Below are 52957 nucleotides of genomic sequence, written 5' to 3'. Positions count from 1 at the left end.
TTACTTAATTTCTTTGTGTCTGAGATATCTCACCTGTAAAGTGGGGATAATATGAACACCTACCTAACGGGGTTATTGTGAGGGTCAAATGAATGAATATATGTAAAGTACTTAGGACAGGGCCTGGGTCTGTGAGTACTATAAGTACTAGCTGCTGTTGTGGTTAGATTGCAAGTAATAGAAAGCGATTCTTTTTTTTTTTTTTTAAAGGAAGGGGTTCTTTTTTTTTTTAAGATTGGCACCTGGGCTAACAACTGTTGCCAATCTTTTTTTTTTTCTGCTTTATCTCCCCAACCCCTCCCCGTACATAGTTGTATATCTTAGTTGCAGGTTCTTCTAGTTGTGGGATGTGGGACGCCGCCTCAATGTGGCCTGACGAGCGGTGCCATGTCCACGCCCAGGATCCGAACCCTGGGCTGCCGCAGCAGAGCGCGTGAACTTAACCACTCGGCCATGGAGGCAGCCCCACGATTCTGTCAAATTATAATAAAAGGGGAAATTTATTGGAAGGATACTACAGAGAGTCAGATAATCAAAGTAAAATCTAGACAATCAGTTATTGTCATGGGCAGGAATGAGAACCATTCTGGGGACCCAGGAAACAGGAGTTTGTCAACTTTTCAGAACATCACTTGGGCCAGGAGTCTATTGATAAAATGTGGCACAGAGGTTAAAAGGGCAAGTTCTAGAGTTTAACAGTATGGGTTTTTCCTTTTAAGGAAATTTTTACAATTTAAAATAGTTTTAGATTTACAGAAAAGTTGTGAAGATAAGACAGAGGGTTCCCATAGAGCCCACACTCGCTTGCCTCTGAAGCTGACATCCTACAGCCTGGTTTTTATCTGGCTCCACCACTTGCTAGCTGCGTGAACTTGGGGAAGTTCCTTAGCCTGAGATTCTATACTGTGGTCTATGCACATCACCCTTTGGCTGTTCTGCATTTCAGTGTGTAGACGCATGCCATGTGCACCTCTGTCTTCCTGTACATTCAGAGATGCTCCCACTGAGATAATCCAGCTATTCTACATGCAACCACAAATTCATTTGCCTCTTCCCCCAAAAAAGATGATCCAAAATCATATCTAACGGTAGGGTCCAGACATAACGTCATAGAGCTACCGTTCTTGGAGTCCAGGATCTCTAGGTGCCATCAGTTTTTCTTAGTTTCTCCTCAAAAAGGGGAAAATGGTGGTAACTATTATACTTTAGCAGAAAACAAGAAATGTGAATAGGGTTTATGACCCTCGTTTCTGTAGCTGATACCAAGGCTGATAGATTAGCTTTCTCCCTCCACTACACGTTCCATGCGCATCCTTGCCTTTGACCAGCACCTCAGCTGATTAGGATCCTCCGCACAGGAGGATGAACTGTCCTCATTCCTGAAAGGTCCGAGCCTTTGGTAAACCTGCCCTTTGGTAATCAGTTATCTATTACTGTGTAAATTATTTTCCATTGATCTTTGTCCTTCGGTACAACAGTAGAATTTTGTGGCCCAGGATCCACCCAAGTTAATCTTGGTCCTCATTGTCCTATAGCATCTCTATTTTTCTTCAGTAAGATCAATTATCTTCTCTTGTGCCTGTTTTCCTAATACACCAGGAACCAAAAATAGCTACATGGCAATCTTGGTTTCCCATTCAGTTGAATCTTGTTGCATTCACTGGTAGAAGCATTTCTACATTGGTTAAGGCCACCTGGTCATCAGAGCCTAAAGTTGAAAGCACAAAAGGAAAAAATTTTGGTAGTGGTTTATTAAGTGAAATCTTAAAAAGAACTATTCAGTCTACACCCCTTGTCTTCCAAATCAACGTGTTCTAGCTGTAGGAAACAGTCCCACACACTGGGGATTACTGACATGGAACACGTATTTCATCCAGCTAGAGAAATCACCAGTGTCCAGGGGGCCAATGTGCATGAACTTTCAACAGGCCTCCTCCTTGTATCGTAAGATCACCTATTTCTGGGTGACAGAGTACACAATAATGCATCGAATGTCCAAAACATCAACCATTGCCTTACTTGTTCCTGTGCAGAGGTTGAGGATTGGGTCAGAGGCACAAGTGCTGAAAAGATTACGGTGTCTCCTCATGTGTAATTAAAATTTTTTGATATACCACAAAATGTAAACATATGTGGAAATTAGAATCACTTCTTTCTAGATGTTTCTGGTTGCAAAATTCTAAATAAATTTATCAGAGCTTTACTCTCATTTTTTTTTTTGGTTACTCCATTCCTTGTGTTGGCATGTAAACTGGCAGAGATGGTAGAATACCATGGCAGCATGTAGGGCATTCAGAACAAATGACAGGCATGCTCACTGTATAATAAATATAATGTCTCTTTCTGGAGCAAAAGGCGACATGCTTACTACCCATTATAAAAGATTTGAGGGTGATGCCAGCAAAATGGCAGAGTGAGCTGACCCGGGACTCTCTCCCCTCCAAACTACAACCAAAGAATCAGAAAAACTGAATTTCAACCAATAACCCTCATACAGAGACTGTCAGAGACCTACAGCAGCAAGACAACGGAGGACGGAGAGGCTGCAGCCAGCCTCGGAGGAGCTGGAACAGGGTAGGAGAGAACTTCACTCCCTCCCCTAGAGACTGGGATCGCTGCCGCTGGTGAGGGAAGGAGTGGGGGAGGGGCCGCGCATCCGGGGATTGTCCAGGACTCCCACCACCAGTGCAGTGGAAACCCACTGATGGGGGAAAGCTTCCGCGTGTGGGGACCCCATCAAGCCAGGGCCCCGGGAGACCAGAGAGGGAGAGCTGATCAGAATCCAGACTGGCACGCAAGAGAAGGTGCCCCTCCTCCCCCAACCGCGCTGCAAACCCGCCATCACGGCTGAAGGCAGAGGGCTCAGAACACGCAGCTCTCGACCCCCATCTCATGGCAACAGGCTGTAACTGCAACCAAATACTGCCATCATGCACAAAAACCACTCCTCTACCATTCAGCAATTTATAAAAGCTCTAGACAAGAAGGAAAACAATAAAAACACAGAATTAAGTCCCGAGGACTTGGAAATAGGTAAACTAAGTGAAAATGAGTTCAGAGTAGCTATCATCAAAAAACTCAATGAGGTAAAGGGAAATATAGAGAAACAAGTCAACGAGTTCTGGAGTTACTTCACAAAAGAGATTGAAACTATAAAGAAGAATCAATCAGAAATACTAGAGATGAAAAATATAATGGACCAGATAAAAAAGAATACGGATTCCCTGAATGCCCAGGTAGACAACATAGAGGAGCAAATTAGCATAATCGAAGATAGCCAGGTTGAATGGCTCCAGACAGAGGAAGAAAGAGAACTAAGGATTAAAAAGAATGAGGAAAATATCAGAGAAATAACAGATTCAATGAGGAGAACCAATTTAAGAATCATAGGAATTCCTGACGGCATGGAAAAGGAAAATGAAGTAGAAAGTGTGCTTAATGAAATTATAGAAGAGAACTTCTCAAATCTAGGGATTGAGGGAGAAATGTGTGTGGAGGAAGCTTTCAGATCTCCTAGATTTGTCAATGTAAAAAGACCTACTGCAAGGCATACAGTAGTAAAAATGGCAAAAATGAATGACAAAGAATACTCAGGGCAGCAAGACAGAAGAGAATAACCTACAAAGAAACTCCTATCAGACTTTCAGCGGATTTCTCTACAGAAACCTTACAAGGTAGGAGAGAATGGAGTGACATAGTCAAAACTTTAAAAGATAAAAATCTTCAGCCAAGAATACTCTATCCAGCAAAAATATCCTTCAGATATGAGGGAGAAATTAATTCTTTTCCAGACAAAGAAAAGTTAAGGGAATTTGTAACCAAAAGTCCTCCACTACAAGAAATCCTCCAGAAGGCTCTCATACCTGAAAAAAGAAAAAAAGGGAGAAAGGAGTCACAAACCACAGAGTAGGGAGACAAACAGATAGAAGCAGAATAGGATAGCAAACATTCAACTATAGCATTAAGATAAAGGTAAGAAAACCACCAAAGCAAAGATGATCTTATCACTCTAACCACAAACTCACAACACAAGGTGGAATAAGAGATGAAAATAATAGTTTAGGAGGGGAGGAGGAAAGGGACTAAATCAATCTAGGCCAAGGAAGTAAGAGACCACCAGAAAGTGGACTATATTATACACGAGATTCTGAATACAAACTTCAGAGTAGCCACTAAACTAAAAAACAGAACAGAGACACAAAACATAAATAAGGAAAAATCTAGGAAACCCAGCACAAGAAATTGCAGAAGTCAATGGGTAGGCTAAAACACACAGGACGAGAAACAAAGGTAACGCAGGAAAACCAGATAACAAGAGACAGAATGACAGCATTAAGCGCTCATGCATCAGTAATCACCCTCAATGTAAACGGATTGAACTCTCCAATAAAAAGACACAGAGTGGCAAAATGGATTAAAGAACAAGATCCAACATTTTGTTGCCTCTGGGAAACACACCTCAGCCCCAAGGACAAACACAGGCTCAGAGTGAAGGGGTGGAAAACAATACTTCAAGCTAATAGCAAGCAAAAGAAAGCAGGTATTGCAATATTTATATCAGACAAAACGGATTTCAAAATAAGGCAGGTAAAGAGAGACACAGAGGGACAATATATAATGATCAAAGGGACACTTCATCAAAAAGAAATAACACTTATAAATATCTATGCACCCAACACAGGAGCACCAAAGTTCATAAAGCAACTATTAACAGATCTAAAGGAAGATGTTAAAAACAACACAATAATAGTAGGGGACCTCAACACCCCACTCACATCAATGGACTGATCATCCAGACAGAAAATCAACAAGGAAATAGTGGAGCTAAATGAAAAACTAAAACAATTAGACTTAATAGACATATATAGAACCCTTCATCCAAAAACAGCAGAATACACATTCTTCTCAAGTGCGCATGGAACATTCTCAAGGATAGACCATATGTTGGGAAACAAGGCAAGCCTCTACAAATTTAAAAAAATTGAAATAATAACAAGCATCTTCTCAGATCATAATGCTATAAGGCTAGAAATTAATTACAAGAAAAAAGCTGAGAAAGGCACAAGGATGTGGAGGCTAAACAACACGCTACTGAACAAGCAATGGATCATTGAAGAAATTAAAGAAGAAATCAAAAAACACCTGGAGACAAATGAAAATGATAACATGCCATACCAACTCATATGGGATACAGCAAAAACTGTATTAAGAGGAAAATTCATCGCAATACAGGCATGTTAACAAACAAGAAAAATACCAAATAAGCAATTTTAAACTACACCTAACCAAATTAGAGAAAGAAGAACAAACAAAGCCCAAAGTCAGCAGGAGAGAAATAAAAATCAGAGCAGAAATAAATGCTATTGAAATGAAAAAGGCAGTAGAAAGGATCAACGAAACAAAGAGCTGGTTCTTTGAGAAGATAAATAAAATTGACAAACCCCTAGCCAGACTTACAAAGAAAAAAAGGGAGAAAGCTCAAATAAACAAAATCAGAAATGAAAGAGGAGAAATAACAACAGACTCTGCAGAAATACATCAGATTATAAGAGAATACTATGAAAAACTATATGCCAACAAAATGGATAACTAGAGGAAATGGATAAATTCTTGGACTCCTACAATCTCCCAAAGCTCACTCAAGAAGAAGCAGACAATTTGAACAGACCAATCGCAAGGAAAGAGATTGAAACAGCCATCAAAAACATCCCAAAGAATAAAACCCCAGGACCAGATGGCTTTCCTGGGGAATTCTACCAAACTTTCAGAGAGGATTTAATACCTATCCTTTTCAAGCTATTCCAAAAGCTTAGGGAGGATGGAACACTTCCTAACACATTCAACAAGGCCAACATCACGCTGATACCAAAGCCTGACAAGGACACCATGAAAAAGGAGAACTACAGGCCAATATCACTGATGAACATGGATGCAAAAATTCTAAACAAAATTTTGGCAACCAGAATTCAGCAATTCATCAAAAGGATCATACATCATGATCAAGTGGGATTCACACCAGGGACACAGGGATGGTTCAACATCTGCAAATCGATCAATGTGATACACCACATCAAAAAATTGAGGAATACCTGGGTGCACGCCCGAAAGAAGTGAGAGTCTTGAAGAGACACCTGGACACCCACGATCACAGCAGCATTATTCACAACAGTTAAAAGGTGGAAGCAACCCAAGTGTCCATCGACAGATGAGTGAATGGATAAACAAGATGTCAGCCTTAAAAAGCAAGGAGATTCTGACACCTGCTCCAACATGGATGAACCCAGAGGATATTGTGCTGAGTGAAACAAACCAGTCACAAAAGGACGAATCCTGTAGGATCCCACTTCTATGAGGCCCCCAGAGTCATCACGTTCCTAGAGACAGAAAGTAGATGGTGGGTGCCAGGGGCTGGGGGAGGGAGATGGGGAGTGAGTTTAATGGGGACAGAGTTTCAGTTCGGGAAGATGAGAAAGTTCTGGAGATGATGGTGGTGATGGTTGCACCACAATGTGAATGTGCTCAGTGCCCCTGAACTGTACACATAAAAATGGTTAAGATTGTAAAAAAAAAAAAAAAAAAAATTGAGGAATAAAAACCACACAATCATCTCAATAGATGCAGAGAAAGCATTTGACAAGATCCAACAGCCATTTATGATAAAAACTCTGAACAAAATGGGCATAGAAGGGAACTACCTCAACATAATAAAGGCCATATATGACAAACCCACAGCCAACATCACACTCAATGGGCAAAAACTGAGCGCCATCCCCCTGAAAACAAAAATGAGACAAGGATGCCCTCTATCACCACTATCACCACTATCCTGTTTAACATAGTACTGGAGGTCCTGGCCAGAGCAATTGGGCAAGAAAAAGGAATAAAAGGAATCCAAATAGGGAGGGAAGAAGTGAAACTCTCGCTGTTTGCAGATGACATGATCTTATATATAGAAAACCTCAAAGAATCCATTGGAAAACTTTTAGAAGTAATCAACAACTACAGCAAAGTTGCAGGGTATAAAATCAATTTGCATAAATCAGCAGCATTTCTATATTCTAATAACGAACTAACAGAAAAAGAACTCAAGAACACAATACCATTCACAATCACTACAAAAAGAATAAAATACCTCAGGGTGAATTTAACTAAGGAAGTGAAAGACTATACAATGAAAATTACAAGGCCTTTCTGAAAGAATTGGATGACGACATAAAGAGATGGAAAGACATTCCAGGTACATGGATTGGAAGAATAAACATAGTTAAAATGTCCGTTCTACCTAAAGCAATCTACAGATTCAATGCTATCCCAATCAGAATCCCAATGACATTCTTTACAGAAATAGAACGAAGAATCCTAAAATTCGTATGGGGCAACAAAAGACCCCGAATTGCTAAAGCAATCCTGAGAAGAAGAACAAAGCCAGAGGCATCACAATCCCTGACTTCAAAACATACTACAAAGCTACAGTAATCAAAACAGCATGGTACTGGTACAAAAACAGGTGCACAGATCAATGGAACAGGATTGAAAGCCCAGAAATAAAACCACACATCTATGGACAGCTAATCTTCGACAAAGGAGCTGAGGGCCTACTATGGAGAAAAGAAAGCCTTTTCAACAAATGGTGCTGGGAAAACTGGAAAGCCATATGTAAAAGAATGAAAACTGACCATTCTTTCTCACCATTCACCAAAATAAACTCAAAATGGATCAAAGACCTAAAGGTGAGACCTGAAACCACAAGCCTTCTAGAAGAAAACGTAGGCAGTACACTCTTTGACATCAGTACTAAAAGGATCTTTTCAAACACCATGTCTTCTCAGAGAAGGGAAACAATAGAAAGAATAAACAAATGGGACTTCATCAGACTAAAGAGCTTCTTCAAGGCACATGAAAACAGGATTGAAACGAAAAAACAACAACCCACTAACTGGGAAAAAATATTTGCAAGTCATATATCTGACAAAGGCTTAATATCCGTAATATATAAAGAACTCACACAACTCAACAAAAAAAAAAATCAAACAACCCGATCAAAAAAATGGGCTGGAGACATGAACAGACATTTCTCCAAAGAAGATATGCGGATGGCCAATAGGCACATGAAAAGATGTTCATCATCCCTGATCATCAGGGAAATGCAAATCAAAACTACGCTAAGAACCTTACACCCATTAGAATGACAAAAATCACTAAAACAAATAGCAACAAATGTTGGAGAGGTTGTGGAGAAAAAGGAACACTCACACACTGCTGGTGGGAATGCAAACTGGTGCAGCCACTATGGAAAACAGTATGGAGATTCCTCAAAAAATTAAAAATAGAACTACCATATGATCCAGCTATTCCACTACTGGGTATCTATCCAGAGAGCTTGAAGTCAGCAATTCCAAAAGTCCTATGCACCCCAATGTTTATTGCAGCATTTATTTATAATAGCCAAGACATGGAAGCAACCTAAGTGCCCATCAACAAATGATTGGATAAAGAAGATGTGGTATATATACACAATGGAATACTACTCAGCCATAAAAAAGAACAAAATCGTCCCATTTGCGACAACATGGATGGACCTTGAGGGAATTATGTTAAGTAAAATAAGCCAGTTAGAGAAGGACAATCTCTGTATGACTCCACTCACATGAGGAATTTAAAAATGTAGACAAGAGAACAGACTAGTGGCTACCAGGGGAAAGACAGGGTCGGGGGTGGGCACAAAGGGTGAAGGGGTGCACCTACAACATGACTGACAGACAATAATGTACAACTGAAATTTCACAAGATTGCAACCTATCATTAACTCAATAAAAATTTTTTTGAAAAAATAAGTTTTTCAAGGATGCTGTATTCCTTGAATTCCTTCAATTAAAAAAAAAAAGATTTGAATTCCCTAAGCTCAGGGTTCCTTTCAGGTAATGCAACTCAACATGTGTGCACGTGTCATCTGGCCCTCTCAGTGTCACCCTGGGGCTCAGGTGCAAAACATGCAAAAATGCTGATACTCTGGCTACTACTGTTTCTGAAAGTAATAAACTGTCCTTTATGTTGTCCCAGGTGTCTTGTGTCTTCACCCAGCATCCCCGAACTACCTTGCTGGTTTGCAAGTAGGATAAGGATCTCAGCTCCTTCACAGTTCTTGACTCAAACAAGACTTAACTTTGTTCACAGGTCTGCTGGGTCATGAGAGGAGAGTAACCAGATTTGTACTGCAGCCTGAACTGGGCTGGATCCTACTCAAAGCTGTCCACTTTTGAACCAAAATGCATCAGAGCAGAATAATCTAGGTGGTATGTGGTATGGGCTGCCTCACATTTCCAAAATGACCAAAATTGTTCATCTTTCTTAGTGGTAGGGAATGTGAGGTGTTCTAGCCTGTTCTTATTTTGAAATGGGAGATCCCCACACACTCTAGGATACCGAATTAACCCAAACTTTGCTAAAGTGTGTTCTTGTTGAATTTCATCCATCACACAGCTATCTTACCAAGATAGCTTAGGAAGTTGCTCCTTCATGCTCTTCAGGTTCTTGCAACATAATGTTCTATAGCAGAGTGAAGTCATTAACTTCCTCCCTACTAGACTGGGGCACAGAGCCAGAAGTGGCAGAACAGTAAAACAATATCGCTCCCCTGCCAAGGGAAGGGCTGTGCTTGAAGCGGAGCAATATGCCAATTAGCAGAGCCATTGGTTATCTCTGAATCATGATGACTGTGCCCACTCTGCTGTCATTATAATGGCCGTACTGGACGTGGTCATCCTAAGCACCTCTCATTCCCATCAATACCAGGGATCCAATTCTAACCACAGCACTACCCACCCTCATCCAGTCCTACCACACAGTGTGGCCGTTAAGAGCTTGAACTCTAGTGTAGGAACACCTGGGTTGGAATGCTGCTGTCTCTGCCGCTTTCTAGCTTTGTCATCTGAGAAAATTATTTAACTTCTCTGTGTCTCAGTTTCTTTCTCAATAATTACATTACTTCCCCCATTGAATTGCTTGGGAATGGAAGGAGTTAATACACATAAAGTGCTTAGAACAGAGCCCAGCACCTAGAAAGTGCTAGAGAAGTATTAGCCATGTACAGAAAAGGTCAGGGAGCACGCCTTAAAAGACTCAGATGCCTCCCATATCAATCTACTCCAGTGTCAAGAAAGGAGAGAGAGACTTCTGGGTGGCATCAGTCTTTGAATTCTTCTCTCTCCACCGGGTCAGGTGCTTTCGGGCCTTCCAGTGTCACCTGGCATGGTGCAGATATTGGGCCAGATTTGCATTAGTCAATCCAATCCCTTAGAACCCCAGCAGTCAGCCTTAGCCGGCGGCACTATGACAGCATCTCTATGATGATGAATTGAGAATAATCACATCCTATGTTCTTCAATCTTTGGTCAAACATCTCAAAACTCCTGGCCCATAAAAATTTCCCCTAAGTTTGACAATAAAATGAACACATTTCTATAACTTGCAATTCCATGCTGTAACTCTTTTCTATTCTGATTATGTTTAACACCCTTTCATTCATTTTGAGTCAGAATCTACCATCAGACAAAGAATGGGGCCAAGAGGGAATTTGAGATTGAGCCTACAAGGGAGGCACGTTAGGAAGTGGCAACGTCTCCACTGAAGGAAGAATTTAGATGATACTTGGTTGGCTGAGCATATTCGTTTTTACAGCACTAGCAATCCTCAACTCTCAGCTCTCAGTGGCTTATGACGATCGATAAACGTGTGTTTCTTGCCCAGTTGGTCTGTGGGGGTTCTGCTCCAGGCAGGTCTGCCCCCTGGAGTCTGTCATTCTGGAACACAGGCTAAAGGAGCAGGGGCCATTCAGGCAGCTCTTCTCGCTGCTCAGGACCAGACACAAAAGACCCTGCCAAACCATCCGAACCTTCTAAAGCAAGGGGTGCACATCACATCTGCTCATACTCCATTTGCCAAAGCAAGTCACACGGCCGAGCCCTACATCAGCAGGCAGGGATGCACACTACTCTCCTTCTAAAGGTCAAGTTTTAGGACCCCACTCTTACCTGGTTGCTTCTGTTACCTATTGCTGTGTAACCAACTCCACGATTTAGTGACAAAACAACAAGCATTTTATATGCTCAAGATGGTGTAGTCTGCACTGGGCTTAGCTGGATGGTTCTGCTGGTCCGTCCAATGCTCACTCATGCCTCAGCCTTCAGCTAGCAGGTTGACTAGGGGCTGGGTTCAGCTGGGCACCTGATGCCTGAGCTTCTTTCTCTCTCCGTCTAATCTCAGAGCCTCTTCCTTCTCAGGAGACCTCTCCACACGGTCTCTCTATGTAGCTTCTCTATCAGGGTAGTTGTACCTCTTATAGGGGAGCTCAGGCCTCCAAAAAATGCAAAAATGGAAGTTGCCACACATCGGCCTAGTACTGGCACAATGTAATCCACATTCCGTTGGCTAAAACAAGTCACCAGCCTAGCCCAGATTCAAGGGAAGTAGACTATGCACAATCATGAATATTTAGAAGTGAGGTTCATCGAAGGCCGCCAGTGCAACAGACTGCCAGAAAGCACCCTTGCCAGTAAATCTAGGCTCCTTTGTGTGTTGGGGCTGGAATGGCCAAGGTGACTTCCTAACTCACATGTCTGGCTGCTCAGCTGGGTTGGCTGGAACAACTGGGGACTGGCCAGCCATCTGTCTCCCCACATGGCCTCTCCACGGAGCTAGCTTAGGCCCACTCACAGACTTGTGGGATCATGGTAGTTGGAATTCCTACCTGGCAGTTGGCTTCCCCCAGAACACAACAGAGGGAACTGCCAGATTCTCTTTAATACTTGGACTTCAAAGTCTCAGAATGTCACTTCTGCTTCATTCTATTGGTCAAGGTGGTCCCAAGTCCTGCCCAGATTCAAAGGGAAGAGAAATAGACTCCACTTGTTTTGAGTAGCAAGGTGAGATGCAAAAGAGCCTATGGGTCAGGAGGGTTTGTTGCAGTCATCTTTGGAAGTATCATCTGCCACTTTGATGCTCATCAAAGAAATCTACCTGGCTTATGAACTCAACCGGCAGTATACTTTGGAAATCCACAAAATCAGTTCTGAGCCAGGTTTTCATCATCTCACCTTTTGGCCACAGGCAATGAGAGCTTCATTCAGAAGAGTCACAGACTAGTTCTGACCAAGACTATGTTGTTTAGATCAGTAATTTTGGGATTTGAGTTTCTCAGCACCATCAGAATCAAACATCCTATCCTGAAGTACCACCATTCCTCTTTCAGTAGTCAACTAACATCCACCTCCTTCTCCCACCCACCCCGTGTCATGTCACTTGCAGTGGGTCCATGATCCCGCACTAACCAGGCAGCTCCAGCCTCCAGCAGAAGGAGTTCCTGGCCAGACCGTTTCACACACTGCCGTTGTGTGACTAAGCTGCCCCCACCACACACAACTACAGCTTCCATGTTGGATCTCCAATTCAAGTTAAAAATCCTCAGCAGGAACCTGACCGACTGAAGGAGTCTAAATCAGATGGTTTTCCCTAGATCAATAAGCTATGGCCAGGGGACAGGGTCACACAAGTCAACCTAGCCCCTCTGTTTATGGGGACCATTCCCAGAAAAGAAAAAATCATTTTTTAGCTGGGCAATCCCTCCACTTGGTGAGGAGCACAAAAACTTGGACACCAACGGAGAGCAAAGAGGATGACTGAGTGTAGAGAGTATAAATGACTGAAATCTGGATGCATCGGGCAAACTGTAGTGCTCTACAGAGGGAAAGGAAGGGAAAAGTGTAGTCGGTGAACAACTGGACAGGGCTGGAAGAGAGGCGAACATCCTTCCACCTCTAAATGAGGTCGTGTGCTCCCACCCCATCTGCCTTCCATCAGGCCCCTTCACCTGTAGCTCCCAGGTAGGCGACTGTGGCCCGGAAGGGGTGAGGCTGCCAGGCACCTCAGCTCAGCGCTTCCATTTGCCCATGTCTCCCCCACCCCCTGGTGTGAGGAGTAAATATTGAATGACATATGATGTCCTGAGCGCTGAGCTGGGCTGCTGGTAGATGCCAGCCATCGTCATTAGAACTTCGGGCTGCCTTGGATTTGGGAGCCTACTTCACCGTCCCCAGCTCACCTGGCAGCGCTTCCCTGTCAGCCTCCTCCCTGCCAGCCTCCTCCTCCCTGCCAGCCTCATCCTCCCTGCCAGCCTCTTCCTTCTCCGTCAGCTTCCTCATCCCCTGTCAGCCTCTTCCTCCCTGTCAGCCTCCTCCTCCCTGCCAGCCTCTTCCTCCCTGTCAGCCTCCTCCTCCCTGCCAGCCTCTTCCTCCCTGCCAGCCTCTTCCTTCTCCGTCAGCTTCCTCATCCCCTGTCAGCCTCCTCCTCCCTGTCAGCCTCCTCCTCCCTGCCAGCCTCTTCCTCCCTGTCAGCCTCCTCCTCCCTGCCAGCCTCTTCCTCCCTGTCAGCCTCCTCCTCCCTGCCAGCCTCTTCCTCCCTGTCAGCCTCCTCCTCCCTGCCAGCCTCTTCCTCCCCTGTCAGCCTCCTCCTCCCTGCCAGCCTCCTCCTCCCTGCCAGCCTCTTCCTCCCCTGTCAGCCTCCTCCTCCCTGCCAGCCTCTTCCTCCCTGTCAGCCTCCTCCTCCCTGCCAGCCTCTTCCTCCCTGTCAGCCTCCTCCTCCCTGCCAGCCTCTTCCTCCCTGTCAGCCTCCTCCTCCCTGCCAGCCTCTTCCTCCCCTGTCAGCCTCCTCCTCCCTGCCAGCCTCTTCCTCCCCTGTCAGCCTCCTCCTCCCTGCCAGCCTCCTCCTCCCTGTCAGCCTCCTCCTCCCTGCCAGCCTCCTCCTCCCTGCCAGCCTCTTCCTCCCCTGTCAGCCTCCTCCTCCCTGCCAGCCTCTTCCTCCCTGTCAGCCTCCTCCTCCCTGCCAGCCTCTTCCTCCCTGTCAGCCTCCTCCTCCCTGCCAGCCTCTTCCTCCCTGTCAGCCTCCTCCTTCCTGCCAGCCTCTTCCTCCCCTGTCAGCCTCCTCCTCCCTGCCAGCCTCTTCCTCCCCTGTCAGCCTCCTCCTCCCTGCCAGCCTCCTCCTCCCTGTCAGCCTCCTCCTCCCTGCCAGCCTCTTCCTCCCTGTCAGCCTCTTCCTCCCTGCCGGCCTCTTCATCCCTGTCGGCCTCCTCCTCCCTGCCGGCCTCCTCCTCCCTGTCAGCCTCCTCCTCCCTGCCAGCCTCTTCCTCCCCTGTCAGCCTCCTCCTCCCTGTCAGCCTCCTCCTCCCTGCCAGCCTCCTCCTCCCTGCCAGCCTCTTCCTCCCTGTCAGCCTCTTCCTCCCTGTCAGCCTCCTCCTCCATGGCAGGCTCTTCCTCTCCTGTCAACCTTCTCCCCCTCTCTCAGACTCCTCCTCCCCTGCCAGCCTTCTCCTCCTTGCCAGTCTTTTCCTCCCCTGCTGGCCTCCTCCTGCCCTGCCAGCCTCCTGCTACTGTCTCACCCAAGATTACTTGACCCACGGTTCAAGGCCCAGTTAAAATGCCTCCTCTATCGAGAAGTTTCCCCCAAGCTTTCTTTGGTAATCAGGTTTTTTTTCCTTTAAGTAACACAACACGGTGCACATTTCTATGTTCTCGTGCTCACCAGCCTGGTTCTCCTGTTTCCATGCTTGTCTGTCCCCTGCGCTAGGTGTGGTGCTAATTGTCTGTCCCATCTCTCTGTAATGCCTGTCTCGTGTAGTGACTGACACATGCTTGGTGCTCAGTAAGTGCTTGACGAGTAAAAGCACTTTATTATCAAATTCTGGGGAGAATAGGGGAACTTAAATCTGACGCAAGAGCATCTTGTTATAAGAGGAGTTCGGATAAAGGAGCAGTAGCACAGTTCCCAGCATCCCACAAGCACAAAGCAGGCGCTCAATGAATATTTGTTGAAAAGTGAATAAACAAATGGATACAAAGAACAGACTCCAAAGAAGAGGATTTTGGGTTCATTATGATGTGTATAAAATTAAAAGGGAGTGGGTTTTTTAGTCCCTCTGATTTTAAGAGTAATAACCGGAAAATTTTTAAAATAAAAGCATGGAGAAGAAAAATCAAAATCATACCACATTTAAAATTTTGGTATATTTTCTTAATCTTTTATGTTTGGGATATGTCTGTACATGTATATTAAGCATCATTAATATATAAACATAAATTCGTGCCTAAAGGGAAGATAAGACCACTAACGGCTTACTGCCAAATGACATTTGTAGTTTACTATATGTAGGTCTTTCCTAACTAAAAAAAACAAAAACAGAAACTAAACCCTCCACATCTAGCCTCATTCCATGTAACTTTTATTAAGGAAGCTTACAATTATTAAACAGGCTCATTGGCAATAACGGCCATTATGTGGATTTTTTGTTGAGTTAGAATAATCCTTGCACAGGGGTCCTAGATGCTGGAGGGCAGTGCACGGTCAGCAAGCATGGTGCCAGTGCTGGTTTTTTAGCTTGCTTTTGGAGTGATCAGCGGTAGCCCGGGAGCAGGGGTTGCCATCAGAGAAGTCTCATGTCAAGCAGAAATGGCCGCATTCTAAGTTCCTCCAGTGTCAGTCCTTGGTTGGGAGCAGCCCAGGGAGGGCCTTGCCTCCGGTGAGTGCTGAGGGGGGCAGAGGCTGTGGCAGCTGGAGGCTGTTGGCCAGCCCCAGGCCTCACAGCCGCTCTCTGGAGGGGAGATCTCAGCAGCCACCTTCATGGCCACCACGCCCCCTGAGACCTGGAGATCTGATTCCATGCTGAGTTACTTGTTTAGGGCCCCGAACATCTCTGAAGGGTTCTCCCTGGAAAAACACCTGTTTTCCGTCACTCTGTTAAAGAGAGAGTGAAAACAGATTATAGAAACCTCCTCATACTTCATAATTTCTTTTGATATGCAATGTGCTCTGGCTGCTGTGCTGTCATCCATTATGCTTTAGGTATCAATTAAATAAGACTTCAAAAACGTTTTCTGGAAGGAGGATGCAGAGGAGAAGAGTAGTATAGTGGTTGGATAAGAAAGACATAGTTAGGTCCTTGGATACACGGATCTGAGGAGTTGGCGGTAGCCAGGTAACTTCTCAAAGCGTGATGAGAGTAATGTTTGGAATAGCATCACACCTCTTGAAAAGGCAAGAGCAAAATAGAAAGTATCTGTTAGGATGCTATTGGCAATCCAGAATTGAAATGCTGGGTGGTCTTCTTAGGTTTATCTAATGTTTAAATTCTAAACGTTCAGACTCATGAGACCACCCTAGTCCAGTCAGAGGATCTAGGACGGGATCCCCAGCTTACCTGAGGACGGCATCAGGCATTGCTCTCGAGGGCTCCTCATAGCCATCCACACGCCCGTGCAGAAGTGGTTCTCTTTAGGCCCCAGGATGAGCTCCAGTTCAAGGATGTAAGATAACACGAGGCGGATGTGGAGCTGCCTAGCTTAGAAGCCCCGTGTTCCAGAGGAGCAATGTCACTGGAGGCAACCTCACAGGCCTAACTTCCAGGTGTCTAGAGTCACACACTCAGGGAAGCGGAGAGTACGAGGTATTCATAGCTCTCCCAGTCTGGATGCAGTTTATCCATCAGGGATCCTTTTTACCACAAGCAATAGTGCCTAGGAACACAGTTGACACAACCTGTTGATCAGGTTACCAGGGAAAGAGAGTGAGAAAGTTAATGAAGGGCAAATGCTCAAACGGGACAGGAAAGGATTTGTTAACACTTTACCTGTTGCTTCTAATTTAGTTCTGCCACTAATCAGCTGTGTGTTTTGAGCAAGTCACTTTCTGGGTCTCTAGCCTGTCATCTATAAAATGTGCGCGTTTTACTACAACTTCCAATCTTCCATCACGAATCATATCATGGTACAGCGACAGCTGTACGAAGTTAGAAGTAGAAAACTCTAGGTTCTAATTCCTTTAGCTAACTCTCCCACTTATTACTTACATGACGTGAGAATAATATTACCCACTAATACTCACAGTACCTATGATAATGCTTTGAAAACTACATAACATTATATAGAAATGTAAATGAAGAGGACAGACACATGTCGTACACCTCTTATTTTAAAAACACCACGTAAGATGTTTTCAAAAAATATCTGTGGCCTTTAACCTTCACTGGAGCGAAGTTAACTAATTTTCCCAGCATCCTCAGCCCACATCTTGCAGAGCTAGAGATTGCCTGGTTCTAGAAGTCCATGTCTTTTCACTACATCAGTTTTAGTAACATAATATATAATTCCGAAACTATAATCGTGAAAGTTATTTTTTGCTAAGTTAAATTAAACGTTTTAATGGCAATAACTGTCTCTTGTTTATATGTACTTTAAAATCTCTCCCTTAAGGATAAATATGATAAACTCTTCTCTCTATTTATTTTAACTTTTCTTCCCCTCCTAAAAAAAAAATTGTTATTTCTTAATGCAAGATACATTTCTGGAGGACAAAGAGAAGCTTATAGCCCTGTTTATATCAAGAGGACTTGCTCCTGGTTTGAGAATTGTGAGCAGAATTTATTCTGGTGTCTTCCATTTTCATTTGACTTTGGTAATTATTTTTCAAAAGTCTGCTGTGCTGATAATTTGTTCTTACTTCTGAAGGTATTCTCTCAAATGTAGCATAAGGATGTTTTTAATGGAAAATTTGATAAGATTTAAATAAGTGCTTAAAAAGAGAACTATAGTGATTCAATTAAAAAAACATTTATTGAATGCCTAATATGTGTTGGGTACTGAGTCAGATGCTTGGGATGCAAAATAAATAAACCATGATTCCTTTTCTTCAGGAGCTCACAATCTAGTGGAAGACTAAAATGCACACAAAAATAATTTCATATAGGACAGTTATGCTTAGAGTAGTAAAAAGTCAGAAGGCGGGGTTGTGATAAAGGTTTTGAGAGGCCAGAAAGAGAGCAGAATCCAGGCAGCAGAAGCATCAGTAACAAAGGAGTAGAAGAAAAAATTTCAGGGAATTGATGGAACATTGAATAGCCTCGTGTGGTATAGGAGAGCGTGGCAGGATGTGTGAAAACATTTCAGGCTGTGTATGGATTTGAATCTGTTAAAGGTGTCAACCTGCGAAAGCTGGAATCAGTTTAAGAGGCAGAGAGTTTATTTGGGATCAAAGAATTGCAATTCAGGGAGCACAGACTCAGGCGGAAACCTAAATGGTGTCCCAATTATAGGAGAGGGTCTTAGGGTTTTATGGGGAAAGGGAGGATGAGGTGAGTTGTATTAAAGAAGCGTTCACTGGTGCTAGATGAAGTAAGGCTAGGTTTGTACTTCATAGATTGGCTCAAGATTCTGTCATCAGTCAAAAGGAGAGACTTGTATTTCATTGATTGTTTACCTATCCGATCATCAGCAAAGTCCGGTTTCATCAGTCCTTACAGACAGGGTATTCTTGGCCTTACTGACTTCTTGGAATGTTAGCAGTTTGGTCCAGTTTGAAAGGTAGAGAAAACAAGACGTGCAAGGCAATTCCTCTGCTGCTCCAGCTCTGTTCTAATATGGCGCCCCTCAGGTCATCTTTCCAAAGGCGTTCTTGGTTTACTTCCACTTTGCATGTCTGAAAGAAGAAAACCACACAGAACGATCTAGGTGAAAATAGAAATAGGAGCTGTCGCCTGTTCCTATTGTAAATGTAAACAACCTTGTAAAGAGCCATCTGTGCCTTTCTTTCTGCTTCTATATGGTTTTCTCCTCCTCCGTATAAATGAGCTGTATGGCTACGGAAAGAGTGATTGCGGGAGCAAGGATTTATTTTTATAATTAAAAAATTGCACTGTGACCTCTATTAGATTGCCCCTATTGCTTCAAATTTTCACTCAAGTGGAAGACCTTGGCTTCAACACTCTTAGTAGGACCTATACATTTAAACCTCCTAATAAAGTGGCTGCTGTCCTACACTTAGAAACATATTCAAATTTACCCTGAAATCAATTTTAAACAAGTACACATCCTCCTCAACTTCAGTGGGGTTACATCTCGATAAACCCATCGTAAATTGAAAATATTATGTCGAAAATGCATTTAAAACACCCAAAGTGCTGAACATCCTAGCTTAGCCTAGCCCACCTTAAATATGCTCAGAACACTTACATTAGCTCACACTTGGGCAAAATCATCTAACACAAAGCCTATTTTATAATAAAGTGTTGACTCATGTAATTTATTGAATACTGTACTGAAAGTGACAAATAGAATGATTGGATGGGTACAGGATGGTTGTAAGTGCATCGGTTGTTCATCTTCATGATCGTGGGGCTGACTGGGATCTGCTGCCGCCCAGCATCGCGGGAGAGTATCTTACCACATATCACTAGCCCAGGAAAATATCAAAATTCAAAATTCGAAGTACTGTTTCTACTGAATGCACATCATTTTCGCAGCATCGTAAAGTCAAAAAATCGTGGATCGAACCATCGTAAGACAGGGATCACGTGTACTTATCAGCCACTTGTGCACCCAGCACTGTTTTGGTATCTGTAGGGAAAATTAAAGAAGGCAGACAACATCATTGCCTGTGAGACATTTCTTAATTATGTTTTATGAATAAATTTTGGTTAGTTCCATATTCAAAACAGAGCTATTCTCATGCACAATTTTTTATTGTTACACACATTATTCTAGGCAAAAGATACTAGCATCATAGGGACACCTTTAAATCCGTGAGGAAGATATACAAGTACCTAGTATTTAGAGATATTTAAATTTTTAGCATAATGATAAAACTTTAGGATTATACCAGTAAAGATAGAAAGGCTCTTCGTTTTGAGGATGGCTAACCGTATTCAGTTTGTGGCAACCAGTAATCTCCCTTCTGGAACGGCAAAACATTTTCCCCCTTCAAGACCTGGTGAATACACTGGTGGATTCACGAGGATCAGCACAGCAGCTAGTGATCTTCAGGGTGGTTCCTCGTGCTCATCACGTTTCAATATCTGTAATGAGGGAGGCCTCTTTTCTGACCTTGGAGAGGTTACTAATTAATTATGCTGACTGTAGGCTCTTGGGCATGTTGAAGTAAAGGTTTATTTTTCTGATGGAAAAATTCTTTTCTGGCAGAGGAAAAGTTATAGCCACAGTCATCCTGCCTTCTAGACTTGTAATTTGACCTGACTTGAACCATTCTTGCATTCCTAGAATAAACCCTACTTGATCCTGTTGTTTTATTTTTCTAATACACTGTTAAGTCTGGTTAGCCAATATTTTATTCTGGATATTTACAGCTATAAACGTAAGTGAAATGAGCCTGTAATTCTCTGGTACCGTCTGTTATCTCGTTTTGGCATAAAAGTAGTTCAATCTTAAAATGAGTTTGGCAGCTTTCCCTCTTCCCTTTTACGGGAGTGTTGACTTAAATAAGGATTCTATAAACTCGCTAGTAAGACTATCTATGGTAGGCCTCACCAGGCTTCCCTTTTCTTTCTACTTTATACAACCTCTTGGATTTATTTACTTTTAATTTTACTGAATACTATATTTTTTGTCCCCATTTTCTACCCCAACGCCTTCTAGGAATGTTTCTTCCCTTGATCTTCCAGCTTACTGCTTTCTTCTTCAACTATCAATTGACCACGTATTCCAAAATATTGAGTTTCTTGATTGGATATTATTGACAAATATGTATTGAGCGTCAGGCACTGTTCTAGGCACCCGCTAATCTGTGCGGACCTTTATAAGGGCCAAGGAGCAGACTTTTCCCTCCTACGATATAGCTCTTTTTCTCTCAGTGACGATAGTGACATTCTGTTCCTTAGCTGAGCCCCTGTTTTATATTAGAACAGATACGTTTATTTGTGCCCCTTCTGTCTTTAATTTTATTTTTATTCTGTACTAAAGGTACTTCTCTTTTTTTCTAATACAGTAATACAAATGTTAGCCTTGAGCTGCTCATTTTCCTTCATTTTGGAGTTTAGAAATAGCATATACATCATGAAGCAAAAAAACTTTGGGATTCTAATGGTTTGTTTTAATTTGATAGAAATAATTTCCTCTTTGTTTTCTTTCCTAATTTGAGAGCATTAATATGTACTCATTCACACATATTCATTCATTCATTTAGTATTTATTTATTTATTTACTTAGCATGTTCTGTGTACCAGGCCATGTGCTAGCTGTTGGGCTGTAAAGATGCAGAGAACGCTTCCCTTATAGAATCTGGAATCTACTGGGTGGGAAAAGCATATAAGTTTAACCAAAAATATTCATGGTAATCATGTGATTGCCAACATGAATAAATTTAAAGGAAATACGGATTTAAAGTCAATAAAAGTAGCAAAGAGTTTGGGTAGGGGAAAAGGCTTGCCCTATCTATAGTTACCAGGGGACAGTGTGCATATGAGGTGGGTCTTGAATATGAAGAAAGAAGGGTATTGACACATAGGAAGAGTAAGTTATTATTGTCATTGTTTTTGCTTTTCCCTATGGTACTTTTTCCAGATTATGGTTAGATTTCAGATAATGTTTGGGCATTGCCAACTTTCCTAGAAATAAAGAGGTCATAGGTTTATAAGCCCTCCCATTCATAGTAATGCTGACCATTGTCATGGCCCCCTTGGTCATTTTTTATCAAAATATGTCCCTTCCTCACCCACTTTATACAGGACAAAAAGAGTAGGGCTTGAAATCTGATTTATTTACTTTTCAAGATTTTCTTTAAACAGGTGCCATTAAGATTATAAATCCTTTTTATGATGGGCTCTTTGTTAAAGAAAACTGATGAGGTTAACTGGTTGATTGATATTCCAAAAGAAATCATCAATGATAATAAAGGTAAAAATGATTTGTGTTACTTCTCTTACAAGTAGGTTATAGTTCAAATGCTAATAATACATGTATGGAGACCTGTTTTTGAATCGAACTATTTTGAACCAATTTCAAAGTTGATGAAAGGGTTAAGCATTGGTTTTAATCACTTTGCAATGTTGAACTTAAAAAAATTCAGACAATACTTTCTTGAGAGTATATCTACTAAGAAAGTGTTATATAACCTAACTTCCAAATATTTCAATTTATTCTTCTCAAAAGTTTCTCTTTTTTTTTGGTGAGGAAGACTTGCCCTGAGCTAACATCCATTGCCAATCTTCCTCTTTTTTTTGCTCGAGAAAGATTTGCCTTGAACTAACATCTATACCAATCTTCCTCTATTTGGTATGTGGGATGCCTCCACAGCATGGCTGATGAGTGGAGTAGGTCTGTACCTGGGATCTGAACCTGCAAACCCAGGCCGCCAAAGCAGAGCGCCTGGTACTTCAACCACTTGGCCACAGAGCTGACCCCCTCTTCTCAGAAGTTTTTAATTCAGCATCTCCGTATTGACTAATAAAGAGATTGATTTCAAATAACATTTGAAAGGAAAACATTGTCTCCATTTTCAGAGAATAGCATTTGGTTTGTATGTCTTATACCAGTTTTATTTAGAAAGTCATGTTATTTGGATTCTCCTAATACTTATTACTGTTTATCTACTTTGTGAGCCATCTAGCTGTATTGTCTTTTTCTTTCCCTTTGTATTTCTCATAGTTTTTGCTTTATATATTTTGACTTGGTGTGTAAATATTCATAATAGTTGATGTTTTATATTGTATTATACTCTTTGTTATTATTACATCACTTTGACTCATGTTTTGCCAGGAACTCAAACTTGTCTCATATTGTTACTGTGATTTCTGTTTTTTTAAAAAACAGTTTAGAGAGATGTAATTTACATGAAAGTAAAGTTCATCCTTTTTAGTGTACAACTCTACAAGTTTTGACAAAGGTGTGTCAACAGTCATGTAACCACCATCACAATCGAGATGTCGAGCATGTCCATCACTCCCAAAAAGTTTCCTTCTGACCCTTTGTAGTCAACATCTCTCCCACTCCCACCCGCCGGGAACCATTGATCTGGTTTTTGACCTTACGGTTTTTTCTTTGCCAGAATGTCATATAAATGGAATCATATAGTATACAATCTTATATGTCATGCAATCTTGTAAGTTTGGCTTCTTTCTCTTAGCAGAATGCATTTGAGATTCATCTCTGTTGTACATATCAGTAATTTGTTCCCTTTTATTGCTGAATAGTATTCTGTTATATGGATGAACCACAGTTTGTTTATCCATTTACCAATAGAAGTATATTTTTGTTGTTTCCAGTTTGGGTCAAGTAGGAAAAAATCTGCTGTGAACATTTGTATACAGGTTTTAGTGTGATTTCTGCAAAAAATCCACTGGGATTTTGAGATTGTGCTGAATCAATCTCTCCATTAGGGGAGCATTGAAGTCTTAACCATACTGAGTCTTCCAGCTCATGAGCATGCTATATCTCTCCATTTATTTAGCTCTTCCTTTATTCCTTTCATCAGTGTTTTGTAGTTTTCAGCATATAGGACTTTCACATAATTTAAAAGATTTATAGCTAAGTATTTCATGGTTTGGGTGCTATTGTAAATGGTACTATTGCTTTAATTTCAATTTCTACCTCCCACCAAAAAAGAAATGTGTATTGACAAATCTAAATATATGTATATATATAGTATCTACATGCTGACAAGTACAAACACTGATGAAAGAAGTCAAAGAAAATTTAAATAAATGGAGAGATATGCCGCTTTGATGACTTAAAGACTCAATATTGTTAAGATGTCAGTTCTCCCCAATTTGATCAATAAAATATGTGCAATTCCAATCAAAATCCCACAAAATTCTTTTTCTTTCTTTTTTTTTGAGGAAGATTAGCCCTGAGCTAATTGCCAATCTTCCTTCTGCCCTGAGCTAACATCTGTGCCCATCTTCCTTTATTTTATATGCGGGACGCCTGCCATAACATAGCTTGATAAGCAGTGTGTAGGTCTGCACCTGGGATCTGAACTGGCGAACCCCAGGCTGCTGAAGGAGAGCATGTGAACTTAACCGCTGCACCACCGGGCTGGCCCCCCAACTTTTTTATAGATATAGACAAGCTGATTCTAAAATTTATATGGAAAAGCAAAGGAACTAGATTAGCCAAAACAATTCTAAAAAGGAAAACTTTGGGTGGCTCATGTTGCCCAATTTCAGGACTTATTATAATTCTACAGTAATCAAAAGAGTGTGGTTTTGGTGAAAGGATAGATATATCAATCAATGGGACAGAATAGAAAGCTCAGAGATAGATACACAGAAATATAGTCCACTGATTTTTCATAGAGATGTAAAAAAGAGAAAAGATACCCTTTCCAATAAATGGCGCTAGAACAACTAGATGTCTGCGTGCAAAAAAAATCAACCTCAACACATACTTTAAATCTAACACAAAAATTAATTCAAATGCATCACAGGCAATGTAAGACTTTAAAACTTCTAGGCTGAAACATAGGAGAAAATCTGCACGACCTTGAGTTTGCTGATGAGTTTTTAGATACAACACAAAAGCACAATCTATGAGGGAAAAAATAATGAATCATACCTTACCGCAGTTAATAACTTCTGCGCTGCAAAAGATATTATTAAGAGAATGAAAAGACAAGCCACAGACTGGGAGAAAGTATTTGTAATTCACATATCCAGTAAAGAACTTGAATGCAGAATATATAAAGAACTCTCAAAACTTAACAATAAGAAAATGAAAAACCTCTAGAATGGGCCAAAGATCTGAACAGACACTAGACAAAAGAAGATATATGTATGGCAAATAAGCATTATTAGGATGTTGGGGTTGGAGGGGGTACTTGAAAATGTCAAATACGGATGAGGTTGCGAAGTCATGACAACTCTTATTCATTGCTGGTGGGAATGCAGAATAGTATAGCCATTTTGGAAAGCAATTTGGTAGTTTTCTTAAAGATAAAATTACACATACCCTTTGACCTGGTTATTTCACTCCTAGGTATTAACCCAAGCAAATTGAAAGCTTTTGTTCATACAAAAACCTGAATACAAATGTTTATAGCAGCTTTATTCACAGTCACTAAAAACTGAATGCAACCAAGATTTTCTTCAACTGGTGTATGGATAAAGGATCTGTGGTACCTCCATACCATTGAATACCATTCAGCAATAAAAAGGAACGACTGGGGCCTGCCCAGTGGCATAGTGGGTGGGTTCGAGTGCTCCACTTTGGCATTCCAGGGTTTGCAGGTTTGGATCCTGGGTGTGGACCTACACCGCTCATCAAGCCATGCTGTGCTGGTGACCCACATGCAAAATGGAGGAAAATTGGCACAGATGCTACCTTAGGGACAATCTTCCTCAAGCAAAAAGAGGAAGATTGGCAACAGATGTTAGCTCAAGGCCAGTCTTCCTCACACACACACACACACACACACACAAAAGGAACAAACTGTTAAGTGATGCAACAACATGAATGAATCTTAAATGTATTTTGCTAAATAAAAGAATCCAGACCCCAAAGGCTATATCTGTACATTTGTATGATTCCATTTATACAACACTCTGGAAAAGGCAAAATGTAGGGGCAGAAAATCAATTGATGGTTGCCAGGCGTTGGGGAAAGGTGGAGAGGTTGACCGCAAAGGGGCCATACTTGGATGTGTTTAGAGTAATGGAACTGCCTGGTATGTTCCTGTTGTGATGGATACATGACTCTGAATTTATCAAAATCCTTATAAATGTAAACCACAAAGAGTGAAATTAACTGTATGCAATTGAAAAAGAAATCATCCAGGATGTTGAGGGAGCTCAGGAGGGAACGCACATTGTAACAAATGAATCTAACTGTATTGCAAATGTATGATATGACTTCAATGAAATGGTGGAGCAAGAGGAACCAACCTGAGTAACTCTGGGAAAAAACAGTGTTTTGACTGGGTACTGTAAGTCTAAAGACATAATAAACTGCACATAGACCTTGGACTCTACTTGTTAAATTTGTTTCTTAAAGGGGAACAGATTAGAAATTCCGAATCTACTTTATGTATGTTCTAGGATTGAGCAAATAAGTCAATAAACGGTAGATAATGGGATCCAGGTTTCTCATTGTCAGAGAAAGACATTGCAAAGAAGCAGGGGAAGAGAGCCTAGAACGAACCCTGCGGTGCTGGGTTAAAGTGGGAGCTATCAGTATGAACTCATGTTTATTTTGATAGATAACTAGAGACAGATATAGATACATGCATACACATGGGTGTGTGTGTGTGTGTGTGTGTACGTGTGTGTATCCCCTTCCCCTATCTCTGTCCTCTGCAAGGGCTTAGGAGCAGTGATACTCCAGTAGTGACAAGCACATCTAGTGCCCAGATCTGGGTTTCTAAATAACATTCTCCGATATAAGAATCCAGAGCTCCTTAGAAAAATGGCTAACTCAAGGGCTGTGTCAGGAAAAATACCAGAGGAGCCTAAAGTGCTTTGTGGTGCCAAAAAGTCAGGAAGTGCTCAAAAAAATAAAAAGGAGTACGTCAAAAGGACACAGACGCCAACCAGAAATAGCTTCCAATGGCTAGAGCTGGAACAATCTGAACAACAAAATAAAGAATAATATTGGATGATAGCCCAATAAACATCCATGCGTCAGTACTGATTCAAATAAATGATTGAATAAATAAATTAATCCTTCCTTTAAATATTACAAGTAATATATATGGAAGAAGTGGGGGAAAAAAGAAAATCACTACTAGAACACCATGGCATAATCCATTGATTAATACTAAAATTAGCAGGCAAAACTTTAAGGGAAAACGTGACATTTGGAAAGCCTCAAAGCGTCTCCCCCCAAATTTACTAAGTACTACGGTGATTTAAGCATGGAACTATGACTTATTTGATACAGGCTCCTCTAGGAAGTGAAGCTTTTTTCCCTCCACCCCCTTGAGCAAAGTGAATTGCTTCTTTGTATATTCAAAAAGCTGGTGCTAAAGTTTAAGTGGAAATGCAAATATAGCTAAGCAATCTTGAAAAGAGACAAAATTGGAGAACGTGCTCCACCAAATTACATGACTTCCTGTACAGCCAAAGTAATTAAGACAGTGTGATACTGATGGAAGGATAGACAAAGAAGTCAATGAAACAGAACAGAGGGTCCAGAAACAGACCTGCTCATTTACAGTCATTTGATTTTTAACAAAGGTGTCAATGAAGTTCAATCGGGGAAAGCAAAGTCTTTTTAGGAAATGGTACTGAATAAACTGGATATATATATTAAAAAACAAAACTTGACCCCCACCTCATACTATATGCAAAAGTTAATTTGAGATGGATCATAGACCTAAATCAAAATGCTCAAATTATAGGGGCTGGCCCCGTGGCCGAGTGGTTAAGTTCGCGCGCTCCGCTGCAGGCGGCCCAGTGTTTCCTTGGTTCGAATCCTGGGCGCGGACATGGCATTGCTCGTCAGACCACACTGAGGCAGCGTCCCACATACCACAACTAGAAGAACCCACAACGAGAAATATACAACTATGTACTGGGGGGCTTTGGGGAGAAAAAGGAAAAAATAAAATCTTTAAAAAAAAATGCTCAAATTATAAAGCTGCTAGAAGAAAACATAGAATTCTATCTTAACGACTTTGGAGTAGGCAAAGATTTCTTAGACAGGACATAAAGGGCATTAACTATAAAAAGGAAAATGACTAAATTGGAATTTATCAAAATTAAAACCTTCTGCTTTTCGAAATACAACATTAATAGACAATCCATAGACAAGGAGAAAAATATTCTCAATACAAAGGACTTGCATCCAGAATATCTCAAGAAGTGCTACAAATCAATAGAGAAAAGACAAGCAACTCAGTAAAAATTGGCGAATTTTGAACAAACACTTTCCATAAGACACTATCAGAATGTCCGATAAGCACGTAAAAAGTTCTCAACATCATAAATCATCAGGGAAATGAAAATTAAAACCATAATGAGATACCTCTGTACACTTATCACTATCCTTATCCCAGACCAAATAAGCTCAAAGACCAATTCAAATATTCACAAAGTTGGTCTTCTGGATGAATGCCTAACACTAGTTACCATTCTTGGGTGAGATAAAGAAAAGACTTTCTTCTAAAGAAGACCCAATAATTTTGCGTCCATGGTAATAAACTTCAGCCTGTTCAACGCCTTGATGGCCCTCCAATAGTTTCTGGAGAGATGATGTGATCACTGGCTGGACTTCACTATCCACTACAGCATCATCTTAATACACTCCTTGGACCAGATCTCAAAACACTATTACCTGAACTCCCTTAGGATAACTTCATCAATACCAATCATTTCTCAAATTTGAAAAGTACAAGAGTGACCACCTCAGTGTCAAGTTTCTGTGCCACTTTCCACCAAAGATCATGGACACACTTTTCCATAGTGGAAACATATCCTGACCATCAAGACCAAAAGACCCCAAAATATTCAATGATTCTTGAACTTCGTAGGATACTACATTGGTTGAATGCCCCATGTATCCACCTTGACGGTCCCACTGAAAACCAGCTATAGAAGCGTCATCCTATCCAGTGGTCCCCAGATTCCCAAAACCCAGTGCCTAAAGTGGCACTGTACTGCCCTCCATCCTAGCTTGATTCTGCCCTTTGTGGTAGACATCCTTGTCTAGAGTGCAGCCTCCAGGATTATCCTCACCCAGGAAGCACTGAAGGCCAACCTGCCACTTTTCTGGTGTTATTTCTTCCAGTTTGAGAAAAATAAACTCTTAGTCATCAAAGTTGAATTTGAGGCATGGTGTCATTTCATGGAGGGGACCCAAAATTCTTGCTGGTGGTTCAAATGCAATGATATGGGCACTTTCACACACAGCTATTAGGGCATAAGTTGGTGGAATTTTACAGGAAGATAATTTGGGATCCACCAAAAATAATTAGTTTCAAAAGGATAAGAGCTGCTTTCAAAAGATTTTCTAAAGTGAGAAAATCAGAAAGACAGAAAAAATAGAGCAAAAGAAAAATACAGGATCAGGATTTAAGTTAGCACCTAAAGATCTTAAGCTTCTTTGAGAGAGGGGAAATGTGCCACACCTTTGGTTCTTAGCTTCCTGGCAGACTTGAAAAAGTAGAAAATCTCCTTAAATTAATCCTAGTACTCTTATTTTTTTTTTTTTGAGGAAGATTAGCCCTGAGCTAACATCTGCCGCCAATCCTCTTTTTTTTTTTGCTGAGGAAGACTGGCCCTGAGCTAACATCCATGCCCATCTTCCTCTAGTTTATATGTGGGACACCTACCACAGCATGGCTTGCCAAGCTGTGCCACATCCGCACCCAGGATCCAAACTGGCGAACCCCGGGCCGCCAAAGCGGAATGTGTGAACTTAACCGCTGCGCCACGGGGCCAGCCCTGATCCTAGTATTCTTAAAAGTAAAAGTAAAAGATTTGCTCCATTCTATTCTACTTTATTTTTTTAAATTCTGATTGCAATTCACTAAATTGAATTTATCAGCCAATAATGGTCTACAAATCACAATCTAAAATCAATAGCCCTTGATGTAATTCCTGGTGGTTATAGATTTGCAAAGATCTCCCAGTCTGTCATGTCCCTGTTAATTTTGCCAACGGGTGCATTGTTTATCAGAAATCTTTAATTTTGATGGACTCCAATTTATCCAGTATTTGAGTCCCGGTTAGGAAATTTCCCTCCACTTCTAGTTCACATAGATATTCTACGTTTTCTTCCGTTAGATTTATAATCTTTGGAATTTAGGACTTCAGTCTGAGACTAACCTTTTTTATTTAACATGAGGTGAGGATTCAACTTTATTTTTTTTATTTTTCTATATACAGTGAGCTAATTTGCCCAGTAGCATCGATTAAACAATTTTTTTTGGCCATTCCTTTATGATGCCTTATGTATTGTTTATCAGATTCCTACATAACATGCTTTTATTTCTGTTTCTTGGTCCCTTTGTTGGTTTTTGCACTAGTACTCTATTGTTTGATCACTTTTTCATGTGGTTTATATCAAAGACAAAAATCAGACCAGCAAGGGGGCTGGCCCCGTGGCCGAGTGGTTAAGTCCGTGTGCTCCGCTGCAGGGGGCCCAGTGTTTCGTTGGTTTGAATCCTGGGCACGGACATGGCACTGCTCATCAAACCATGCTGAGGCAGCGTCCCACATGCTACAACTAGAAGGACCCACAACGAAGAATATACAACTATGTACTGGGGGGGTTTGGGGAGAAAAAGGAAAAAATAAAATCTTAAAAAAAAAAAAAAATCAGACCAGTAAGGAAACTGGTATTTTTCAGGCCACCAAGAGAACGTCCAAGATCCACAGGTCAGGGTGTCTCAGCAGGGTGGTCTTGCCTTAGAGTTTTACAGGAAGGAGTAAACAAGTTACTGACAGGTTGATCTATAGTTGGGGCTGTTTTTCAAGCAAGGGAAGTCTCAGTCAGTTATGCGAACAGGAAATGTTTTTCTCTGGGGTTAGTTAGTTTCAGGGGACAAACAGTTTTAATCTTAGCAAATCAATCATGAGACAAAGAATGGGAATTTGGAGGGTCAGTGTCTGGCCTTGTTATCAGGTTCAGGCAAAAGGGGAAAGGTCTGTGTTTGGCCTTGTCAGTGCCCTCTCTTGTTCAAGATAAGCATCATCTGTCTTAGAACAATCTTAGGAATTAGAGTAATTTCTGTGGAGTTTTTGGTCAAGGCTCAGTGAAATTGTCCACACAGTCAGCAGTTTCTAGTTGACACTCTCCTTGCAGCACTAGCTGAACCATCTCTTGAGCTCCAACGGTGGTTTGAAGCTAAGAAAGGGTTCTGGAGGCAAGGCTTTTAATTAGGAAGTTATTTATAAGAGAAAGCAGAAAAATGATTATTAGAGGCTATATTAAGGAGTAAAACCAAGACTGGAGGCCAGCAGAAACCAGTCTAGTCAATTCCAGGAAACGGTGTGGTGGGGTCCTTCAATGACGTGGTCAGGACTGTAGTGGCAATGCAGGGAATTTCTTGGTTAGCATCTCAAATGTTCTTCTTTGTGATGCAGAGGTCAGAGAGGTTTAGGGGAACAAGTGGGCAACAATTAGGAGCCCTGAATGTTTGTAGGTAAATAAGGAATAGAGAAGGAAATCATAAGCAGGGCAGACATGGAAAGGAAAAGGGAAGTCCTGAAACTAATGGACGACAGAAAAATAAAAGAATCATGAGAAGGATATAAAGGAGGAGTATGGAGGGGACTAGATAGGAGAATCCTAGGGAATTATGCCCCAGTGGCACGGGTGTAAGCTGACCTCCTTGTGATGTCATCTGCTTGTTCCAGAATTTGTGAGAAAGCAGTCTGTCTCATGTCATTATCTGCTTCTGGGAGCTCTCAAAACAGTCTCAATTTAAGGTACTGGATAAGTTTAGGGATATGTGACAAGAGAACTCTTGCATACTGCTGGTAGAGATGTCAGCTGTTAGACTCTCTGGAAAATAGTCTGGCAATAGTCAGCAATCCTTTTCCTGGGAACCTAGCCCATAGAGATAAAAGAATATATGTTCTCAAAACTTTATTGCATCATTGTTTGTACTAGCAAAAGTAAAACAAATACAAAGTGAATGTTTATCAATAGGAAAATAGATACACCCCCCCCCCAAACCATGGAATATCACACAGCCATTATAAACATTGAATTAGAGATATACTGGTTGAGTTGGATAAATTTCCATGAGATATTAAGGAAAGCAAGATGGAGATAAGAGTGTTTAATATGATTCCAGTTTTGTAAAACGGTATCTGTTTATGTGCGTATGTTTATTTTTTATATGATTAAGTAAGCATAAGGAAAAGATGGAGTGACGTCAATCAAGCTATCCACTTAAATTGCCCTGGGTGGGAGTGGTATGAGAGCAGGCAAGGATGAAGTAGGGGAGAGGAAAGAGAATGAGAAGAGGAAGCAACCAAAAAGCTAAAGAAAAAATACTACATTTTTTAAGGAAGTATATATGTATTTTTGTAAAATTATGTTTGTGTTTTTATAATTCTACATAAAGCCAATTATCATTATTTGCAGACTCTGTATTTTCCAATTTGCCTACTTACAAAAATTTATTTAGTAAGTACTCCAAAATCAATACTTGTGACACGTTCAAGGTCATTCGTGGACATGCGCGTGCTCAGATGGGCGAATACTTTTGGGATGACCGGAATCACCGTGCCCACCTGAGGCAGAACAAGGTGACACTGCTTTCTTGCTTCAGGTCTCAAACTGTAAACAAGCATCCTTTTCCAGGTCTGGTTAGTGCCATGTTTTTTACATTTTTGTGCCTTTTGTTGGTCATTTTGCACTCTTAAAAAGAGTGCTGAAGTGCTGTCTAGTGTTCCTAAGTGGAAGGCTGGGATGTGCCTTTCAGAGAAAATACATGTGTTCAATAAGCTTCATTCAGGCATGAGTTACAGTGCTGTTGGCTGTGAGTTCAATGTTAAGGAGTAAACAATATATATTAAATAAAATGTTTTTAAACAGAAACACATGTAAAACAAGGTTATGTATTGATCAATTGACAAAAATGTTGTGACTAGAGGCTTGGGGACCAACCCCTGTGTTTCCCTGAGAAGCTAAGACTCAGTATTCGCTAATCCAGTGTTTGCGGTGTCTTTATAGAACGTAACTACCACACATAATTGACTGTATTTGGTACACATTTTCTACAAGATGAGTTGAGGGGGAAATTATGTTTTCCGTGCTGAAATACTTGGGCGTTGTTAACAGCTATATCTGCCTTTGTCACCATCTTATTAAATCTTGTTAAATTTATAAAAGCCATCTTATTAAATCTCCCGATTAGTTCTGGAAGTTTGCTGATGTCTTTGGATTTTATACTCATACAATGTCACATTTTAGTCTCATCATTTCCAACAGCTACTCCCTATATTGTTTCATGTTTTACTATATTATCAATAGTTTTAAAACAACAGGAAAAAATCGCGAAAATAGGCCTTCTTTTTATATTTCTGAGTTGAAAAAGAATAGCTTTGGAGCAACAGGTCACAAACAAATGCCTAAGGGGCCAGCAGGTGTCATCTAACCCAGTTGAGTGTTCTGGAAGCGCCCCCTTGTGGAAGCTGCGTTAGAGGCATTGCAATTTTCAGTGATTCTAACTAACGCAGAAATTTTTTTTGATAGAGGTTATGAGCCAGGTATAGTGACAAAGTTGCCAGTTTATGGCCTTTACTCTAGAATTTTGCCACTGAGCATAACTTTGACTTTTTTTTAAACTTAATTTTTTTTTCATTATCTTACCAGGTGAATGTTAGTAGTTCTTGGTTCCACAGCAGCTGCTTATGTATTGTATGTACCATTTATTGAAGCGTTAGTTAGAAATCTAAATGTGCTTGAAATAAAAAAAAAAAATTCCTCGGATGATAGTGACAGCTACACAGTGGAAATAACAGCTTCGAGTGAACTCTACCATCAAATAACATGCCTGCCTGGTTCACTGCACAATATTAAAAAGAAAAAAATTATTAACCATTTCAGAAAGAAAAAAATGGCCTTGGTAAAGATTTTAGATTACTTTGGTTTAATTTTTAGTTTCAGTTAAATTTTCTTTTTTTTTTTTTCTGCTGTATCTCCCCAAATCCCCCCAGTGCATAATTGTATATCTTAGTTGCAGGTCCTTCTAGTTGCGGCATGTGGGACGCCACCTCACCATGGCCTGACGAGCGATGCCATGTCTGCGCCCAGGATCCGAACCAGCGAAACCCTGGGCCGCCGCAGCAGAGCACGTGAACTTAACCACTCAGCCACGGGGCCGGTCCCTCAGTTAAATTTTCTAATGTTCTTAGCAAAAGAAAAACAAATTAAATAGATGGATGGATGAATAAACTAGCAAAAGAATTAAGGAACTTCAAAATGATATAAAAATCACACAACCTAGAGGAATTGTCATCCTTTTTCAGTCTGCTGAATTTTTGGAACCTAGTTTTCTTGCAGATATACGGGGAAAAAAAAATTTTAACTGTTCTGCTGGGTCATCTAACATATAGTTATGTGTCGGCAGCAAGACACTTACTGATTTTTGTAAGAATAGTCGGAAACTTAAGAGCCTACAGGGGCCAGGCATCAATAAGGAAGCAGGACAAGTGAAACCTGTGGGCCATGGGGTGCCTGCCTTCTCCAAAGCGAGTTTCTCACCTGCCCATTGTCGTCCTGTGGGAATGCAAGCGATGCGGCTAGTTTTCCCAATCCCTCAAAAGAATCAGAAATCCAGACTTTTACGGAAAATTTCCCAATTTTTCAACTACACAGGCAAACTTGATAGGTCAGTGAACCAGATTTGACCCTCAGATTAGTAGTTTGCAACCTCAAATCAGAGGATTAAAAGGTTCTCCTGGCAAGAGACTGGAGAGGTGAAGCAGGTGGAAATCATAGCATGTTGATTACCAGAATTTCGACTGACATTCGTGGCCCAGTGGTCCGCTGGACCATAAACTCTATGCTTCATCCCTTCTCTTCATTTAGAAATGTAAAGATATTCTTAATTTCAAATGTCTTTTAAAAATGCAGCTCTCTGCCGAGCTTTCTCATGAGCCAACACTCTCTTAGTGTTTGCTCTATTATTTAATGTTTTAAAACTCAAGACGGAAATGCCATTATGTATTTTCAAAAAGCTGGCTCCTGAATTCAGAAAGAGAATGTTGAACTTCCTGGGTCAGGGGCTGGTGGAGGGTATTGAGGGGTGAGCGCTCGCTCCCAGGAGAAGCACTTCCACCTTCGGGCTGAGATAGGAAATGCAACAGGAAACAGCAGAGGGAGCCACTCGATGCCGAAACCCTCGAGGATTGAAATCCTTTTGAAAGGAGTATAAAATTGGAATTTCAGTATGTATGCATTTTGACTAACTGCTTACATAAAAAGTTCTGAGGAGGGCACTGACATCTGAATCACTCTAGCAGGGTCCTCAGTGTATTCTGAACGGGTATCCAGTTCTCCCTAGGGCAATTGTTGCTCAGATTTCGGAGATAACATGCCCAATTTCCATGCAGCCGTATTTATTTTTGTACGGAAGACGTAGCCCACATGTAATCACTCTCTTTCTTTTTTTCTTTTCTTTTTTTTGGTGACTGGATGCGAGAGGAGGCTATATCAGTTAGGATTTAAGAAAGAGACACTGAGGAAAGGTGGAAGAATGAAAAAAGTCTAAAGAATAACTTGAACACTTTATAACTTGACCTACAGCAGCCCTGATCAGTCATGCAAATTATCTGTGAATCTCTTAAGTGTGTGTTCCATCAGTTGTCAATCTCTGTCATAAAGATAGAAGATAAAGTAAAGGGTACCCAAGTGCTATTCCACGCTGTAATCCTATGATTTTTTTTTCAATTTTATATTGCATTCTTTAGGAATATTTGTGAGGGTTTAGCTTTAAAATTATCTAGTACAAAACAGCAAAATAGATAGCAAAATTGTCATATTGAATCCATATTCTGTTAGAATGTAAATCTGTTGCGAAACTGTATGGTAGGGTGATTCATTTTTTTAAAAAAGTTTAAAATAAAGAATTGACATTCTATTTATACATCATGATAAAACAAACTATAGCTTTTTAAAAATTAACAGAGTATACTTAACATTCTTGAATGTATTATAATATCTCCTAATAAAATGGCTCCTGTCGAAATATTGTACTTGTTCTTTGAAGAGAAAAAGCTATAAATCTTTTTGATGAGGCAGCTTTCTATGGTAGAAAGAACTTTGAATTCAGGTCCAGAGCCCCACCTTCAAGCCTCATTTCTCTCCTGCCAGCTAGAAGAACCTTGGGCAAGTCCTAATCCTGTCTCAACCTTGTTTTCCTCATCAGCAAAATGAGAGGCGTGGATTTCATGATCTCTGGGGGTTCGATCCTTCTCTAACCACCTATGTTTATATTTATTTTTATTCTTAAGAGTGCTTCCTAGATATTGTTAGGCTAATTGATAAAAACTGTAAAATAATAAAATACCAATCATATTTTAGCAGAAGACCTATAGGATATGAGATTGTGAAAACCCCTTTATCTTGCGAACCATCACATTCCCACAGAATGTGAAGAAGATTATCTTAGAAAGAATCCTACGAACTTTACCTATAAATCAAATTCTTCTTCAGAAGTTACAATATTTCCAGAGCCTGTTTCCAGGGAGTTTTTTTTTTCTTAAAGAAAATATCCTCAAATTAACAGCAAATTTTAAAAATTAAATATGAAAATGTTCAAATATTCAAACAATTGCTGAACATAAATTTCTATCATTCATAGACTATTAACAAGATGACAACTTCATTCACTCTATTGGGGTTCTCATTTAGGTCTATCAGTGGATTAGTATTTGCATAATATGGGTATATTATTTAGACATGACATGTTAATATCGCTTAACAAATCATATTTATAAAATGGTGCCTGTGAAAACAGGATTCTATTTAATCGTAGCAGTTAATTAATGTTCAGCATTCAATTTCTAGTTAATCAACATTCTATTTGATCTTACAATTTGCCAATGTTTAGCACTCAATATCGTTTTTCCTAAAAAAAGAATGATCTTAACTTTTTCATTATAAATAGTCCTAAAAATATCCTTACAGTCAAAATGTTTATATTGAACTTTCTCCTCTTTAGTTGGCATTAAATGTAGTTCAGTTGCGACTTTTTCCCTGGGTTCAACATTGCATGCCTTGTCATCACCTGAGTGCCTTGTAGCAACAAGAGTCTTGAACTTGAAAAGCGTCTGTGGTTGTGTTAAAACCTTGCATTTCATTCCCGGATATTCTTTTTCCTTAAGCGATTGGGATAGCAGAGTACACCAAGACTCTAGTGGTTTCAGGATGATCAAAACATAGCAGGTAAGAAGTTTAAGTAAATTAGATTCAAGTAAGCAATGTTTATTAGTGATGTAAATACCAGCCAACTCTAATTTAGTTTCTTTGAAGATACTTAAAACTCTTTATGACTATTCTATAGTCATATGGAGGGAGAGAGACAGACCTTTTTAAAGATTTTCAATTTAACTAGACAGAAATAAGGATAAAACAATATCCCAAATTGTTCCCTAATGACTATTATTCGTCTTAACAAGATGTTATCACAAGAATAGATATATTCAATTTTATTTTGCTTCGTTATTGCCTGTCGTGGGCTCAATGGCGGCCCTTAAAAAGATAGAGCCATGTCTTAATTCCTGGAAACTGTGAATGTTGCCTTATTTGGAAGAAAGGCTTTTGCAGATGTAATTAAGTTAAGGATTTTGAGATGGGGAGATTATCCTGGATTATCTGAATGAGCCCTAAATGCCATCACAAGTGTCCTTAGAAGAGAAAGGCGGAGGGAGATTTGATAGACACACGGAAGAAGAGGAAGCCCTGGGGCCGCGGAGGCGGAGCCTGGAGGGACGCAGCCACAAGGCAAGGGACACCTGCGGCCGCTAGAAGCCAAAAAAGGCAAGGAACAGATCCTCTCCCCAAGAGCCCCCGGAGGGAGCACGACCCCACTGACACCTTGATTTCGAACTTTTGGGCTCCCAAACTGTAAGAGATGTATTTCTTTTGTTCTAAGCCATCCGGTCTGTGGTAACTTGTTACGGCAGCTCTAGAAACTAATACATTACCTTAATTACACTACTTTCTGGTGTGTTTCTAGCACATCAACTGGCTTTTAAATCTTCTGGTCTTCCACGGTCGCTTATATTTATCTGTTCTAATAACAGAAACTTAAAAGAGCACTTAAGAAAGAATTATTATATTTTGGATTCAAAGATATTTTAATCTGTAATGACAAATCATAATATTTCCAGATCTTATCAAATGAGTTTTTAATTCTGGATTATTTCTTCAGATCACATTGTTTAACTATGTAGAACTTTGTAGCACTGAGAACTTTGTAGCTACTAATAAAAGAAGATACTATATGTCATTCTGTCATGGAAGGCTAATTTATATGGTGAAAACAACTAAAATTGGTGGGTAAAACATTTTTAAACATCGTAATAGCATAAAAAGTGATAATACGGTAAGAAATTATGAGGCCAAAAGTGAAGAGAAACCAAATGTCCAGGAGAGAAGGACAGAATCAAAGCCCAGGACATTAGACAGGATGGACGAAAAGTGGAACAGCCCTCATAGAATTACAGAAAGTTTCAAATCACCTGGTTTGACAAGTGTATCTCAAGCCTGAAACTTGCTTTACAATGATTCTGAATTAGCAGGAACCTGGCAGAGGCAAATCCAACTCTTCTCTGAAGTAAAGTACCTCCATTCTTGGCCTCAAGTCATTGCCAGGAATAATTTTTCAAATACAGTGCCCAAACTACAGCCAAAGACTCTCAGGAACCCCCCAACATCAGACTCTATGAGCAAGAGGAAGCAGAAAGAACGGGCAGAAACAGACCCACAAGGTCTTCAGGCCTCGGCTTCATCAGGTACATGCTATAAAACAGCTGTGCAAACTAAGTGTCAGAAACAAGTTGGAAGATATCTCTGGGAATAGAGAGGGTTCGTTAGATGGATCATAGGTTGTTAAAACTAAGCAATCTAGTTGAAAAGCAAAGAACGTCCGACTATATTAAAGAGAAAAAAGATGGAAAATACGGACGATATAGTAGACGTAGAAGAGGCAGTAAGAAAATCTACAATCGGATGGGGTCCCCCGGGGGAGGACAAGAGGGCAGAAGGCAATATTTGAAGAAATGACAGCTGAGAATGTCATACAGATGATGAAAAACAGCAGTTCTAGCTCAAGAAGCTCAACAAATCCCAAGCAATACAAATAAAAAGGGAAATAAACAGTGAAACTGAAGAAAACCAAAAATAAGGAAAAGAGTCAAAAAGCGGCCAGAGACAGGAAAAAGAAATAAAAGGAAGCCAAAGAGGCCATGAAGAAGTAAAACTTTCGCTGTTTGCAGACAACATGATCTTATATATAGAAAACCCCAAAGAATCCCTAGGAAAACTATTAGAAACAATCAACAGCCACAGCAAAGTTGCAGGGTATAAAATCAACATACATAAATCAGTAGCATTTCTATATTCTCTTTTTGAGAAAAAGAACTCAAGAACTCAATCCCATTCACAATCGCAACGAAAAGAATAAAATACCTCGGGGTAAATTTAACCAAGGAAGTGAAAGATCTATACAACAAAAACTACAAGACTTTCTTGAAAGAAATTGATGACATAAAGAGATGGAAAGACATTCCACGCACATGGATTGGAAGAATAAACATAGTTAAAATGTCCATTCTACCTAAAGCAATCTACAGATTTAACGCTATCCCAATCAGAATCCCAATGACATTCTTTACAGAATTAGAACAAAGAATCCCAAAATTCATATGGGGCAACAAAAGACCCCGAATTGCTAAAGCAATCCTGAGAAGAAGAACAAAGCCAGAGGCATCACAATCCCTGACTTCAAAACATACTACAAAGCCACAGTAATCAAAACAGCATGGTACTGGTACAAAAACAGGTGCACAGATCAATGAAACAGAATTGAAAGCCCAGAAATAAAACCACACATCTATGGACAGCTAATCTTCAACAAAGGAGCTGAGGGCCTACAATGGAGAAAAGAAAGTCTCTTCAACAAATGGTGCTGGGAAAACTGGACAGCCACATGTAAAAGAATGAAAATTGACCATTCTTCTTCACCATTCACCAAAATAAACTCAAAATGGATCAAAGACCTAAAGATTAGGACTGAAACAATAAGTCTTCTAGAAGAGAATATAGGCAGTACACTCTTTGACATCAGTTTCAAAAGAATCTTTTCAGACACCATAACTCCTCAGATGAGGGAAACAATAGAAAGAATAAACAAATGGGACTTCATCAGACTAAAGAGCTTCTTCAAGGCAAAGGAAAACAGGATTGAAACAAAAAAACAGCCCACTAATTGGGAAAAAATATTTACAAGTTACTTATCTGACAAAGGGTTAATCTCCATAATATATAAAGAACTCACACAGCTCAACAACAAAAAAATCAAACAGCCTGATCAAAAAATGGGCAGGGACATGAACAGACATTTCTCCAAAGAAGATATAAGGATGGCCAACAGACACGTGAAAAGATGCTCATCATCACTAATCATCAGGGAAATGCAAATCAAAACTACACTAAGATATCACCTTACACCCGTTAGAATGGCAAAAATATCCAAAACCAAGAGTGACAAATGTTGGAGAGGTTGTGGAGAAAAAGGAACCCTCATACACTGTTGGTGGGAATGCAAACTGGTGCAGCCACTATGGAAAACAGTATGGAGATTTCTCAAAAAGTTAAAAATAGAAATACGTTATGACTCAGCCATCCCACTACTGGGTATCTATCCTAAGAACTTGAAATCAGCAATTCCAAGAGTCCCATGCACCCCTATGTTCATCGCAGCATTATTTACAATAGCCAAGACATGGAAGCAACCTAAGTGCCCAGCAACTGATGATTGGATAAAGAAGATGTGGTATATATACACAATGGAATACTACTCAGCCATGAAAAAGGACACAATCGTCCCATTCACATCAACATGGATGACCTTGAGGGTATTATGTTAAGCAAAATAAGCCAGACAGAGAAAGATGAACTGTATATGACTCCACTCATAGGTGGAAGTTAACATATAGACAAGGAGAACTGATCGGTGGTTACCAGGGGAAGGGGAGGGGTTGGGGGAGGGCACAAAGGGTGGAGTGGTGTACCCACAACATGACTAACAATAATGTACAACTGAAATTTCACAAGGTTGTAAACTATCATAATCTTAATAAAAAAAAATTTTTAATTAAAAAAAAAGTGGCCAAAGAACGTGAAATATATTATCCTCAAAGTAGCAACCATTAATAGCAATCAGAAACTGCTTTCTTCAGCAGAAGATTAAAGGCAGAAGACAACGGAAAAATATCTTTAATATATTTAAAGGTAATAACCGTCAACCTAGAGCTCTAAACCAAGCAAAAATATCTAACAAGAATGAGGGAAAAATTAAAATATTTTCAGACAAATAAAAACCAAGAGTTTGCCAAAATGACACTCTTACTATGGGAAATTATAAAAGATGCATTTCAGGCAGAAGGCAAACAGTCTCAGATGGAAGGTCTGAGAGTTGGGAGAAAAAATAAAGGGTAAAAAAGGTAATAGAAAGATGGATAACTCCAAGTAGATTAAACAATAAGAATGTCTTATAGGGTTGTAAATAGATATACTATGCAAATATTAACAATAAGAAAGCTGGTGTGGCCAAATTAATATCAGATGAAATTGACTTTAATGCCAGAGCAATATCAGAGATAGTGATAGTTACTTTGTAATAATAAAAGGTAAATTAACCAGGAAGGTATAACCATTTAAAATGTGTAAATACTTAATAATATGACCTCAGGGGCTGGCCCAGTGGTGCAGCAGTTAAGTTCACACGTTCTGCTTCGGTGGCCCAGAGTTTGCCGGTTCAGATCCTGGACATGGCACCGCTTGGCAAGCCATGCTGTGGTAGGCGTCCCACATGTAAAGTGGAGGAAGATAGGCACAGATGTTGGCTCAGGGCCAGTCGTCCTCAGCAAGGAGAGGAGGACTGGCAGCAGATGTTAGCTCAGGGTTAATCTTCCTCAAAAAAAAAAAAATAATAATAGTGATAATAATAATATGACCTCAAAATATATAAAGTGAAAGTTGAGAGATAGAAGAATTCACCAGCATAATGGGAGATTTTGAACAAACTCTTAGTAGTTGAAAGAACAGACAGGCAAAAGTTTGTAAGGATATAAAAGATTTGAACAGTAAAATGAGCATATCTTAATTGTCATGTACAGAACACTGAACATAACTACTACAATATTACAGATACATTTAAAGCACATACTTTGTGTGCTTGAATATTGACCGTATACTGACTAGAAAGCAGTCTCAGCAAATTTCAAAGGATTGTAATTAATCAGACCATCTTCCCTCATCACACTGCAGTTACGTCAGAAATCAATAAAAAAGGACAAGATAAAAGCTAATCCCTTTGTGCAGGAGTCAAAAAAGAAATCACAGTGATCTTATAAGATGGTTTTAACAGAATGGTAATGAAAATACTTCATATCAAACTTGGTTGGGGATACAGGTAAGGCAGTATTTAGAGGAAAACATTTCATCTCAAAAGTGTATACTGGTGTTTGAAAAGAACAAAGCCTGCGGATAAATGAGGTAAGTGTCCATCTCTCGAAGTGAGAAAGAAAACAATGTAAATTCAAATAAAGTAGAGGGAATGAAATAATTTAAAAATAAAGTGGAAATAAATGAAACAGAAAATAAGAGTACAATAAATAGAAAAAAACAAGCAAAACTGAACTATCTTGTTAAACGATGCAAACTTAAGTGGTAAAACTGTAAACAAGCAAGATAGCTGTTACCATAAAAAGTGAGAGTAGAGGTCACTTTTAGGAGAAGGGGTCCTCTTGAAGGGGAAGAGGCGTGCAGACGGCTTCTGAGGTGCTGACCAACTGTATATGGTGGCTAGACAGTTATTTGCTTCATAATATTTTATTAAAATTTTTATTTTGGATCATTACAGATTTACATGCAGTTGTAAGAAATAATATAGAGGGATCCCATGTACTTTTTACCCACCTTCGTCCAAGGAAACAATGCAAAACGATATATAGTACAATATCACAGTCAGGATGCTGACATGGATACAGTCAAGATATTGAACATTTCCACTCCACAAGGATCCCCCCCATTGCTCTTTTATAACCATACCCACCTCCCTCTAGCTCCACACACCCCACCTCCTTAACCCCTGGCAACCACAAACTGTTCTCCATTTCAATCATTTTATCATCTCATGAGTGTTAGATAAATGAAATTATAAAGTATGCAATCTTTTGGAAGTGGCTTTTCTCCCGCAGCACAATTCTCTGCATATTCATCCAGGTTGTTGTGTGTATCAGGAGGTCATTCCATTTTATTGTTGAATAGCATTCCATGGTATGGATGCACCATAGTTTGTTTAACCATTAGCCCGTAAAAGATCATCGGGGTCGTTTCCAGTTTTGCGCTGTTACAAAGAAATTGCTATAAACATTCGTGTACAGGTTTTTATCTGAACATAAGTTTTCAGTTCGCTAGGGTAGACGCCCAGGAGTGCAACTGCTGGGTCATATTTAGTTTTAGTTTTTTAAGAAACTAACGAACTGTTTTCCTCCAGTAATGTATGAGTGATCCTCTCTCTCTGCATCCTCACTAGCATTTGCTGTTGTCACTGTTTTTTCATTTTAGCCCTTGTTAGGTGTATAGTGATACTCATTGAGGATTTAATTTGCATTTCCCTAATAGCTAATGATGCTGAACATCTCGTGTGTATTTGCCATCTATATATCCTCTTTGGTGAAATGTCTGTTCATACCTTTGGTTATTTTCTAATTGGATTGTGTGTTTTACTGTTGAGTTTTAAATGTTCTTTATATATTTCAGAAAAAATCACTTGTTGGATAATGTGGCTTGTAAATAAATTCTCCCAGTCTGTAGCTTATCTTTTCATCCTATTAAAAGAATCTGTCACAGAGGTAGTTTCTAATTTTGGTGAAGTTCGATTAATCAGTTTTTCCTCTTATGGATTGTGCTTTTGGTGTCAAGTCCAAGAATTCTTTTCTTCTCCTAGGTCCCGAAGAATTTCTCATATGTTTTTTGCTAAAAGTTTTTTACAGTTTTACATTTTACATTTAAGGACATGATCCATTTTGAGTTAATTTTTTTTAAGATGTGGAGGTGCGAAACTTAGACAGAAGTTCTTTTACTTTACTTTGTTGTCTATGGCTGTTCTAAGGCTCCAGTACCATTTGTTGAAAAGACTAGCTCACCTCCATTGACTTGTCTTTGCACTTTTGTAAAAAATCAGTTGGGCATATCTGCATGGGTCTGATGCTGCACCTCTCTTCTCCTTCATTGATCTCTATGTCTATTCCTTCACCAACACCACAAAATCTTGATTATTGTATCTATACGTAGTAGGCTGAATGGTGGTCCCCAAAAAGATATGCCCATATCTCAATCCCCAGAACCCATGCATATCACCATAATATATGGCAAAAGAGTGAATATTATTTTATGTGACTAAAGATGCGATTAAGTGAAGGCTCTTGAGGGGAAGTTTCCAGTGAAACCATCTGGGCCTGAAGATTTCTTTTGGGGAAGATTTTTAAATACAAATTCATAGGGCTGAACAATCACAGGGCTATCCAAATTATCCGTGTCATACTGGATGAGTTGTGGTAGTTTGTGTTTTTCGAGGAATTGGCCTGTTTCATCTAAGTTGTCAGATTGATGTGTGTAGAGTTGTTCATAGTTTTCCCTTGTTATCCTTTTGATGCCTGCAGGGTCTGTAATGATCCACCATTTCATTCTTGATATTGATCATTTGTGTCTTTAATTTTTCCTTGTCAGTCTTTTTAGAGGTTTGTCAATTTTATCGATCTTTTCAAAGAATCAGCTCTTTTTTTTTCACTGATTTCCTCTATTATTTTTCTGTTGTCAATTTCATTGATTTCTGCTCTAATCTTATTTCTTCTTTCTTGCATGCTGTGGGTTTATTTTGTTCTTCTTTTTCTAGGTCTTGTGGTGACAGGTTAGATTATTTATTTGAGATTTTTCTTCTTTGCTAACATAAGCATTAAGTGCTATAAATTTCCCCTCAGCACTGCCTTAGCTACGTCCTACTAATTTTAATGGTTTATTAAATTTTCATTCAGTTCATTTTCTTTTCCCTGAGCAGGATTCATCCTGAGCTAACACCTGTGCCAGTCTTCCTCTGTATTTTGTATGTGGGTCACCACCACAGCATGGCCAACGATGAGTGGTGTAGGTCACACCCAGGAACTGAACACAGGCCTCTGAAGTGGAGCATGCCGAACTTAATCTCTAGGCCACGGGGCCAGCCCCTAGTTCATTTTTTAATGTGTTATTAAAATAGTGTATTTTCATTCTGATTCAGTTGAATTTTTAAAAATTTTTCCCTTGAAATTTCCTCTTTAACACATGGGTGTTGTCTAATTTTCAAGTGTTGGAGACTTTCCTGTTCTCTTTCTGTTTTTGATGTCTAGTTTGATTTCATTGTAGTTGGAGAACATACTCTGTATGATTTCAATTCTTTTAAATCTGTTGAGGTTTGTTTTAGGGCCCAGGATATGGTCTGTCTTGGTATATGCTCTGTGGGTACCTGAAAAGAAAGTTTATTGTGCTTTCTTGGGTAGAATGTTACATAAATGTCGATTGGATTCTGTTGGTTGATGGTGTTGTTGAGTTCTTCTATATCCTTGCTGATTTTCTGTCTAGTTGTTCTCGATTTTGAGAGAGGTGTTGAAGTTTCCAGCTATAACTGTGGAATTGCCTATTTCTCCTTTCAGTTCTATTTACATGTTTTGAAGCTCTCTTGTTTGGATCACATGCACTTAGGATTACTGTGTCTTCTTGATAGATTGACCTTTTTATTATTGTATTAAGTCACTCTCTGTCTCTGGAAATTTTCTTTGCTCTGAGTTTTAGCCATTCCAGCTTTCTTTTGATTACTGTTTACATGATAAGTGCTTTTTCTATCTTCTTACTTTTGAGCTGACCATATTGTTATATTTGAAGTGAGTTTCTTGTAAATGGTATATAGTTGGGCTGTTTTTAATCCACTCTGCCAATCTCTTTTAATTGGTGTATTTAGACCATATGTATTTAAGAACTAATGATATGTTAGGGCTTAAGTCTGCTATTTCATTTTTTGTGTTCAGTTCTCCGTTTTCTGTTTCTTTTTCCTGCTATTCAGTGGATACTTGAATAGTTGTAGAATCCCATTTTGATTTATCTATACTGTTTTGAGTATATCTCTTTGTATAGTTTTTAAGTGGCTGCTCTGTTTATGTATGTGTATATACACATAAATATAAATAAAATCATATACATGTATAGAGTCATGTGTCGCTTAACAATGGGAATATGTTCTGAGAAATGCATTGTTAGGTGATTTCATCGCTGTGCAAATATTGTAGAGTGTACTTACACAAATCTACCTGTTATAGCCTACTACACACTTAGGCTATATGGTACTAATGTTATAGGACCACCGTCTTATATGTGGTCCATCATTGACTGAAACGCCATTATTCGGCACATAACTGTATGTGTGGACACATTTTTCATAGTCTACCAGTGTCATCATGTTACCAGTTCAAGAGGAGTATAGAAACTTTACCTCCCTTTACATCCCTTTACCCTCCTGAATTTATTTATCTTAACTACTTCCTTTTTATACATTTAGAAACACATTAGACAGTGTGCTAATTTTTGCTTTGACCACCAAATATAATTTAGAAAACTCAGTATGAGAAGGAAAGCCTATCATATTTACCCATATTTTTGCTCACCATGTTCTTTCTTTCTGATGTTCCAAGATTCCTTATTTTATTGTTTCCTTTCTGCTTAGAGAACTTCGTTTAGTCATTCTGTTAAGGTAGTCTTCTGCCAACAAATTATCTTGGTTCTCCTTCATCTGAGAATGTGGTAATTCCTCTTCATTCATGGAGAATATTTTCTTGGGCATAGGGTTCTGGGCTAAGAGTTCTTTCAGCCCTTGAAAAATGTTTTGCCCCTTCCCTCTGGCCTCTGAGATTTCTGATGAGAAATTTGCTGTCATTCAAATCGTTTTTCCCCTATAATTAAGGTGTTGTTTCTCTCTCCCTTTCGAGATTTTTTCTTTGTCTTTAGTTTTTAGAAGGTTGACCATCATATAAGTGGTGTGGATTTCTTCGGGTTTATCCTGTTTGCAGTACACTCAGCTTCTTGAATCTGTAGGTTTATGTATGCTGCCATATTGGGGAGTTTTCAACCATTATTTCTTTAAGTACTTTTTCACTCCTGCTTTCTTTTGGGGGGGGGAGGGTCTCCAATAACATGAATGTTAGATCTTTTGTTATAGACCCACAGGTCTCTGTTCACGTTTTTTCAGCCTATCTGTCTTTGTTGTCCATATTGAGTAATTTCTATTGTTGCATCTTTAAGTTCACTGATTCTTTCCTCTGTCTCCTAGATTCTGCTATTGAGCTCATCCATACAGTTTTTTATTTCAGTTATAATATTTTTCGTTTCTAAAAATTTTTGTTTGGTTCTTCTCTGTGTCTTCTATTTCTTTGCTGAGACTTACTATTTTTTCGCATGTTTCAAGTGTAATCACAATTGCTAGTTGAAGCGTTTTTATGATGATTGCTTTATAATCTTTGTCAGGTAATTCAAGCATTTCTATCATCTCAATGTTGCCACTTATTGATTATATTTTTTCATTTGATTTGAGCTCTATCTTGTTCTTGGGATGACAGTGATTTTTCAATTTATTCTGGGACATTTTGGGTAATATGTTATGAGACTGGATCTTACTTAAACCCTCTTTTTGTCTGGCTTTTTCTGGCATCACTCCAGCAAGGGAAGGGAGTGCTGCCTCATTACTGCCAGGTAGGGTGAAAGTCCAGATTCCCACTTGGCCTTCTCTGACATCCAGCGGGGATACTTCTCATTACTGCTATGGGGAACGGAGTTGCAGCACCCTAGCAGGCCTCCACGGATACCTTGAAGGGAAGGAATACTTGAAATCCATTCCTCCTCTCTCTCTACTCACTGGAACTGGAAACTACTCACTGGAAATTCAAGCATTTGACATTTCTTGCCTGGTCTGGACACTTAATTTATAAATGGCCCCCCCTACTTTCATATTGCCTCTCTGCAATCCTTCCTCCACAATCCTTCCAGAATGATCTTTAAAAAATACAAATCCAGTCATCACATTCCCCTACTTGAAACCCTTTCATGAGTCCCTATACCCTCCAGAATAAAAATCCAAAACAAAGAGAGGCCTTCAGAATTTGGTCCCTACCAAGTTCCAGCACCATCTCAGTCCACACTGGACCCCTGCACTCCAGCCACATCAAACTACTTGTCCTGGGGTGTAGGCCCTAATGGAACTGAGGCCCTGAGGCAAATAGAGAACAAGAGAAAAATGCCACAGTCACTTTCTCCTCCCATTTCCTCCCCCTCAGCATCTCATGCCATTCCTCCTACTCACTGACCCTAACTAGAAGCAAGAAGCCACAGGGCAAGAGAGCCTGGGTGAAACATTCCCTGTAGATCAGTTCCTAGGCTACAGATCAGGGCAGGGAAGGGAAAAGAATGGATGTGGCCAAGAGGGGCAGCCAAATGGAGAATAACCAGCACATTAAACTTCAAGCCAACCTAAGTCCTAGGGTGGCCATGAACCAAAAGTCTTATCTTGCCAAATGTCATTCTTATCCCCCAAGACCATGAAAGTTTCTGACAAGAGTTCATCAATGAGTGAATACCAGCATCCAGGTCTCAATTCAAATAATATTACGAATAGAACCATTACTTTGCTCTTTATGGTTTAAAGATTCTTCATCGTTCAAAAAGGAATTAGATAATCATACCCATAGTCAGAATCTGGTTGGTACAATACAGATGATGAAACATATGCCCAACTATTCTCACTGATACAAACATCTTTTCATTCCACTTACAATAGCCATTGCTTAAAATGTAGAATATTTTTAAATTATTTTGAGGTCCTATTGGCTTATAACATTGGTGTACATTATTGTATATCAGTTTCTGTATCAACTGCATCATGTTTGCCACCAAAAGTCTAGTTTTTATCCATCACCATACATATGTGTCCCTTTACCCCTTTCGCTCTGCCCCTACTCATCCCCTCTGGTAACCACTAATGTTTTTCTCCTTATCCATGTGTTTATCTTCCACATATGTATGAAATCATATAGTATTTGTCTTTCTGTCTGACTTATTTCATTTAGCATAATACCCACAAGGTTCATCCATGTTGTTGGAAATGGCATGATTTTTTCTTTTTCTATGGCTGAGTAGTATTCCATTGTATATATACACCATATCTTCATTATCCATGCATCCATTGATGGGCACTTGGGTTGCTTCTACATCTTGGCTATTGTGAATAATGCTGTGATAAACATAAGGATGCATAAATCTCTTTGAATTGTTGATTTCGTGTTCTTTGGGTAAATATCCAGTAGTGGGATAGCTGGATCATGTGGCATTTCTATTATTAATTTTTTGAGAAATCTCCATATTGTTTTCCATAGTGGCTGCCCCAGTTTGCTTTCCCACCAGCAGTGTATGAGAGTTCCCTTTTCTCCACATCTCTCCAACATTCGTTATTTTTTGTCTTGTTAATTATAGCCATTCTGATGGATGTAAGGTGATATCAAGTTGTAGTTTTGATTTGTATTTCCATAATAATTAGTGATGTTGAACATCTTTTCATGTACCTGTTAGCCATCTATATATCTTCTTTGGAAAAATGTCTTTTCACATCCTCTCTCCATTTTTTGATCAGGTTGTTTGTTTTTTTGTTGTTGAGTTGTAAGAGTTCTTTATCTATTTTGGAAATTAACCCTTTGTCAGATATGTGATTTGTGAATACCTTCTCCCAGTTGGTGGGTTATATTTTCATTTTGTTCATGGTTTCCTTTGCCTTGCAGAAGTTTTTAGTATGATGTAGCCCCATTTGTTTAGTTTTTCTTTTGTTTCTGTTGCCTGACTAGACTTGGTATTCAAAAAGATACTTCTAAGACTGATGTTAAAGAGTGTACGATCTATATTTTCTTCTAGGAGTTTTATGGTTTCAGGTCTCACATTCAAGTGTTTAATCCATTTTGAGTTAATTTTTGTGTATGGTGTAAGACAACAGTCTAGTTTCATTCTTTTGCGAGTGGCTATCCAGTTTTCCCAGCACCATTTATTGAAGAGAATTTTCTTTCTCCATTGTATGTTCTTGGCTCCTTTGTCAAAGATTAGCTGTCCATAGATGTGTGCTTTCATTTTTGGGCTTTCAATTCTGTTCCATTGATCTGTGTGTCTGTTTTTCTGCCAGTACCATGCCGTTCTGATTACTGTAGCTTTGTACTACATTTTGAAGTCATGGACTGTGGTAACTCCAGGCCCGTTCTTTTTTCTCAGGTGAAAAACTGAAAGCCATTCCTCTGAGAACAGGAACAAGACAAGGATGCCCACTCTTGCCACTCTTATTCAACATAGTACTAGAAGTTTTGGCCAGGGTAATTAGACAAGAAAAAGAAATAAAAGGGATCCAAACTGGAAAGGTAGAAACAAAACTCTCACTGTTTGAGGATGATGTGATTCTATATATAGAAAACCCTAAATAATCTACCAGAAAACTATCAGAAATAATCAATAACTATAGCAAAGTTGCAGGGTACAAAATCAACACACAAAAATCAGTTGCATTTCTACACTAATAATGAACTAGCAGAAAGAGAAGTCAAGAATACAATCTGTTTTACAACTGCAACAAAAAGAATAAAATATCTAGGAATAAATTTAACCAAGGAGATGAAAGACCAATACACTGAAAACTATAAGACATTATTGAAAGAAATCGAAGAAGACATAAAGAAATGGAAAGATATTCCATGCTCATGGACTGGAAGAATAAACATAGTTAAAATGTCTATTTTACCTGAAGCAATCTACAGATTCAGTGCAATCCCAGTCAGAATCCCAATGACATTCTTCACGGAAATAGAACAAAGAATCCTAAATTTTATGTGGAACAACAAAAGACCCCAAATAGAATATTTTTATAATTTCCAGGAAAAATGTTATTCTTCAGCAGAATAGTTTAAATCTACCCAATGGGCTTTTAAACAGATAGATATCCTTGCCATTATATGTAGTTATACACTGCACCACAGCTGCTAGAATCCATAGGTAGAGTGACTTGTACTATATGCTTTGGATACTGTTAAGTAAATACTAAAAATGTATTTTAAAAATAACTCAATATTTAAAAAGTGAAGATTAAGTACTTACATTGTCAATAAACTTGAAAGCAAGAAGTTTTAGACCAGAATCATACAGGTGCTCTTCAACCTTCCCATAGCTCTGTCCCATATGCTTCTCACCTCCCCTCTACCCCAGGGCTTCTCTGATGCTATAGTGTGGGATGCCGTGAGACCCTGCTCTATGCCCATGCATGCAAAACCCAGAGGTGCAAGGAAATTAACACTCCATGCTGTAAACTTTTGACTGACGGACATGGGAACTAATGGAAAAATGCTTCTGCGTTTCCCCCCATACTAGTGGTCCTGTAGGATCAAGCATCCACCAATGGCAGTGGCCATCTTTGCTAACACCTCCATGTATTGGCTCCTCCTCCTCTGCCTTGTACCCCCTTTCTTTGCTTTTCTCCATGAGATCACATTCCCCAACAAAATACACATTCTCAAATCTCTGTCTTAGGCTCTGCTTTCTGGGATGCCTTAGTTAAGACATCTCAGCTTCAACTCTCTCCTTTCCCACACTAATCTTGCAAGCCCAGGCTCTCAGTTTTAATCAAATTTGCATAGAGTCTGAGAAAGTAACACTGACCTTTAACTGCCTCTCAGAGAAAACTCAGTGTTCCCATTTAGTCATTGATCAAAGGGAGGTTCTATCCTCATTCTTTATCATCATCGCTCCCTTCATGATTTCCTTTGATCCAACTTCAAAGAGAAATAGTATTATAAGTAAAAGTTAAGTTTAAACAAAAATTGGAGGTCACCTATATAAAACACACACACAGACAGAATTTCAATTCTATAAAATATCTATACAGTCCCTCTAAGTTTGGTTTAGTAAGATTTGATCTATGTTTCCCAAATCAAATCTTGGAACCAGAGTCAGACATTTGAGATCTAGACTGTGCTCAAAAATCCATTTCATGTAGTCATTATATCTAGTTAAGTAAAGACTTCTATAAGAGATAAGGAGCATATCAGAAGAAAGCTGTTTAAAAACACAAAACTGTTACATTTCTCCAAAGAAGATATACAGATGGTGAACAGGCACATGAAAAGACGTTCAACACTACTGATCATCAGGAAAATGAAAGTCAAAATTACACTAAGATATCGCCTTACATCCATTAGAATGGCTGTAATCACCAAGACAAAAAATAACAAATGTTGGAGAGGTTGTGGAGAAAAGGGAACTCTCATACACTGCTGGTGGGAATGCAAACTGGTTCAGCCACTATGGAAAACAGTATGGAGATTTCTCAAAAAACTAAAAATAGAAATACCATATGACCCAGCCATCCCACTACTGGATATCTATCCAAAGAGCTTGAAATCAACAATTCGAAGAGCCTTATGCACCTCTGTGTTCATTGCAGGAGTATTCACAATAGCCAAGACGTGGAAGCAACCTAAGTGCCCATCGACTGATGACTGGATAAAGAAGGTATGGTATATACATAATGGAATATGACTGAGCCATAAAAAATGACAAAATCGTCCCATTCACAACAACATGGTTGGACCTTGAGGGTATTATGTTAAGCGAAATAAGCCAGACAGAGAAAGACAAACACTGTATGATTTCACTCATATGTGGAAGATAAATAAACATGTGGACAAAGAGAACTATTTAGTGATTTAAAACAGCCATTTTATTTGGCTTCCAATTTGCTGGGTCAGGAATTGGGGAAGGGTTTGGCTGGGCAGTTCTCATTGCAGTCTCTCATGCAAGTACAGTCAGATGTTGGTTGTGCTTCTGTCATCTGAAAGCTCAACTGGGCCGTGATTGTCTAAGATAAAGCACTCACATGGCTGGCAGCTGATACTGGCTGTCACCTGGGCTCAGCCAAGACCATCTACCAGAGCAGCTACACATGGCCTAGTAAGAGAAATGAACTCCTTACCTGGTGCCTGGTTCCTCCCGCAGAAAGCCTTTCAAGAGAACCAGGCGGAAGTTGCATGGACTTTTCTGCCTAGCCGCCAGTGTCACACAGCGTCACTGCTGTTTCATTCTGTTGATAACAAACCTGTCACCAAGGCCAGCCCAGATTTAAAAGGAGTGGACAGAGACTCTGCTTTTGGTGGCAGAAATGTCAAAGAAATTGAGACTACCTTAGAGGATGTTTACTCATGGAGTTCTAAGGAAAGAGATGGCATTTATGACCAGCAATACAAGATAAATTTCAGGGGTCAAGCTGGCATATAGATGAAAGGACCAGTTCATCTCACTTCTTAATGGACCTCAGAACCTTAACAGATCTGCTCTGGTTTGGGGGA

The 52957-nt window shown here is 39.8% G+C and overlaps 1 long non-coding RNA gene across 1 annotated transcript; it reads right to left on the bottom strand.

Moving 5' to 3' along the window:
- Window positions 1-15033: 15033 nt before the first annotated feature.
- LOC123287215 (uncharacterized) lies at window positions 15034-52703 on the bottom strand. Its single transcript, XR_011504888.1, has 5 exons — window positions 52585-52703; window positions 19261-19433; window positions 18298-18516; window positions 16244-16581; window positions 15034-15780 (listed from the first exon to the last, which is right to left on the bottom strand). It is a non-coding gene; the product is annotated as an uncharacterized lncRNA (long non-coding RNA).
- Between the last annotated feature and the right edge of the window lie 254 nt (window positions 52704-52957).

Source organism: Equus asinus, chromosome 7, assembly GCF_041296235.1.
Source record: "Equus asinus isolate D_3611 breed Donkey chromosome 7, EquAss-T2T_v2, whole genome shotgun sequence".
Classification (NCBI taxonomy): domain Eukaryota; kingdom Metazoa; phylum Chordata; class Mammalia; order Perissodactyla; family Equidae; genus Equus; species Equus asinus.
Note: the sequence above shows the minus strand (reverse complement) of the source record. Positions and strands in the feature narration are given on the sequence as shown.